At 40.7% G+C, this 60973-nt stretch overlaps 2 protein-coding genes across 3 annotated transcripts; one reads left to right on the forward strand and one right to left on the reverse strand.

Annotated features, from left to right (window-relative positions):
• Positions 1–1752: 1752 nt before the first annotated feature.
• TCEA1 (transcription elongation factor A1) lies at positions 1753–22433 on the forward strand. 2 transcript variants are annotated; one of them, XM_042840116.1, is made up of 9 exons: positions 1753–2032; positions 7277–7382; positions 14565–14652; positions 15693–15841; positions 17639–17695; positions 18225–18379; positions 19944–20090; positions 20976–21047; positions 22108–22433. In XM_042840116.1, exons 1-9 carry the CDS (start codon positions 1910–1912, stop codon positions 22114–22116), a joined length of 906 nt encoding a protein of 301 aa, XP_042696050.1. In that variant the 5' UTR covers positions 1753–1909; the 3' UTR covers positions 22117–22433. The 2 variants fall into 2 exon arrangements, with proteins under 2 accessions (XP_042696050.1, XP_042696051.1); XM_042840117.1 differs by having other exon boundaries at positions 1761–2032; positions 15696–15841.
• Positions 22434–26178: 3745 nt separating this feature from the next.
• RGS20 (regulator of G protein signaling 20) lies at positions 26179–45373 on the reverse strand. The gene is made up of 5 exons (XM_042808993.1): positions 45260–45373; positions 33667–33815; positions 29622–29708; positions 28343–28577; positions 26179–27057 (listed from the first exon to the last, which is right to left on the reverse strand). The coding sequence occupies exons 1-5, from the start codon at positions 45371–45373 to the stop codon at positions 26869–26871; spliced, it is 774 nt and encodes a 257-aa protein (XP_042664927.1). The 3' UTR covers positions 26179–26868.
• Positions 45374–60973: the final 15600 nt, after the last annotated feature.

The raw sequence follows: 60973 nt of genomic DNA on the forward strand, positions 1-60973 counted from the left end.
CCTTTTTCCTTTTTCCTTTTTCCTTTTTCCTTTTTCCTTTTTCCTTTACAGTGCTTATTTTTGGCTAAGAAAACTTCCTTGAATTTGATTTTATTTTGTGTTCTTAAAGCTAATGAACTTGTTTTAATCAGTGTTTGTGTAGGGGAAAAAAAAAAAAGCATGCATGTGAGTGGAAAGAGAAGGATATGGATTAGCACAGTGGTTCTGTTTGGAGAAGCCTTGTATTTTGTGGACAGAAGTTAAGACTTTTTTCTGTAATGGTGAAATAGAAGAGCTTTGTTTTCATGAGTGAATTGGGCTTGTGTAAGGTATGAATTAATTACATTTTTGGTTTTAGCTGCTTGTCGCTCCCAAGAGGTTGTAGCAGAACTTAAAAGCATCCCAATCTGTGTCTGTTTGAATGTGATGCTGAAAAAAACAAACCTGAAACTTTTGTTTTTCTCAGCCTCTTAGTGGTTGTTTTGTGTGTTATCTTTAGAGGTTAAATTGTAAGATGGTGCGGGTGCAGCAGCAGATTACTTGAGTTCCCTTGCAACAAGTGTGAGAAGCTGATTGGGGAGAACTTAAAAAGAAGGACAAATGCAAATAAAGATATGCAAAATGTACATTTTAAATATGGAAAAGCAAATATGGTAAGTGAAATAGGATATGTTGAGTGACAGGTAAAGAAAAATAAGGGAATTGAATTTTAATGAACTGAAAGAAGGGGATTTGGGGGTTTGTTCCCAAACAAATTTAAAGAAAAAAAAAAGAGATGTGATGAAGTTAGCTCAGGTACAGTGGCCTCTTGAGAGAGAAGTCCTTTGCTGCCTTGCTCTCCTTAAGTCACAGGTTGAGAACCAGATGCATTTGAATAATAGCAGGCGTGACTTAGTTTTTGTGAGGCTGCTGTCCTCTGCTGGGCAGCCCTGTGTGTGGTGAGGAGTGGGTGCTGCAGAGCTTTGCTGAAATAAATGAGTAAATTCTGAAGCATGTTGCTCACATATTTGAAAACTTTTAGGTAAGGCCAGCATGGCAAATGAATGACTTGTTAAGTAGCTGTGTGTATAGATAGCTAATCTGCTACTAATTAATTACTATTAATTGCAGTTTCTGAATTGGACTCATCTATCTTGAAAATTGCTGCCCATACAGTATTTGTTTGTACCTTTCCTTATCATAGCAGTGCAAAAGGAATAAAGAGCCACGTGGGAGTCATATAATAAACAAATGTGTTGGTTCAGATGTTGTAGTGCATTGGGATGGTCTCTGGCTTCCATTTTGGAAAAAGCTGATGCTTGGCCAGTGTGATGTAGAATGAATACTGTTATCTGTCTGCACCAACCTATGTGATTTAATATACGTAATTTCACTGAATTAAAGTGAATAGTTGAAAATAAGACTTCTAAGCAAGTCTTGTGAAGCTTTGTTACTGGAGCACTTGTTAGTAAACCTGCTTACATGGATGTCTCTTTCTGTGGTGGACATTAAACCTGTGTCTAGTAAAACAGTGTATAAACCAATATAACTTTATGGCTTAACCACTCTAAACACAGATAGGGAAGTTAGTCATAACAAGCTGTGTTACTGATAGACTCTAGAGAGTTTCTCAATTCCAAGTTCTTGTTCTCAGACATGTGAGGTTCTTCACTGTAGTGTGCTGTTGTTTAGTTTATAAGTGACATGCACCTGAGGACATCAGTGAGAGGATGTGTGGTGGTTAAGGAGCAACTTACAGAATACAGTGACTGGCATTTGAATTATACAGGATTAAACTTCTCTGGTCTTTCAGTGGAAACTGTGAATTCTGAATTCATGTTGGTTAATTTTTAGAGTTGGTGAATAAGAGTGTTACTTTTCCTGGGATTTTTCTGTGGGTAAGTTGAAGGCTGATGGTTTGGATCCAATCTGGGATTTTAAGACTAAGAATATGCTGTTGGCACTATATTTGAAATTCTTGATTCCTACTGACTTTTTTTTTGTTTTGCAGGCTGGAGCTCTTGATTTATTAAAGGAGCTTAAGAATATTCCCATGACCCTTGAGTTATTACAGGTACCACTTCTTTTGTTTTTATGTTGCAAAAACTAACTCCATAATAATGAAAGTGAAGCCAGCAAATTTGGAAGGTTGCATTATTTAAATGGATTCATGTGGAGAAAGGTCTTGAAGAATTGTTGCTATTTTGGCTAAATAGTATTATTTCACTATGATTTAGGGCTCTGAAGTGCTTTCTTCAAGCAGCAAGTTACTGAAGTTGACCTTTGATTTGAAAATAGTGAATGTTGTCATGGTGGAGCACTGTTCATAGATTTCCCTTACGTGCACTCTTAATTTCTTATTAATACAAGTGTGATATGTTTCCCTATTTGATGAAGGATTATGCACCTGGTAAGAGGTCCTCCTTTTATGTAGTTAGTTCTGTTTCTGGACTGTAATTGAGGAGAACCATCGTTTGTACCTTCTGGTAGGTTTGTGTTTCTTCATTGCCCGTTTAAACGTACCTTCCAGTAGTGTAATTCTATAGTTAATTACAGTACCAATTCTGCATCCTTTGTATGGGGTGTAGTGGTGTGGGACAATCTCTCTGTCTTACATGCATTACAATCTCATTCTGCTTATCTCTTACATCTCTAACATTACTTTTATAAATCCTTTCGAAAAAGCGTATCAGTGAACTTTATTTACATGTAAAGTTTTAGAGTTGGTTATATAGTTCTGCAGTGATCAATCTTTGTCCCAAACTAACTGGAGATTACCCATTTCTGAAAATTTGCAAATAGCAGAGGTTAGCAAAAGTTCAGGGTTTTTTTTCGCTGTGCTAGGCACTTAAACTGGAAAAGACTTAAAAGTAATGTTATCTTAAGTGACGTTTAATTTGCAGATGCAGGATTATCTGGAAAGATCTGAGTAGTGTCAGTGTTGCCTATGTTTTTGTATAATGTATTTCAGTACATTATTAGTACTAGTGATTGCCATTTAATATTTGCAATTTTAATTAAAATTTCACCTTTTTGCATGAATTAGTGTATCTCATGACACTGTACTCTTTTCCCCTTCAGACCTTGAGGGTCTGAATAAAGTAGGTAATTGATTCTTATTCAGTTGCTGTGTAAACTTTTCTTAGTAATGTTATAAACAGAGATGACTTAATCTTGGTAAATTTCAACTTAGCTGTCTGTGTTTTAGGTTACTTGTGTCACACTAGCTCAGTTTATATGGAGTTGCATACTAATTCTGTCCTGTTTTCTGTTCTATTTGAAATAAGTTTATTTATTCCCATCTACATCACATGGATCAATTTTAAAAGTAAAATAATGTTTCTAATAAAGGATTGGTTTTAATCTGTATTGGCAGATTAAAGAAAATTTCTGTTATAGTAGATCTAAAGGGATCAACTGTTTTTTGTCTACTCTGACTTGGTAGTCTAACTGTAGCTTAGTCAAGTTTTTCTGAAGCATCCATTCCTGTATCCAAAACACTTCTTTGGCTGTGTAAGATTTCATTTAGACTGAAATTTGTGTTATTTTTCCTGAGTTCGATAAATATGTGAAGTCTGCTGTATGTTTTCTAGTAGTCTCCTAACGTTGCTTAAGCAATGGAGGATTTGGAAGAATGATTCAAATGTGGAGTGATCACACTCTCGGCTCTGCTAGTTGGTGGTCAGTGGTGTGCTAATGTCAAGGGGGATGACAGAGAGAATGGCAGCACTAACTTCCTCTGTGTAGATGGAGGTATTGACTGATATATTCAAACGGACATGAGGGAAAACCATTTCAAAATTGCCTACACAGAGAAGAGCACTTCTGACTAATAGCTTCATTATTCCTTTGCAGTAAGAGAAGTGACATCTCATCTCATAGCATGGCTGTCACTTGAGTCTGAACTGGGGACAATTTACAGGTGCATGGGGTGGGAAAGCGCACTTCAGCAGTTTGGGCTAGTGCCTGTGGCATGAGTCTGTCTTATTGGACTTCTGTCACAGTAAGATGAAGCAGTTACACACAACACAATCTGTTTCACGTACCACAAGTTATGTGTAAGCTTGCTCACCTGTGTGAACAGCCAGTAGCTCATGTATTTATTATCATGGGATTTATTAGCAGCTGCATAATAATAAGTACATTGGTCTTCAGATCCTCATTGTAGGTAGTATGCAGCTGGACAGTGAGTGAGGTAGATGTCTTCATTTGAACCAGCAGGTTTTACTGGAAATTGCACATGTGCAGGTGCACACCCCTACATGAAACTGAGCTGTGAAATGCAGTCCTTGTTAGTTACTTGCCAGTTCACTGGCAAGCTATGGAGACCTGGGAAGCTTGATGTGGTTATTCTCAGGAGCTTTATTTGTCAATCCTTTGGGCCAGATTTTCCAAATTCTGTCTTATTACTTCACTGCAATTTGAAGTTGGTAACATCTCTGCTTGCTTTAGTGATTGCTGTTCTTCCTCAGCTGCTTTGCCTAGCTGTTAAGCCTCCAGCCTGAATGATTTGGTGGAGAGAGAAAGCAGGTGTTTATGCAAGTCTGAGTTTCTTTACTATTCAAAAATAGAACACAGTAAATGCCAACAAGTGCTGAGAAATATGAAGTAGGGAAGAGTGATTCACTTGAACAGAGGAGAGTTTTTAAATACCTGCACATTATAAACTTATAAAAAAGAGTTTCAGGGGTTAAATTGAACTAGATAGAAATACAAGAGTCTTTGACTTGAAATGATTCTTATAGTAGCAATTCTCTAGGCTGGAAGACTGAGGAAACTTCAAATGCTGATAGCTGATGTGTAGTTATATTCACCAAATGACTGCTCTAACAATGACCTTTTGTGATTGCTTACATGAGTTTTCAGGTAAATAAATTAGAGGATCATTCCCAGTTACCAGTGAAGGGTAAGTTTTTTTTTTTTTTGTTAGGTACATTTTTCTCATTCAAACAACAGTTTTATGGAGTTCAAAGCGTTACTTTCCTAATCTAAAATTAATCATAGGATCATAGAATGGTTTGGACTGGAAGGGACCTCAAGGATCATGAATCTCCAACCCCCCTGCCACATGTAGGGCCACCAACCTCCACATTCAATGCTAGACCAGGCTGCCCAGGGCCCCATCCAATCTGGCCTTGAACACCTCCAGGGATGGGGCATCCACAACCCCTCTGGGCAGCCTGTTCCAGCATCTCGCCATTCTCATAGTAAAGAACTTTCCCTGATATCCAACCTAAATTTTCCCTCCTTCAACTTAAAACCATTTTCCCTTGTCCTGCAGTTAACAACCCTTTCAAAGAGTTGACTCCCCTCCTCTTTGTAAGCTCCCGTTTTGTACAGGAAGGCTGCAATGAGGTCACCCCACATCCTTCTCTTCTCCAGAAGGAACAAGCCCAGCTCCTCAGCCTGTCTTCATATGGGAGGTGCTCCAGCCCTCTAATTACTTTTGTGGATAATATCCAGCAGTTGATCAATTCTGCTCTGTTTAGGTCTTTGTGTGATACTTAACTAGTTGCTAAAGCATATGTATAATCAATGAATATACAGGTGTTGTAATTAAGAAATACACAAGAGTTTGGCTAAGCAGGTTATTATACTAAAAAGAATAGATAAAGGGCTTACCCTTGTCCTGGGCTAGCTGTAAAATTCCAAAGGAGGGATCTCCAGAAAGAGATCCTTCCCCCCCTGGCAGTCAGCTCTTAAATAGGTCTAGGAGAGGTGGAGCCAGGCTCCACCCCTTCTAGCAGCACAGGAGAATTGCCTTCACCTGTGCTCCCAGGGCTCACTCATTGCTTGTCTCAGGTGATCAATCAGAGGTTCAGGCCATGATTCAGCAGTTCCCATACAGCATATCATGGAAAGAGCATGTAGGCAGCTGTAAGAAATGCTAAATAGCTGCCCATGAGTGAAGTCCTTGGCCTGTGCTCACTGCTCAGCCATGAGGGGGAAAGGTGAAATGGGGAAGAACTTCTGCATCTGTTTGATGCTTTCTGTTAGTGTGTATGTGCACAAAGACTATCTTGAGAAACCTTAGTTACAAGTAAGTAGCCATCTGTTTTCTTCAGTCTAAAATACGTTCAGACCTGGGATTTTGATGTACCTCCTTTGCTGAAATATCTACTGAAGATTTCAGTATGTTTCCAATCACTTAGCACATCCAGAGTGCCTAGAGAAATGTGCTGTGTGGGCTGTAAGGGGTAATTTTCAGAAACAAATTATTTCCTTTTTTAGTGTAATGCTTAGATTTAATTTCTCCTTTAAAGGAGAAGATATTTATGATAAGCCACTGCAAAAATAAATAGAATAAATCATACTTAGTGAGTCTGGCCATTAATAAATGCAGCAAAGCTGGGCATCTTAAGAACAATGTAAAAATGTAGTAATCAGTCAAAATATGATATTGTAGTACAATACTTGTGTAAAATACCTTCTTTCCCAAAACTGAAAGTGTGGAGGTGTTCTATTTTTTATATTAAGATGCCTGCTGAAAATATTGTAAAATGATGCTTTTACTGCTGTTTATCTAAATTTATGTCCATGAGGACGTAAGTTATAGATCTTAAAAGGAGGGAAAAAAAAAATCTTGAGTAGCTCATAAATATCATCTTCACTCTATAGGTGGCAGTAGAGCCAAAGCTTTAAAGCCCATTGTCAGCTTGGCCTTTTCAGAAGGATAAGCTTTTCTTATTGTTTCTACCTAAACACAGAAACCTCTGTGCTTAAAATTTTAATAAGTCTCACTATTGCTAAAATGACTGGGACCTAAAACACAATCACTCCCAACATGACAGGTACAGCTTCTTCCATGGTCAGTAAATGGGAATTTGAAAAATATGAAGTTACTGAAACATTTAGCAAGTTTCTGCTCATACCAAATACAACTGCAGTCATTGTGTCACAGGAAAATAAGATTTTGTGGTTATAACCTTTACTAAAGTTTTTTTTTTTTTTGTGACTTTAAAATGTGTAAAAGACTTTGATGTTCTTAGATAGTCTGGATGCCACACTTAGTTTAGGTCAGTAGTTTGTAGAGTTTCTTTGAAGTGGTTTAAGGACAGAAATACTTGGTCCAATTTCCCTTAATTCTGAACTTCTGTGATGGAGACAAATGGTAGTGTTGTATTTCTTCGTAAAATGCACTGTGTGTTTTTAAAAAAGTTCTGTAAAGGCTTGCAGCATTTCATCCTGATACTCATGAAGATAAATAAAAATACATCTTTTTAAAATAAAATTGTCTAAAAAGCAGCTTTAGAAATGTTTATTTAATCAATTATCTTCATGCCACTTTTTATAGTGTGTATTTTCATTTCTGTTGCAGACTACCAGAATTGGAATGTCAGTGAATGCAATACGCAAGCAAAGCACAGATGAAGAAGTTACTTCTTTAGCAAAATCTTTGATCAAATCCTGGAAGAAACTGTTAGGTATGACACAACCTTTTCTTTTTTCTTTAGGGGAAAAAAAAAAAATGGATTTTGTGTATTACAACTATATGTGGACTTGATAAAAATCCTTACGCTTCCATTCTTCAGAAACAGTTGTGCTGTTGCTTAAGTATTGAATCTATCTGTGCTGAGGTAGGTTTTTGGGTTTTTTTTAACCTCTTTGACTACCACAGATGATTACTGTGAAAATATAGTCAGAAGCAAAGTTAATATGCGTTGACTAGTGCTGACAAACAGTAGGAAACCAGCTTCTGCAACATGACTCATTTCTCAAACCTCGCTGTGTGCTGTTGAGTGAGCAGTATTGTGCTGCAGTATTAAAAGCTAAAAAGCCTTTTCTTGACTATTTCCTCTGTCAAATGTAAAAGGTACTCTGAAGAATTCATGCAGAACCTCATGTGAAAGTGTGTACCCTTTGAAGCTTGGTTATAAACTCATTTGTAAAGAGAAGAAACTAAAAAAAAAAAAAGTTTGAAATACTGTTAGAGATAGTGAAAGTTTCTCTAATTAAAACTATACTTTGTAAAACCTTAATAGTTTTAGAAAATTCTTTCATTTCCGTTACTGCAATGAATGCAGTTACCAAAAGCTTTCTGTTAACAGGGTTTTGTATGAGCACTTTTTGTAGCACTTATTGTATTTGAAATGATTTAAATCTTAAGCTCTCTTCTAGATAGTGTATCTAATACAACATAGTATTGTACTCAATTGTGTTTCTTTGTATCCCAATTTAGATAAATTAAGCTTCAGGAGGCTTAAGGTTCTAAAATAGGGAACAGTTTGTATGATTTTCTACTGATTTAAATGTTTGATATTCTCTAGATAAATGTGCTAACTAAATGCCTGCCATTTCATTGCCAGCCTCAGTCAACCTCAATTTATCCATTTTGTTAGCCTCGTTTTATCCCAGTTAGCTGTGTTATCAGTCATGAAGCATTAGCAAATATTTTATGACTCCTTTTGTAAATGGCATAGAAATGTCTTTGTTTCAATTAGACAGTTCCTTGATATGTTAAAAGAAGGAGAAATTGTGAGAGTTCTTATAATCTGCTTTTCAATAATTTGTACATCCTCGTAAGCAACAGCTTCTGTACCAGAGATATTTTTTAACACTTCTAAACATTAGATAATTCTAATTAGGCAAGTAATAGTAACTCTTCTTGGTGTCACTACCCATTGAACAAAGGGATTGCTATTTGTTTAAGATAATAGAAATAGTCTTCTGCTTGATTTTCTGTAATGTCTGAAGTCAGGCAAATTTGTGTTAATATATTGTTACCTGTGGCTGACTGATATTTAACTGTTCAAACACTGTGAAACAATTCCTCAACCTCTGAGTGTGTCCTTGATGTGGAAAACTGGAATAAGTCTGTGGTGTCTGATGGTAATGGTAGGTTCATCAAAGTATAGATTGCAGCTGAAAGAAGTTTTCCTTCCCTTCTGCAGAGGGGCCTTCTTGCTCATTCCTGTACTGAAGAGGTCAGAAAAGGGAACTCAGGAGTTGTAAACTAAACATTTTGTTTATTTCTTCTGAGTTCTTTTCAACTGTCAGTTTCTTGATCCAGCTCTTTTGCAGTTCTTGCAAACGGATTGTAGCAGTAGCACACAGCTGGGGAAAGGTGGAACTTTAAAAGGTGCCCCTTTTAATGGTTTGCTACATTCAGATTGTTTTAAGACAATTGTGAGAATCTACCTTTAGGCTGCTTACATCAGGTGATCTCAAACGTGTGAAGAACTGGAAAGTAAATAGCAAATATTTGACTACAGTCAGAACTGTATATGTTCTTCCTGGGACAGAGAGTTTGTTACCTTTATCTTACTCTAATTTTTGTTACGGGGCAGACACTGCTGCACGTACATGATTGTGCCAGGTCTGTTACACTTATGGTTATGCATGTACAGAATAAAATCAAATTATTTTTGATAATACAGCACTCTTTGTATTAAAATCTGACATAATTAGATTCTTGTTGATGACAATGTAGAGCGCATAATAAAGCACGGTAGGTCAAATGCTTCACCTCTTGTTTCATTGGTTGGTAATTAGAACTTCCAGAATTACAAGACTTATTTGGGCTGCATGACTTACTGGGTGGGAATTTTACGAAGTAATTTTATTCTGTTTTATCATTAGTTTTGACTTTCTCAGAAGAATACGAAATACCCTATGTTGAGCTGCTTGAGAAATCAGTTTCGATTATGCTGTTTATAGTGCATGTAAAATGGTATGGATCAAAGATGGCAACAGAAGCGGACAGCTGTTAATCATACCAAGCATTGTACTCAGAGATCTGAAATCTTTGTGAGTTATTTTTACAAATGATATTTTGAATTTAGGAAAGAATCTTTGTTCAGGCTGCATGTACTAAGTTGAATGCTTTTGGAACTTATGTTTCAAGGGTGCATGGGAAACTAGAAATCAAAATAAGGTTGTGAATCACCAGAGTTTTAACAGATTTTTTTGGCTTGCTGAAAACTATACCAGATTACAAATGGTTTTTCAAGTGAGGTCAGAAGCTGCCCAGCAGAGGGCTCCTAGGCAATATCTGGAGTGAGTCACTGCGTGAGCTATAGTGAAAGATTACTTTCAGATGTTGCTATAAAAACGTTAAACCGCACATCCTAGTTGGTCGCAATTTACATGAAGAAGCAAATTCTGTTCTCAGAATAAAATAACACTGTGTCATAACATGGAGTTTGCAAGGAGTTGCTATTTTGCCAAGTACTTGAGTATGGAGATTGTTATACAGATGAATCAATGGATATCAATTTTTTGGATATCAATGGGTATCAATTCAAATGTGTGTGTGTGTGTATATATATATATATATATATATATATTTGAAGAACTCTTCATAACCAAAATTTTATATATATGTGTAGAAAAATCACTAGTTTCTTACTAAAATCTAAGGGTATACAGTGAAAAAGAATGTCTAGACCTTTAAGTAGATTTAACCTCAGTCAGCTTATGTGCTGGGCTGGAAATGATTTATTGGACAATAATCTTAAGTGTAAGTCTGATCCTGTATTGCCAGGGGGGAAAAAAAAAAACAAAAAAAAAAAACCAACCACAATAAAAATGTGTCAAGCGCACTTTGAAATGTCAATTTAAAATCAAAGAAGTCTGTCTTAAGCATGCCTGAGCAATTTTGTCTCAATGTTACCAAGTTAACACTAGCCAGACTATGCAGAAGTCTGTTATTCAGTTGAGTTTGCTTATATGATCCTCTGTTATTTCAAGTGTAGTTTTGATTCTGCTGGAGCAAGTCTGGTACAGTCTAAGACTATCTTACAGATATGGTAATGCTGTCATTAGGTTTAGTTATTCATGGACATCTAAAAACTTACTGGCTGAATTCAAATTTTTATTGAGGAAAATAAGCTCCTAAATTACAGTCTGCAGACATAGTGTTTACTGTTAAGTATAATATGTCTATTTATAAGATAGCAAGTGCAAAAGTACTTTTAGAATACATCTTCTTTTACATGTCATGTGTGAGCTGTAGAATCATCTGATTTGGAAAAGATCACAGAATGGCCAGGGTTGGAAGGGACCTCAAAGATCATGAATCTCCATTCCCCTGCCACGTGCAGGGCCAACAACCTCCACGTTTAATGCTAAACCAGGCTGCCCAGAGCCCCATCCAACCTGGCCTTGAACACTTGCAAGGATGGGGCATCCACAACCTCTCTGGGCAGCATGTTCCAAAAAATAAATAAATAAAAATGATCAAGATCATCATGTCCAGCCATCAGGTTGACAAGCTGAGTCCCATTGCTAAACCACATCCCTTAGTGCCCTGCCCACACATCTCTTAAATGCCTCTGCTTTGGTCAGCCTGTTTCAACGATTAGCTCCTCTGTTTGAAGAAATTCTTCCTGATATACAATCTAAACCTCCCATAGCAGAACTTGAGACTGTTTTCTCATGTGCAATTACTAGGCATGTGAAAAAGAGGGCAACATCCTCCTCCTTACAACTCCCTTACAGGGATTTTTAGAGAGTAAAGAGGTCTCCCCTCAGCCATCTCATCTCTAAACTAAACTGAAGCTCAGTACCCTCAGTCACTCCTCGTTAAACCTTGTTTTCTAGTCCTTTACTGCCATTGCTGCTCTTCTCTGCCCCTGCTTGAGCAACATAGTATCCTTCACAGAGTGAGGAGCTCTCAATTGACTGCAGTACTCAAGGTTCAGTCTCAATGATGTGGTGTACAAGACAATCACTACCCTGGTTTAGATCACGCTTTATCTCATGCAAGCAAGGAGCTGTTGGCCTTCTAGGCTATCTCAGCACATGACTAGTTCACATTCAGTTGGCTGCTGCCCAGCAACCTCAGATCTTTTCCTGCTGAGCAGCTTTCCAGCCCCTCTTCTCCTATTCACACTGCTGTGTGAAGTTGCTATGACCCAAGTACAGGACTCGACACTGGGTCTTGTTGAATGTTAGATAATTGGATGCAACTGGTCCCTCTGCACAGCCTTTCTACCCTCAAGTAAATTGACAGTCCTGCCTAACAAGTTTTTGTCTGGCACACTGGATGACAGTGTGCACTCCATTCCCTCATCCAGATTGGTAATAAACACGTTAAGCAAAACTGATCCAGTGCTTGCTCATAGGGGACACCACTGGTGACTGGTCACCAACTGGACTGAGCTCCATTTGCTGTGACTCTTTGAACCTGGCCATCTAGCCAGTTCTTCACCCAACATATTGTACAACTGTCCAAGCCATGAGAGGCCAGTTTCTCCAGTAGATATGGGACACTGTCAAATAGTTCACTAAATTCAAGATATACAATACTGGCACATGTTCTCTTGTCTTTTAAGCAGGTCATCTTGTCATGGGAGATCAGGTTAGTCAGGCAGAACTTGTTTTTTATATATCTGTGCTGACTGCGTCTGATCATTCGGTTGTCCTGTATGTGCTGTACAGCGATATTCAAGATGGTCTGCTCCATGGCATTCCCTGGTACTGAGGTCAGACATACAAGCCTTTAATTCTCTGGATCCAACTTCCTGTCCTTCTGGTAGACTGGAGTTGTGTTTGCAAACCTTCAGTCAACTGGATATTATTTTAAATTAACTTAGGAAGCAAAAGCCTCAAGTGTCTGTGTTAGTTTGTTGTTAATGGGCTTTTGAAGCAGTACTGGCTAAAACTGAATTTTTCATTTCTAAAATTGATGATAATTTCAGTTTGTTCCTGGAAAAAAAAAAAAAAAAAAAAAAAAGGGTTTTGTAAGTTATAATAGCTGTACAATTAAAAAAAAAAATCATGACTCTTCGGAGGAACTTAGATAGTTTAAATTTTAATTCTAAATATTTATCTGCTTCTGTGTGTTTCCTGATGTGAATCACTTGTTTATTTGAATTTTTAAGTATCTGTCAAAAGCCACTTTTCCATCTTTCTTTGTTGTATTTTTATGGTGGTTTGTAGTTCCCATTAGCTGTCATTCTTCCTTTGCTCCAGAGTCTGGCCTCTGGATGTAAAAAAGCTAATTGGAGGAGACAAGAGACTTTCATTTCTCAAGGATAACTATTTTTTTCCCCTGTTAAACACTGTGTTGACAAAAGAACAGTATGTAATTAATAAAATAAGTAATCCTTGTTCGTGTGTGAGTTCAAGAGCAATTACTGCTTGGAACTGAACCTTCTCGATACTTTCAATGTATGATGCATAAAAGTGAGTGACTTAGTAAGAGTATTTCTACTAAGCAGAGAATGTTTTTATTTTCAGATTTATGAAGCTGGATTTAAGAGAAATATATATAAACTCTTCTCTGAGAGATTAAAGATAGCATAGTTTTGAACGCGTATTTGCTGAAGATGGTTCAATTGTCTCAGCTGCTGAAGTTTGACCTTTTGTTTGAGACATGCTTGCATAGACTGCTCAGGTTAGAAAGAGCCATGATTTTACCTCCTACTTTACCCTCTGGTCTCATCTATACTCTGCCCTACATAAGTGAAAGATGCAGTCAGGGTATCAGTAAATGTTCACAAATGTTTACCCTAAGATACATACTGATATATCTGTCTAAAAACCTCTGGCAAAAATTGTCATGTGCTTAAGATGTGAGTAGATGAGGTAACGTGCATAAATAGAATATTTAAAAATGTATTTATCATGTAAGTGTTTGTAGCCATAGAGACTAGTTGTGAATGTGTGTGTTAAAAATGGATTGTGGGTTTCTTTCCTTTCTCTGTCTTTGGGTGTCATAGCAAAAATCTTCTACAGTCCATTCTGCTTACACTTTGCTTTTTTAGTGATTTTTTTTTTTTGTAATAAATACTTTGATTGAGCCAGTATCTTTATTAGGATTTTTTAAATAACACTTTTAATTTATTAAAGACAATCACTCAAAATATATAAGGGAATATATATAATAGTAATATATAAGGGGAGTATAGATATGCACTCCCCTGTAGAGAATATTCTGGAGAATTTTGTGGACTTGCCTGGATCTCAGATTGTTTTGTAAGCATTAATTTTGGTTACATCTGGAGATGGAATTCTTGATGTGTGCTTTAAGTGCTTGAGTAAGAAGAGACCTGAATCTGTGTTTTATACCACAAGTTCCCATGAGAAACATGGGGATAGGATCCTTCAGGAAATGAGGTTCTTTTTTGATGCTTAAGCAAGGGTTTAGATACCCAGTTCATGACTGAGGCTTTTCTCTATTTTTCTTTGAATTTAGTTCTCTTTTAAAATTTGTAATAAGCTCATCCAAGTAATAACAGCATACAGAGTTAGATGTGTAATGGCAGATCTATGAGGGTTTGGAAGGAGAAATTCACAAAAATTAGGTGAGTGATGGCAGGATGGCAGTGTCACTGGGTGCTCTCTGTAGGTAGTGGAGAAAGCAAGCCAAAGCAGGCGGCTGATTTAGTGTCAAGCTTCTTTAGAGTCTTTTTTATTGTATCTTCATTGCCAGTTAAAGCAGATGCTGGACTTGACCTGAAGGATTTGAAGTGTTGACATAGATTTTCTTTGCTGGGTTGGCAAGGGTGTGAGAGGTGAAAACTGTACTGCAAGAGAGAGATAAATCAGAGAGTAGGAGCTGACAGCACGTCTAACTGGCTCGGAAGAAATTATCAGAGATATTGTACCACTGCTTTAAATCGATTACTGAGTGAAAGTTTCTCGTGTTTTGTATTTCCCAGATGGACCTTCAACTGATAAAGATTCTGAAGAAAAGAAAAAGGAGCCTGCATCTTCCTCACAAAACAGCCCTGAAGCAAAAGAGGAAAGGTACTTAAACCTTGAGGACAGGTAGCCTCGTTCACTATAAATTAGGATTAACCTGAAAAATCAACCAATTTATGCATACACTTGGGCCAAAATTTTAAATATTAGACATCTTCCATGTTATTTTGTGAAATATGTACATTGTACAAAAAATGATATGTTGCTAAGAAAGAAGATCCGACTGCTGCTGATACATTAAGGAAAGATGAAAGCCACAGGACAAGATATGGACAGTCTAGCTTTTGTTTATTCTGTCTTATCTGTCAGAGACTCCTTCCTCTCTCAATACTAGTACTGAGCTTTGAGAAGTGTAGCTTTCAGTTACAACTTTGTGGTAATTATATACGTTAGAGGTTTAGAATACTTCTTTTGTCTGTTAGCTTTTATGTTTGATAAACAGTCTTGTTCGACACCTTTTTTTGGTAAAGACAAAATATATGTTGTCAGAAAGATGAGCCCATCTACATGGCACTTGAGGTGCTGAAAATATTTGCATGGTATCAGCAAGTCTGGTTTCTCTACGAATTTCTGCTTGTAGCAAATCTGTTTACAACAGCCATTTTCAAATTAGAATATAACCTCTAATTATTTGTCCCTTGTGTGAGAGAACACTTTCAGACTATGCAAAAGCTTTCTTAAACCATCGTACCACTTCAGTACAGTTAGCAGACTGCACATTAGTGTGATATTTCTTTACTATTTTTTAAAGTAAAGTTCCTTGAAGGGAAAAATGGTTTCACGTTAATGTAGAGAACTGAGAGTAAAAACTTACTATATAAGTAACCACATAATGGGATTAAATACTTGCTGTTGTCTCTGTTGTGTGGAATACCCTGGTAAATATTCTGAAGACACTCTTAAAATTGTTTTGACTCTGGAGTGGTGTCTTATATTGACTTTAGACAGCGTCTTGTGTTCTTCTATTAATATCATTAAACGGTTATAGCAAAAGATCTGTGGGTTCCCCTCAAACAAAGTGATTTGAAGAATGCAAAAAACATTTATTATTAGGTTTTTTGTTTTTTTTACTTTTTTTTTTTTAGCAGTTCAAGTAGCAATTCCAGCAGCAGGAAGGAGGAGGGTAGCGCTCCCTCAAATTCTTTCATCCCTTCTTTTCCTCGGGCTCCAAGCACTTCGGATTCTGTACGAGTGAAATGTAGAGAAATGCTCTCTGCAGCTCTCAGAACAGGAGGTGAGCTCTGTAGACAATATTTTAAAGTTTAACTGTTTTTTCCTTTTGTTCTTTTCCTGTCTCTGTTTACTGTACCCTTTCTTATGCCCAATTGTGTGTGCATACCCATAGGTCAGTTCACTCAAGATGCAATAAACTGAGTAATCTCGGCAAGATGAGAGTGTACTGAATTACTTTTTTGTTGCTGGTGATATGGGACATTTTGTGGCTTCTATTTATCTGATATCTTGTCTACAGAGAACCTTCATTACAGGAAGTTATTACCTCTGTAATTCCTCATTTGACTCTATTAATGGAAACTGCTATTTTTGTCTTATCTCTGAGTGAGAACGTCACCATAAGCATGACTGCCTTTCTTACTCTAGAGGTCCTGTGAGCCTTCAGATTCTAGATCTTGAAGGATGCCTTTCTGTTTTGATTTAACCTTGAAGTTTCATGGATATAGTCACAGTTAGTCTTACACTGCTTCATCTTCCTGCCTTTGAGGCATCTGTGAATTGCTTGACTTTTTTTGTTGTTCTTTTGCTTTTCCCCATCCTGTACACTTGTGTGTCTTTAAACTGATGAATGATATGCTAGATAGTGAGCAAATCAACTGTTGTACTCAGTGACCTGAATTCTTTCTTATGCGTTGTTCTTATCTGCAAGAACTGTTCTCTGTTCTTAGCTTAGTGTAACCTGACTCAATGTAAGCAGACTTCCGAAATTATCTGTTTTATTCATTTCACACTGTACTTCACTTTTAATTCACATGAATTCTGACACAGGCAGAAATCAGAGCTGACTAAAGGCCGTAGACTTTCGATCCTGCAGATACGTAATTCAGAGGACAAACAGGTTTTTAGAAAGATGCATATGGCTTCTTAGGTTTTGTAATTGTGTGTAGTTGAAGCTTTCACTAGGTTTCCAAGAAATCTTTTTGTAGTGTTACCTCCTATTGTAATGTCACCTCCTGTTTGATGTGTAAGCTGTTCATCCATAGGTCTAATGCCAGTCACAAAATATGTGGTTGTTTTCTGGTTCTATGGCCTTCTGCATGAGATGAAGAAGAAACTACGTTTTTATTACTCATCAAAGTGCACCCATGTTAGAATGAGGAGGAGGAAAACACATATTGTGTCTAATTTGTCCCTGGCTGTGTTGGAAAGGCAGCTGTCTTTATGAAGAAGGGTTTGGGTTAGAAACACTAAACAATTATCTGGAGATGTTTTAGGTTGTGTTGTGTTGTCTTCAATATTGCTATGGTTCATTTCTTCTAATTTGCACATTTTATGACCATTCCCTACTTGGCATGTTTTTAACAATAATATTTAATTACTGTATTTCTAGAGAAATCTTTCTCTTGCATGCATACAAAACATAGCTGGTGTTGTGTGGGCTGAAAGAATTGATAAAACTTGATAAAGAATGTTTTCTCGTTATAACAGCCTATTCTAAACACAGATGCACTGTGTTTAGAGATGGGTAATTGCCAAGCATAATAGAAGACAATGTTTTTTTTCTGTACAGCAGAGTTGTTTTTTATGTATTTCAGCTAGAGATAATTTTGTCTGAAAGATTTAAGGTAATTCTACTTTTTTTTTTTTTTTTTTTTTTTTTTACAACTCTTATTGCTCTTCATTACACTGATTTTTCTTCAAAGTCTTGTTAGCAAATTTTGTAAGTCAACCAATCCTTAGCAAATGAAATTCATTTTAGTTATTTGTGATTTGTTTCATGTTCCAGCTTGGATCTGGGTGATATAAAATACTGCCGAGATCATCAGAGTGCTAATATTCTAATTTTTGTTTTCCTCAGATGATTACATTGCTATTGGTGCTGATGAGGAAGAATTGGGTTCTCAGATCGAAGAAGATATCCTTTGCTGGGCATCTCTGTGCTCTAGGATGAGAGTATTTAAGAACATTGATACTGTTTAAAAAAAACAGTCCACTTAATCTGTAGATTGAGTATTTCATTTCATTTAAAACAGAAACAAGCAAACTGTGTTCAACGTGTCAGTACTGAAATTCAGTATTTAGAAAAGTACCATAAACTAAACAGAGGGATCTGTGTATGTGTGATTTCTATTTTTACTCTTAATACAGAAATTCTGTTAGAAATTAAATGAGAACAAGGAACTGGGCTTATGTCCTTGGGTGATTTTTGTGAATTTTTGTTAAAATCCTATTATCCCCAAATTCATGTTTTGCCAGCTATGTGCTAAACAGTGATTAGGCTTTGGCAAGATGTGAAGTACTGTCTGCTGTGTTGAGCAGAGAGTAACTGCTGTTTGGAGATGGGAGAGTGGGGAAAGACTTTTCTTTAAAACAGTTGCTCCCCTCCAAAAAAAACAATGCACAGTGCTCTGTTTTACTCGTTTTGTTCCTTAAATCCAAAGCACCTATTTTTCAAGAATTAAAAAACACTGATATGAAATACAAAAATAGGGTACGAAGTAGGATAGCGAATCTCAAGGATGCAAAGAATCCAAACCTAAGAAAAAACGTGTTATGTGGGAACATACCTCCTGACAAATTTGCCAAAATGACTGCGGAGGTAAGTAAAGCATAGCTCTTGAATTGGTTCCCTACTGGACTTATGTCCTGGCCGCTAACTAACTAATAAGAAATGCCTGTACTATTGAAGGACTAAGACTTTTTCATGGTTTGCACAGTCTGAATTATAGAGAGCAGAGGAAATGAAAGTGGTGTATTTTAGTGGTTCCTGAAAATGTAATTTCTCTGTGAGTCAGGTAAGCTTTCTGCCAGATTCTCTGAAATACAGAACAATGGGCCTCAAGCTCAAAGAGGGTAGATTTAGGTTAGATATAAGGAAAAAAATTCTTTCACTGAGGGTGGTGAGGCACTGGAACAGGTTGCCTAATGTTGTGATTGACACCCTGTCCCTGGAGACTTTGAAGGGTGAGACTGGATAAGCTCTTTGCAACCTAATCTAACTGTAGTGCCCCTGTTCATTGCAGGGGAGTTGGACTAGATGGCCTTTAGAGCTCCCTTCCAATCCTAGGGGTTCTATGATTCTGTGGTCTGTTAGTGATGGTTTATGCTCAGGGTAGTGACTGACTTCAAGCTGCTAAGCCATTCACCCTTCTGGATATGAAACACTACCATCCACATTAGCCTGTCTTGCCATTTGCTTTTCAAATACTAGCCTCTGCTGTTATTCTCCTATGAAAGATGTAGCACTGTGCTTTTGAAGTGCATGTCCTGTTGGCATTTTTAGTGTTGATTTAAAGCTTATCTGAAATTTGACAGATTATGTCAAATGATTTTGAAGGAAACACTTTACAGTAAATAGAAGACATAAATGATATGGGAAGGAAGCTAGGAGAATTGGCCTTTGAATCAAATTAGATTTGTTATTGAAAGAACATTTTGAGCACTTTAACAGAAGCTTCCATTCAAACAGATGCTCACTGTCCAGATTTGTTTTGATTTATAAAGAAAGTAGAAGTGAAAAATAAAATGTTACAGGAAAGAAAAATAGAAGCATGGGTAGCATTTGATTTCAGTTTGTAGTTCTGCTTATGTGTTGGGTTCTGCTACTTCTCACCATCCTCTATACCCAGCCCCAGATAGGTATAAAGTTGTATCTAGGAGTAACAAAAATCATGACTAGCTTTGATATCAAGGAATGGATTTTTTTTGTAGTTTATATAGAGGCCAGGAAAAAACTGATGATGGCAAAGGAATGGGGAAGAAAAAGTAGGTTGTATCTGAAATGTATTTTTTCAGTGTTTTTATTCTACGTGTGTTTAAGTACAAATGCAGAAATGTGTTTCATGTTGTCCAGTGCTCCTTATTTGTTTTAATTACTATATTGGATCAAGATCTCAAATTTAATGGCTATTAAACCTTATTATATAATTATATCATGCAGATGATGTCTTAAGGGAAATGGCATTAATAGAAAATTTTGCATTCCACGTCAAGGCAGAATGCAGAGTAAAATGCTATTGAAAAAAAAGAAACTTTTTTTTTTTACTGTGCACATAATGCTTACTATGTATTTTTGAGATCCTGCACATTGGAGCAGTGGTTCACACTTCATTTTCTTTAAAACAAGAACTTCCTACTAAATTCTGCCATTTTGTCTGTGACAGGAAATGGCAAGTGATGAGTTGAAAGAAATGCGCAAAAATCTGACCAAAGAGGCTATCAGAGAGCACCAGATGGCCAAAACAGGAGGCACCCAAACCGATCTGTTTACGTGTGGCAAGTGCAAAAAGAAGAACTGTACATATACCCAGGTATGTGGTTATTCGGGAGGTTCATTTTCCTTTCTCATAGCAGAAGCCCTGTATAAACATGGTCAGAGAAAAAAAGAGTTCATTACAAAATGGCGTGTTACAAAATGCTAACAAAATACAAAACATGGAGACAGTTGGGTCTACATAGGTGTGCTTATGTAAAGAATGTTTGTTGTATTAATTGTATTAATTTACCAAATATTTTATCTAAATTCAAGCATAGTAGTTATGTTGCCTGAAATTCTAGTTTGTGATGCTGAGTTTTTGCTAATTCTTCTGGTTTAATTTTAATAATACAGTTTTACATGGAAGAGAACTAGTTCACTGTTTGTAATGTGTAAGCCTTTTTTTAATGGAGGTAGTGAGTATGTATATATTATCATCTACCATTGGACTGATGCAGGATTCTGACTTAGAATTTTTTCTTATTATAATATACGTCCAAGAACTGTAGTGGTGCTGCAGGACATGTAGTATTTATCACAAGATTAGCTATGTTCATGGTTTATTGTTGTCTGTTAGGTACTTCAAACAGAAAGCTGTGTTTGAGTCATGAGACTTTAAGCCTTTGTGTCTGTATCCTATGTTGTAGCTTTAAAGTGTAGTTTCACCACAGATTTTTTTTCCTAGAAATATACAAACAGTTCCTATACTGAAATTGGTATTTTACTGTTCTAAAGTTGTCAAAACATAAGCTTATAATCACTGTATAGTTCAAACAAAATAAAGTGGTTTCAACTGGGATGCAAAGTTAACGTATATTCTTATCCAAATGTAGTTACTTGACATTAAACTTTGATTTTAAACCTTTACATTGAACACATGCTAACAAAAGTTGAATGTACTAATTTTCCTTTCCTGCTCTGGCTTTTGCCTTTGTCAAAGGTTCAAACCCGCAGTGCTGATGAACCTATGACAACGTTTGTTGTTTGTAATGAGTGTGGAAACAGATGGAAGGTAAGGCTATTCGACTGTTCTGTATACCTGACAGCAGACAACCAGGCTCTGTGCTTAATTTCATGTTTCACCATAAATGACAGTTGAGTTTCTGTTGACTGTTATTTCTTAACCCCAAAACTGTACATTGATATGCTGAAATGGCTTCATATTAGAAAGCTATCTGTGGCCAAAGGTGTTGAGAATGCACAAGTTCTGGCTGAGGGTAAAAGTCAGGACGTTGACTTAGACCTTGTGACATCTAGGTACAATATTATGCTTTGCCTTAAAAAGTGGTTGCAAGATAGCTACTGGATTTTCCCAGTCTTCTCCCAAGGATTTTCTAACCATTTTTAATCTCTGCTTTGATGGGTAGAATAGGTTACTTTAGGCATTTTGGTGGGTTTCTTTTCCCTTTTATTTTCTACTCTAAAAAAAAAGCGGAATATAAAAAAGAGGAGACTGCTGCCATATTCCTGTGTTGGGCTAAGTGTAATACAGTGATAATTTGCTTTCATTTCTTAAAAACAACAACAACAACAACAACAAAAAATTCAAGAAATGGGAGTTAAAAAATGTTGCAAAAACAACAGAAGTTGTCTCAGGAACGATTGTAATGAAGTAGAGAAACACTGAAATGAAGGCCTGCATAATTTACTGTTTAAGATACAATATTAAGTTTAATATTGTGTGCTATCTTCGTTTTGTTAGTTTTTTTCTCTGAATAATGCTGCAAAGGATATATTAGGATTACTGCCTTAGGAGTTCTTTTATGTGTCTTGCTTTATGTTTTCTGTTACTCAATACAGGTACAAGATATCTAAATAATTTATAAAGCTTAGAAGTTGTTTGATATGGCACAAAGAAAAAGTTGATTTGTCCTTAAATCCCCTACTGAGGTAGTAGTTATAAAAGTCTCTATATAAAAATGCTTGAGTGACAGCATACTTGTATGATATAAGCAAATGCTTTGAATACTGATTTCCATATTCAAAGTATAGTGTCATATTGCTGTTTCTTCTTGCAAAGATTTAGAATTAAGTTTTATGGAGACCTCATAAAATTTCTTTTCTTTTCACAGTTCTGTTAGAGGAAGAAATTATCAAGACATCTGGACCAGTATGAAAGAGGATTTTGTAATTAGCTTTAAAAACTAGGCTAAGCAGCTAGCTTCCTGTGAACAAGAGGTTATTTGGTTTTCTTTTTTTCCTTTCTTCTTTTTTTTTTTTTTTTTAATGCAGCATACATGCCTGAAGTTAGCCTTCATTTTGACACAGCCATCATTTCCTTAAATGCCTTCCTATAGCTGATAGTCAGTAGGGCCAGGTTGCTCGATTGTATGGTGAATGTTAAAATATTTTTTCATTTTTGTAAGTAAGTTGAAATTAAACTTTTACCAATGAAGTATTTTGATAATTTGTTTGGTTTTTTTTTTCCCTAAGTATGCGAATCGTCTATTGTATTTTTAAGTCTGAAATATGCATCCTATTCCCATAGTGTATTTTATCATTTTTTATTATTATACATAGAAAAAAAAAGTGGCTTTTATGGTGGAAAGAAAAATGCTTAAATCAAAGAAGCTGAGTTATGTATCTAAACACTTCTTAGGCACAAATAGCTCAGCATTTCAAGGTTTCTTGCATAACTTTGCATAAAAACATTTTAAATTCAACTTACTTGATAGTATGGCTGTAATTCAGAAAGCCTTCCTTTTTCTATTAGAAGAATAGATATATTTGATATATTTTTTGGCTATGTGTGAGTCCTTTGGCAGAATTGCTTCTTAGAAATTATTTACAGGTTCATAATAGATTTTTCATTTAATTTGCTTTAGCAGCAGCAAACTAATTATATAGATGTTTGCTATCGAGGAGAGTGCTGTGTTTTAGTGTATTTCTAGAGGAATGAGGAAAAAAAAAAGTTAAAAATGATCGCCAATTGGATGGCAAGTAGACCTAAATTTCCATTGCTGTTCAAAACACATACAGGACAGGCAGTGTTTGTTTATGCAACCTTCCTAATGCTATTTGTTCTTCAATCTTTCTGCCTGACTGCCACATGTAAGAAAATAATTAAAAGAGCTAGACCTGTGGTAATGTTTTCTCTGTTGTAGAATTGCTCAGGTTGGAAAAGACCTTAAAGATAATCAAGTCCAACCATGACCTAACCATACTACCCTAACTCCAAGAACCTTCCGCTAAATCATGTCCCTGAGCACCACATCCAAACAATTTTAAACACACACAGGGATGGTGACTCAACCACCTCCCTGGGGAGCCTATTCCAGTGCTTAACAACCTTTTTTCTAAAGAAGTTTATCCTGATATCCAACCTAAACTTACCCTGCCACAACTTGAGGCTGTTTCTCCTCATCCTGTCACACATCACCAGTGAGAAGAGCCCAAACCCACTCTCACTGCAATCACCTTTCAGGTGTTTGAAGAGAGCAGTAAGATTTCCCCTCAGCCTCCTTTTCCCCAGACTAAACAGCCCCAGTTATTTTAGCCACTTCTCATAGGGCATATTCTCCAAGCCCTTCACAAGCCTTGTTGCCCTTCTTTGGTCCTGCTCCAGCTTTGTGGCTGTGGTAGCTGCCTCAACTTTTTACTCCTCTGACTTCAGAATAAAGAGCTGTCATAGCGGAAGAGCAAAGTCCAAGAAATTGACTTAAAAAAAACCATAGGTGCCTAAATTCTAGTTGTGCTTCATTTTGGTTATCCAAATCCAAAAATAGAAGTGCTCAGCAGTGAGCTTTTCACGCACACTTTTTTAACAAAGAGGAGTCTGGAACATAGTTGTCCCATAGCATAAGCTGAAGTTTCTACAGCTTTTTGACTTGTACTAAACAGAAGGTAAACAGCTGCTCAGTGACCTAAGCTTTTATGAATCCCAGTTTGAAGTCACATGGCATTTCCCAGATATTGTCAAGAACTGCCTATTTTTTTTTAAATTTGGAGTTCTGGATTCCCCTTGTGATCACATACTTTAAATTACATTGAGTTGGACTCTGATCACATTTTCTGTTTCAGCTGTTATTAATCGGGACGCGTGCTTAATGTTTCTCTGATCAATTTTAATTGATAGAGTAGAACCTTTCAGCCTGTGTATGTTTAAATGTTTGGTTTTTTTTTTATCCCCTCCATTTGTACTGCGCTAATTGCTTTTAAAGGTCAGTATAAAGCACAGTGTGTTGACTGAAGGAGGCCATACAATTTTAATACTACTTAGCAGGCTCTTGGAAAAAAGCAGTCTTTAACAATATGCATGTTCTGTGACAGTTATTGGTTTGTAAAGTACAGACATTGAAGAAAATACCAGTGGGCTGGATACTTGTTATAGCTTAATGATATCCTGTGGTTAAATAAAGGCCAAGGCAAACCACCCATGCTTATTTTCAAGTTAGGATAAGTTGACTTTCTGGTAATTTTTTACTTTATGAATTATAAATAATATCTTGTGTCAATATCATTGTTTTCTCATTTCTATAACATCTTGCTTATGGTAACTTATAATTCACATTTGCCATGGAAAGGATTTGTGCACAATTAGCAAGTACATCGTAATGAAGTGTAGTTAAAAACTTGCCTTCTGTGTGAGTTTTGTTCTGCCTTTTTTTTTTTCTTTTTCCTTCAATTAAATCCAGCATTGAACAGCCTCAAAATAACATTGTTTAGGGGAGAAGTGATTTATTTTGTATGAGATACTCTCAGGGTGCCTAGGGACCAGTATTGAATGTGAGCTTAAATCTAAAACTCAGCATTAAAATTTAAGGTTTTCCAAGGAAGATGAGCACTGCAAATATCAGCACTCTGTAATGCAGAAATAAAGTGAAGATTACCTTGAGTATTTTAATTATTTGGATATGGAAAATGGGAAATAAGTTTAGAAATAGCTACTTTTTCTTGTAGTACTCTGATTGTTAGCCACAGAACTGCCCAATCCAGTATCATCTTGTCTCCCCTTTAATTTCAGTGTATCTTTTTTTTTTTCCACAGGATAATAGAATGCATTGTCTACTGTAAAGTATGAGCGTTCCAGCTGTCTTCCAGCTTTTAATGAGGTATCTTTGCAGGGAAGGGAGAACACTTAAAAGAAATGAAACAGGCCATTTCAGTAAAATGACACACTTTGAAATTTTTTTGATGTGTGTGTCTGATGTTTCCAGCAAGCAGAATCTGACCTAGTTAAACTTACTTTGTCAGCTTGGAGTTTTAGAGCAGCATTACCCAGTCTGATTAAAACAGCACCAATGGCATTCTCAGTTTGACTGCAAGCTCCCCTGAATGCTGCCTTACCAGCAGATCCAGTTTGTTCCTTTGTTGCCTAGCATGCTATACTTTATATAACCAAGTAGTAGTTAGTAGTAGTGCTTTGGGATATGCCAAAGTCAGTTGAGAGAACGCGCGTTTGAAAATGAAGCAGCTGCATGTATGCAGTAGAAATAGATAGAACAGATTCCTCTTGACTTGGTGCTCTGGGTCATCCAGTTTTGTACTGAAGGAAAAAAGAACATTGCTTTCCAGTCTTTCAAGGTGCTTAGTTTTATGAGTTGTTGTTGTTTTTAAGTTGGTGTGTTGAATCATGTTTCAGCTTTGGAAGGAGACTTTAGAAACTAGTCCACAGCTATTGTAAACTTACCTTGTATTAGGTCTTTTTCTGCAATGAAAAAGCTCCTTATTTGTTTGATGATGTGAATACGGTTAGGGGAGATCATGTCTCCTACCTAGTGCACTGAGGCAGACAAATCAATATCCTAAATTCTGCTTTGCTATTCCCATTTCTTTTTTTCTGAATGTGCTCTTTTCATGCTGCTAGAATTAGGGGTAGTGTAATGCCTTGGGTGAAGTGTAATGAACGTAAGTTTATTAGCTGATAAAGCTTTTGCTTTTCTTTTGGACAGTCTGAAAAAGTGCAATGGAATGAGATAGTTCTGTTCTGGCTTCCATCTTTTGTCAGTGTAAGGTATGAGTATTCATTATCTAAGCCTTACAAGCTCTGTCAGTGAACAAGTCAAATTAGTGTGTACAAAACCAAGATGGCTGATAGAGCTACTCTTTCAGGAACAAACAATGAAATGCTTTTTACACCTACCTGCAGAGGGAAGTTAAAAATATGTGAGAATTGTGCTTTATTTAAGAATTCCAATCCCCAGACTCTTCTTCCTACTAAGTAAATAATTTAACATTATCAACATGAACAATCTGAACTTAAAAATGCTCTCAGTGGACTCCAGTAGTAAAATAACAATTTTTCAGCAAAAGGTTTTTATAGGCAGCATTAATTATTTCAACAACTAGGTCTTGGAAACTTGAGATCATAGTGATTTCCATTATCACACTGTATACACATCAGATAAGACAAGTGGGATTTACCTGCACTGAGCACAATTCATACAGGAGCTGAAACTTGGTCTCATGTAACCCAGAGAGTGACAGTACAACTGTTTTTACTTTGGTCGTAGTGTGGATGGAGCAACTGGTTTGACTTTCAAGAAAATTATGACAGTCCACTTAAAATTAGTTTTCATGCTCAGTACTTCAGATATACATTATAAGAGACTTGTGTCCAAGTTGTATGCTGCAATGTAAAAATACTGCTTTTTTTTTTTTTTTTTTTAACATAAATGTTTGTTCTTCATTCTCTTCTGCAAAGTAATACTTCATTTGATCAGAAACTGTAGTTAGCTGATCGTATCAGAGCCTTGTGCGGGTTCCAAGCATTCAGTCTGTAGTAAAACTTGCCTGAGTTGTTTTCAGGTAAATGAATACTAAATTCCCTGTTGATCAGGGTAGCCCAGAGTCCCATTTGTTTTAAAATAAATACACGTAAGAAAAAAGGAATCCTATGCTTCGATGGATTTTTCAGATAAGGACCGAAGCAAGTCCTTATAAATAGCAGAGTTCATGAACCGTGGGTAGGAGTCTCTGTGCATTAAGGTATAGATTTGAAGCTGTGCGTCATCGAAGGTGTGTTGTGAGGGTTCCAGCATATTTCGGTTAATCACTTCCCTTACTCTGGAGTCCAAGCTGACCTGCATGTTAAAATAAAGAATCGTGTAAGTAATAGTGGTGTACAGTAGCCAGTTTCTTTGCTTTTTGTTCTGTTGGCTTAAAAATGTATATATTTTTTATTGTTTCAGTTGGTGTCCTTTATGAGTATAAGGACTGTTAATTATGCATATATTTACACCAAGAATGAATGTGTTGAAATTTGGCAATAAAAATGTATTGAATATCAGAGAAAGTTCCTCGTAGAAGCAGTATTACTTGAACAAGGCTGCCTGCAACCCTGTTGCTACTAAAACCTGAAGGACTAGAAGATTATTTCCAGACCGACTTCCTGCTCTGTAGCAGAGAGGATTGGTAATGTTCTGTGACAGCTGATTTCCTTGGGAAGTAGTGCTGTGGTAAAGAGACTGACTTTGGAGTAAGCAGGATGATGCAGATGCAAACTGCAACCTGGAAAGATGATGCTCAATCAAATCCCTATCTTAAAAAGCAGGATGAATTGATGTGGACCACAGGCATAGTTATAGAACAATTCCACATGCATCCAAGTGATGTTTTTTATTTTCTTTTTTTTTCTTGCAAGCACCAGTCTGTGGAAAGGTGTTAGCATTGCTAGAGTGGACTGACTAGATTTAAGCAGTGTTTTAATCTGCATGCACTTGGCACCACAAATAATGAAGTGTACAAATTTTGCAAGAATATAAGAAAGTTTAGAATTCCTGCCTTCTTCTAGAATTATACTCAAATTATGAACCAAGACCTGCTTGAAACTTGGGGCATTTTTTTACCAGCAAAGTGACAGGTAGGTTTGAAAAATTCTCAACTTAGCATTCTTGTTGTGTGCCATATTTTGAGAGCTGCTTTTTGCACAAAGGCAATTTGTGCTGTGCAAATAACACTTCATTTGTGGTTACTGTGCTTTTGGAGACCTGATCTACGTGCACTGCAAAAGAAAACCCCACTGATTCACCCAACAAATAAATTTTAAATTGAGCAAGAATAAAATCTTCATCTCTATGTTGAACTCCATGATCTTTATGGTCCTTCCCAACTCAGCATTCTGTGTTAGTTGTGCCTCAAACTGAAGCCTTCACATCAGCGTGCCAAAGCAGCATAGGAAGAATTTTCTTACAGGTAGTGAAAGTAGTTCTGACCATCTCACCTCAGTGCTGGGTTTGTATTTTACCCCTAAATCTCTACTTCTTAGCAGTGGAATGTGAGGGAAAGAGAGTTATCCCCAGGTATTCTTCTAGCTTTAAACACATCAACCATGCAAAACAGCATCAAAGAATGGGGAAAGCAATATACCTCCTTTGGAGAAAGGATAGAAATATAATCTTCATAAATCAGTCTTGCTTTTTCTTCGATGACGCTTTTGTTGGATTCCTGTTTCAGTTCCTCACAGGCCATCCAGAAAAGCATGTTTTCTTCACTGAATTCTGTTCGTAGAAATTCACGAAAAGCATTTCGACCAGCTGGCGTAAGCATCAACTTGTCAAATGACTGAGCCCAAGCATTCACTTCTTCAAGAGTAGGAGCGGGGCTGTGGAGGTAGGACAAGAGGACAAGAGAGAAATGAACAATTGTTACTCAAACTGTTTTCATCTGGTAGAAGGCGTCTGCCATAATGGAACAAAAATACAAAGTTCATGAACCTCATTTCTCCTCACTGGAACTACCCACGTGCAAACTGCAGTAAACAGGTGCATTTTTGATAAGGTGATTACCTGTATATTGATGCAGAAATTGCACTTTACTGCTCAGAGTAATTGCAGTAGTAAAAGAAACCCTCGGCAATAACTAAGCTTTTTATTATTTGTAATAGTCCTTATTGAATCACTGAGTTACAAAGTGAATGAAAATATGTAAGAAGCGACAATCCAAATACCACAGCAGACACCTTCCAGTCTATGGCAGCTTCACAGGTCCTCCTACCTGCTTGGGCAACTCTTAAGAGACAAATGCCTGATTCTTAAGAGTATCTGAGTTTCCTTTTGTGTTTATTCCTTTTCTAAGGCTGAGCTCTGCCAATTAGCTCCAGTTTATGTATTAACCAAGTGGGGAATATACTAATTTTTTTTTCAGATAAAGGATAGATGATGTTTACAGTCAGGCTACCCAGAGAGGCTGTGGATGCCCCATTCCTGGAGGTGTTCAAGGCCAGGTTGGATGGGGCCCTGGGCATCCTGGTCTAGTATTAAATGGGGAGGTTGGTGGCCCTACCCCCTTGGGGGGGGGGAGAGGGGAGTGGATTGGAGCTTCGTGATCTTTGAGGTTCCTTCCAACCCAAACCATTCTATGATTTTTATGATTCTATGATTTACTATGTGTGTTTCTTTGTTTTTATTTATCAGAAAGCATTGAAAATTGAAATGTGATTACACACTGCATATGAATGGGATGAAAGAATGGGCTGTACATCAGACTCTTGGTTCTTTGAGGAGCAAGAGATGGATGACTTGCAAATTCAGCTTTATGATTATTTGTCATTTGTTTGCATATGTCAGATAATTGATTTTCATTATTTAGTAAGATTTGAATTTTTGTTTCATTTCTTGTTTGATAGAGCGCATGATAAAAGCCATACCTTTCCTCACAGTTCGGAATTCCCTCTGCTTGGAGTTCATGGGACGTTCTCCTTGCTCTCTCTTCTTCCTGGTTTCTAACAGTAAGACTGCAAGGTAGCAAGCAAAAGTTTTGCCAATTTTATGAAAGGAAAGGTTGAATGAAAAAGTGCTAACAGGAGCCATAGTTACACTCTGATGCTAGCTCTTCAGTTGTGTAAGCTTAGCAAACGTTCATGCAGCAGAACTATACAATATCAGGTATGTCCTTGGATAGAAAGCAACCTATATCTGCAACAAAGTCTATATGTACTCCATTGAGGTTTGTTTTACTGCATTGTTTTTTTTTTACCTAAGTTACCCTTGATGCAAGTATTTTATGTCACTTAGACTTGAGTGTTCTCTTTTCTTTGCTGATGATTCTTTTGACGCTGACTTTCAGCATGTCTCCTTTTAGCAAACAGGAATTGAATTCTGAGGTTATTGCATTTCAGTGAGAAATACGTGTGTGCACACAAACTCTTGTGATCTGTAAAGCTGCTAACAGTTTGTCAAAAAAACAAAACAAACAAACAAAAAAAAAAAAAAAACAAAAAACATCCCAGTGACTTACAACCAGTAATTTATATTAAATCTGTACTTCAGCTGAGATAAAGTGGTACAGTTGCTACAACTTCTAGGAAAATACCAAACTCTATTTCTTCACTTGTGTCTTTCTTTCCCTCAATGTAACAGTTTGCTTTAATCTCTAAGAATCTCATTTGTCTCTAGCAAGGCTTTTTGTTAAACCAACCAATTCTTTTTTTTTTTTTTTTTTTTTTTTCCTTCTTCTTCCTTTTAAGCTCTTTGTCTTATTTGCAGCCTTACTATTTACCACTTATTCCTTCTCTTGCTGTCTCCACGGGTGGTCCATCATCTGCAGGGACCTGGTGGGAGGATGGAGAATGGTAATATTTTAAGGCTTGGGAAGAGTGGCTGGAGGTTTGGCAATAGAGGAGAGAAAAACTGAAGAGATAAGGAAGCTTTCCTGTTGTGAGATTTGTGAGCAAGCTCATCACCTATTGCAAGCACATCTTTTCTCTGCAAAAATCCGAACCATACGTTCAAACCAATGAACTACTGGAGTTTGTGTTTTTAGAAAATAAGTGGTTAAAGCCTATTCGTGCTTTTCTATATTATTTTTGTGTCTACATTAAGTATTCTTTTTACCAGTGCTTCTGGCCTTTTTTTAATAAGAGAAGTGGTATGTATTCCTCACACAAGAACTGATGTGCTCGTCAGAGTTGTTTTTAGATTAAGGGGAACAAACATATCCAACAGAAAGGGGAAGAAGACAAATAAGCCCAAAAGAAATTAAGTTTCCTTCAGAGGTCATGCCGTGCCTCACAAGATGCCCTTGCAGGTTAGCTCATTTCCTAGAAACGTATGGGTAAACAGAGCTAAGATTCAAAAAGCATATTTTCAGGTTTCCAAAGAGCAGCGTGCTGGAGGCTTCAGTTTTAGCTGCAGAGTGAACATGGGCTGTGGGAATCTGGCTGAGAGACTCGTTTCACCATTTCATTCTAAATCTACTATTAAGTGTATGCTGGGTATTGGCTGTTCTGCAAATCAGCTGCATGACTCATGCAGACTGTTATTTTTATTCCTATTCATAATTTTTCTGTTCAAAGTACTTGAGCTATTTAGAGGAAAGGCTTTATGAACAGGGAATAAAAATAGCTTAATTATGGTTTGTTTTGCATTTCTTGCTACTAGAAAACAATTGTTCTCAAAGAAATCAAGGATTATTTTAAAGCTAAAATGAGCAACTCTGTTTTGGAACCTGTATTGAATTCTTATTTTATTCTAAAGTGCAAGTAAGAATTTTCAACATCGTGAAATTTGGGTAATATAATTCCATCTATTGAGTAAATTGTTTTCTTTGAATTGTTTGAATAGTGAATTGCAACAGATAATCAGCATCCTCAGGAATATCAGGTAAAAAGTTAAAACAAAACAAAAAAAACAGCTTATCAATAGTTTCCAAGACAATGCAAGTTTTACGTACTCTGACTTGATAGGTAAATGTCTGGGGTTTCATTCTTTATGTACAAATGCATTTGTAAGTGTAATAATGCAGGTCCCAAACGACCCACTTGAGATTTTACTGGACAACTGCTCAAATGGTACTGATGTTTGTACAGTGATGGTTGAGTATAGGCACCATTCTGCAAGGAAGCAAACTCTGATCCTGACCAGCATGGTATTTCTGTCTCAGCGTTACCATAGTTTATCTCTAAGCACCTGCTGCAAGGCTCTGTAGGATAGAGCTAGAGTCCTTGCCATCCTGCAAAAAAAGAAGCCTTTTGTCCTTACCAAATGTTTTCTGTTTCCATCAGGGTGGACAGGGTTGGGTGTGAATAGGCTCTGACAAGCTGCGTACTAATAGCAAAGGAATGATGAGCCTGCTGTTCCCTAACTTATGTTCTCCAAAGCATTTGCTACCAGCTGCTGTTGGGAAAAAGTAATGGTGGAACGGATTTCTTGTCTGGTCAATCAGGTTGTTTTATCACTTCTTTCTTCCACCTCAGTCCTAGGTTTGCTTGCTCAAAGTGTTCATATGGTAGATAGTGTAGTTACAAGAAGCACTCAGCGTGCTGTCAGTGTTTTGGTTTAATTCTTATGACTTAGATTTTTTTTTTTTTTCTTTATTTCAGTGCAAATTCTGGTCTAACCCATTAAATTAGTAACGCACCCCAGACAGGAACAGGACTTTAGAATGTGGCAAGCTTTGCTTGAATTTTAAATGAAATAAACTGCATCTGATATGAGAGTAAAGGTGGACAATTTTTTTTTTTTTTTTTTTTTTTGAGGAATCCAGTGGCTCCTCTTCCTGTCTTGATACCTTCCCTGATAAATTTTCCTCTTCAACAGCTTGTAATAGGAGCTCTTTGAAAATATGTTCTGCTCCACTATTTACTGAAGGTGAGCATTGAACTCTTCAGTGTTTAAAGTCTCTGATCCCAAGAGTTAGCTTGATATGAATTGCAGGTGCCATGAGTTGACACCACTAATTAATGACAACAAATCTGCTCGCCTTTGCAACAAAGAAGCAGTGCCACACACTTGGCTGTTATCTTTCTGACCTACACATCCTTACATGTACTCTTAACTCCCTGTAGCAATCTGTGTTCCTTCTAAGGTGCAATCCTCCATCTAGAACTGTTACACATTATGGTATTGCTTTTGCTTTTTACTGGGAGTCCCAGTGAAGCTCAAATTTGAAGAGAATCAGTATTAGTACATGATATACATTAAGTGTTCGTTTAGTAGGTGATACACCAGTTCAAGGAAAAGGCCAAGAACAACCAGTTCTTAGCTTGCAGGTAACAAAGCCTACTAGGGAAGAAAAATAAAGAAAAAGGAAGTAAAAGGGGTGGGGAGGAGGAGCTAGACAAAACATTTCACTTGAATCACACCTGCAGTTCTGTAGGGATGGGCAAGGCTTGGGCCTATTGCTTCAGCTGTTGAGATGTTCTAAGCTCTGACAATGAGTACTAATTGAGACAACAGAAAGCAGGGGTTTCCCTGAGCTGAGGGCTGCCTGGTACCACGGCTTTCTGTCTAAGGGTAAATGGCTACAGAAATTGAAATAGACTTAGATGCTCACTAACAAGAGTAAGCAGAGGGAGAATGATAAGGATTTCTAAAAGGAGGTATGTAAGAGTTAATGTTCTTGCTGCCTTTTTTTTTTTTTTTTGTTCTGTTTCTAACTTCAGTGGAATGTGTTGCTGGGGCTTCACTAAGAAGGTGATCACGTGTGTGCGCACCTTCAAAGCTTAGAGAAAGGCTAAGGCAACGACTAAAACATCTCTTAAAATGCTTTCCTACTTATCCTTTTCTGAAGGTACTGCATAGAGATTAAATATGCATATAATGTTATTTCAGTGGCAAAAAAATGCACTGCAGCAGAAAGCAGTGTCTCCTAGTTGCAGGCTTGCTGAATGCCCCAGGTGTTTTTTTTGCTTCCTGCTGTCCCACGCGCTGGCTGTTATCTCCCTCCCCTTCTGTGCTGGGTAAGGGTCATACCAGGAGCAGCTGCAGCAGCAGCACCAGCAGAAGCAGCAGGCGTTGGGCCCGCGGTTCCCTACGCTGTGCTGAGTCTGCACCGTGCCTGGGGTCTCCTGGGTTGCTGCCATCTGCCGCTTGCGCATCTCCGTCCGCTCCGATCCCATGGGCTGCAAGAGAGCAGGACAAGGGGAAAGTAAGGCACATCTGGGTTTTATCATTTTAGTTCTGTCACACAAAGCTACCAAAAGCTATTGAAAGCTACAGCTTCAAGCCTGCAAACAAACAATGCGACAATTATTGGTGGAGCCCAAGTTCTGCTGATTGTTTAAAAACAAAACAAAACAAACAAAAAGATGTCAGTGAAATGACAAGCTGTGCTGCAGGCACTGTCCCTTTCTGACCTGTGTGAGCTTCGGCCTTGCTCTGCAGAGCTCAGTATGTGCTCTCTTACTCAGAGGGTTGTGCTGTGTCTTAGTGCCTGATGTGTTTGTAGATGAATTACCAGCTTGTAGAAAAGTGAGTGCAGCTTCACAGAGTCGCAGAGGTTGGAAGGGACGTCTTGTGACCATCTAGCCCGAACCCCTGCTAAAGCAAGTTGCCTATAGCAGGTTACACAGGAAAGCATCCAAATGTGTCTTTGAACACTTCCAGCGAAGGAGGCTGCCAGCCTTTCTGTGCACCTTGTGCCAGTGCTCCAATGCTTCAGTTGGATTGTGTTTGATCCTTGGATACGTAGCAGTCATCCTCCTGTACCAAATGATACCTCTGTGTGTAAGGTTTATTTTCAGGTAGCTAAGCCTTCCAGAGGGACGTGGACAGTCTGGAGAAGTGGACCCATGTAAACCTAATGAGGTTCAACAAGGCCAAGTGCAAAGGTGTTGCACTTGGGCCAGGGCAATCCTGTTTATACAGACTAGGGGAAGAACACCTTGAGAGCAGCCCTGCAGAGAAGGACTTGGGGGTCCTTGTGGACAAGAAGCTGGACATGAGCCAGCAGTGTGCGCTTGCAGCCCAGAAGGCCAACTGTGTTCTGGGCTGCATTAAAAGAATAGTGGCCAGTGGGGAGAGGGAGGTGATTGTCCCCCTCTACTTGGCTCTTGTGAGGCCCCATCTGCAGTACTGCATTCAGGCCTGGGGTCTCCAGTGCAAGAAAGATGTGGAACTCTTGGAATGGGTCTACATGATGGCCACTAAGATGATCTGGAGGCTGGAGCACCTCTCCTGTGAGGAAACATTGAGGGAACTGGGCTTATTTTGCTTGGAGAAGAAAAAGCTCCAGGAGGGGGGCTCACTGTGGCCTTCCAGTACTTGAAGGGAGTGTATAAACGGGAGGGGGAATGGCTGTTTACAAGGGTGGATGGTGATAGGACAAGGGGGAACAGGTTTAAACTGAGACAGGGGAGGTTTAGGTTAGATATTAGGAGGAAGTTTTTCACTCAGAGGGTGGTGACACACTGGAACAGGCTGCCTGGAGAGGTTGTGGATGCTCCAGCCCTGGAGGCATTCAAGGCCAGGCTGGATGTGGCTCTGGGCAGCCTGGTCTGGTGGTTGGTGACCCTGCACACAGCAGGGGGGTAGAAACTCAGTGATCACCATGGTTCTTTTCAACCGAGGCCATTCTATGAAATCTCTCGAGGCCATGATGATTGTAGGGAAACTAAAATTAGTAGTTACAGATTTGGGGTTAGTTTTGTGTTGATAATTTAATACCATATTTGAAATATAATCTGAGAGTCAAAGAGCAGATGGTTAAAAGTTGCCTGTTTAAAATGTTAGGTCAAGTTTAAGAAATGCTGTTCTGAGGTGGAGGAGGAATGCAGAGACGTTGCAGACTGAAGGAGAGTCACAAATAAGTGCATTATTTTAGCAGAGCACAGCACTCAGTTCTGCTGGATTATTATTATTTTTTTTCTGCTCAATTTCTTTTTGTTTTATAGATCTTAAGAGTTTCTATTTTGCTTTTTTTTGTGAGAACCACCCACTCTGACAAAGGAAATACATATGACATGCTGAGCAGAAGATGCACCTGTTTTGCAGGAGGAATGAAGCACAAGAACAGTGCAGACAGAAATGATAGCCCATTTGTAAATCTGTAGGCCTAATCTCAGCAGCAATAACTAAATGCCTGGAAATAGAAAATGAGAAAAAAAAAAACACAGCTTCCAAAAAACCCACAGTATCGCTCATTTCAAAGTGCGGAAGTGTAAATGTGAAATGTAGATCACATCTGGAAATTCAGATTTCATAGTAATAGAATAAAAGACTAAATATTAACTCCTCTGCAGGTACCTCTCCTGTTTTTAAAACAGTCTTTGTGTTTCAATTAGAATGTAAAAACTGTCACACACAGAGGGATTGATAATACATCTAACAGTTTTTCAGGCTTCCTTGGACAGTAAACAGTTATTATTGACAAGAGAAGAGTAACTTGGGGCCAGAGATGTGCTGTTTATGTTACCTAACCTATCCAGGCTTCCTTTTTGAGATGTTTTACATGGGTAGTTCACACATTCATCTCCCTAATAATCCATTCTGTTAACTGACAGTGGTGTGTGGAAAAGCTGGTGCCTGTTGGCTTTTATTCAAGGGAAGAGATAGAGGGTGATGGGTGTAGGAGGAATATGCTCTTTCACTCCACTTCTTCCTGCTATATCTTAACTCAAAAAAAAGTTTTTGGATTCCACTGTTGCCATTTCAGTTTCTTCTTCACAGTTATCCTTTGACATTTTTGATGAAGACGTAGCTGTTCAGTAAAAACTACCTGGTAGCAGTGAGTTCTTTGGTTCATTTGTGAATATTCACCTAGAAGATTTCATAGAATCACAGAATGGTTTGGGTTCGAAGGGACCTCAAAGAACACCCAGTTCCAACCCTTTGCTGTGGGCAGGGCTGCCTCCCATCAGCTCAGCTGCCCAGGGCCCCATCCAACATAGCCTTGAGTGCCTCCAGAGATGGGGCACCCACAGCTTCTCTGGACAGCTGTGCCACTGCCTCACCACTCTAGTTTTCTGGTATTACACACGTTTATGAATGTCCATCTCTTCCCACATATATTATGGAAAAGAAAGGACTGAGCAGAATAAATTCATTTTTTTTCCGTATGAGACGTGATAGAGGTTTGGAGTGGATCACAAACTGAACAGGATGTGACTTTCCCTGCTGTGTTAGCAGGAATACCGTGTTAAGATACAGGAAGTATCCTGTACCCCTCTGTGTGAGTACCTGCGGGTATCATGTGCTGTGTGGGTGCAGCACATTATTACAAGTAGGTGAAACTCCTTTGGCAGATCGTATTAAGAAAAAATCCATCTGCTTGTCCAGGTTCACAGAACAAGCAATGAGCCAATGATCCAGGCAGCACCACTCTCCTAACCTCTGGCTCTAAGCCAACCCACAGGTACATCGTTACCTATTCTGTTTCAGTGGGACTAACTCCCTTTGGTCATGTAAGAATTATTAATGCGCAGAAGAACCAGATGTCTTGTATAAAACATCTACATCTTGTGGTTCCATCTAAGCACAACTGTGAAATACAGCTAAAAATTCATGCTTGCAACATGAAACTGTGATCACACTGAGACCATGTAAGTGCCAAACGTGAGGCCTGAACCCACTGTAAGTTACTAGGCTCTGCTTACTGCCCCGTGGATTCTACTGCTATAGTACATAGTATTAGCAATGTTATCTCTGCAGACTTATCATTCCACGTGATGAGGCTGAAGGGCTTAAGCCACCTGTAATCAAAACAAAAGTGTGACTGCTAAATGCCACGAGAGGGCTTTCCTTATTTTCTAGACCAACACTGCAGGCAATCAGGTTGTTTTAATGCTGAAAAATGGCAATTATCAATGGCATAACAAGCCAATAGCATACTTATAAAGTTGGTAAAGGGAAGTACAGATGTTGATACACATATATTTAGCTAACTATGTTTCCTTCTGAGTCCAGCTGAGAATACGCTTTGCAGACTCGCAGGCAGTGGCACAAGGAAGCAGAGGAAGAGGCACAGGTGCATTGCTCCCCTCCAGCTGCTGCTTTTCACGCATAGCAGAAGAGGTGGCTTACAGCCTGATTAATGATTTGCTTTGCTGTTTTGTTTTAAACTGAAAGAATGATCCATGTTTTCCTAAACCGCAAACGTGATGTTGTGGAGAAATGCTGGGCAGGGAAAGCATTAGCTGTAGAAATCAGCTGGAAGATTTTGGAGCTTGAGGAGCTCTGAGAGATGAAGTGTGTATCAGTGTGTCCAAGGGTAAGGGGTGCCTTGGAGCTATTACTTGGCTGTAGAAGAAGAGGGTACATTGCTGCTGAAAATAAGGTACAGAGCTTCCTCCTACACCTGGTGCATCCAGATCGCCTACATCAGACAGGAGCCTGCTTTTCAGTCAGTATGGCATTGAGGTGGGAAAGAACCAGTGACCAGACTGATAGGTTTATCCTCACAGAGAAATTTTGTAATCTTTATGATGACCAACCTCTCGCAGGTACAAGTCCAGATTACTGGCCTGCTGATTTTGAAAGTCCCTTGGGCAGTCACACTGAGCTGAGCTTTGTTTTTGAAGATCTGGGCAAGGCTGTATCGCTTCTTCAAGGTAAGGGAAGAAAGGTCCGTGAAGAGAGCTCAGGGGGACATTCATCAAACTAGATGGTGAGAGATGTGTTATCCTCAGTATGCCAGCATCCCATCAAACTCAGATGCTCCTTACTCTCGCATGCTTTTTTAATTCCCTGTCACCTAAAATTCCCTTGCTAGGTTGCTGTGCTGCAAGAGAGATCTGTGTTCAAAAGTTTGGTCTGATGGGAAAAAATAACACAATCAGAAATTGCTTCTCTTCCTCTAGATAGTCTTTTTATACCAAAATGGAATTGCCATTGCTGTAAACTCCCTGTGCCGTAAGCCTCCTTTATCTTCTCAGATTTCCAGGCCCCTTAGGAGGTGCTATAAAGCAAGAACAAACTATAGAGGAAGCCTCTGTATTGGATGCTGCTTGATCTTGAGAATCGGGGTCTGTTTCCTCTGTCCCCCACCATATGCAGCAGAAATCTGCCTGGCTTGACATGGATTTCAGAAGAAAACAGTGGGGAAAAAGATTTAACAACTGGTGATGGATTGTTCATATGTGTTCTGAAACAGATCTAAAAATTCATTCAGATTTGTGATGGAATGAGGTAAGATACCTTGAACAAAGTAGTTTAACTTTACTATCTCCAGCATTATTATTATTAGTCTGGGTACAGGTTTAGCCAACTACTGGATATAGCATGAAATAAATCTCTGTGTCCAGTTCTGTTAGTTTGCCCACTATCAAAGACACCTCTACTTATTTGGTGAGAGCGTGGCTAGCCACAGGTTAATAGAAGTCTTTCTAGTTCATCTGAATAGGGAAGGACTAAAAGGCACTATTCTGTGGGCTGCTGGGTAGTCAGTGGGATCCGAGTTAGTTAAAATCAAGTCATTGTGGTGGGAGATGGCATGCTCAAATTTTTGTCACCATTCAGTCCCAGCTGAAAGAACTTAGGAGCACTGCATCAGCAACACCAGTTGTGACCCATCTGCACTGAGTCTGAGAGACTTCAAACACCACATAAAATAATAATAAAAAATAAGCTATCATTGCCTGAGTTGCTCTTTGTATGGGGAATAAAATCTCTTGAACAAGACAGTTGCTTGATGCCCAGGTGACACGAGGAGTTTCTGGTGTAAAAGTCCTTGCTGTGCTGTTGGCTGGACCAGATGAGTCTCCCTGGATCATGCTTTCCTGTGGAGTTCTGCATCCAACTGCCTTGTGCTCTATGGGACTTGTGCAGACATTCCTGATCCATCCCTAGGGATGATCATTAGCTACACATAGGGCATTTTTCAGCTACCTATATCCTATAGGACAGTCTTTTGCACATAGGCACTTCATAGAATCAAAGAATTACCAAGGTTGGAAGAGACATCCAAAATCACCCAGTCCAACTATTGACATATCACCCAATATTTTCCCCACTAAATCATGTCCCTCAGTACAACATCTAAACGTTTGTTGAGCACCTCCAGGGACAGTAACTTCACCACCTCCCTGGCCATCCCATTCCAGCATCTGACCACTCTTTTGGAGAAGAAATTTTTCCTGTTATCCAACCTGAATCTTCCCTGCACAAGTTGAGGCCATTCCCTCTTGTCCTATTGCTAGTAACATGGGAGAAGAGACCAACCCCTGTCTCGCCACAACCTACCTTCTTGGAGTTGTAGAGGGCAGTGAGGTCTCCCCTGAGCCTCCTCCAGACTGAACAATCCCAGCTCCCTCAGCCACTCCCCATGAGACTTGTGCTCCAGACCCCTCACAGCCTTGTTGCCCTTCTCTGCACATGCTCCAAGGCCTCGATATCTTGTAGTGAGGGACTCAAACCTGAACACAGTATTTGAGATGTGGCCTGACCAGCACTGAGTACAGAGGGATGATCACTTCCTTACACTTCCTGGGCACACTGCTGGCTCATTTCAGCTGACATCCCCAGGTCCATTTCTTCTACACAGTATTTGCAGCCTTCCTGCCCCAAGCCTGTAGTTTTGCCTGGGGTTGTTATGGCCAAAGAGCAGGACCCAGCACTTGGTCTTGTTGAACTTCATCCCATTGGCTTCAGCCCAGCCATCCAGAGTGTTCAGATCCCCCTGTAGGTCCTTCTGTATTGACACTTCCTTGCAAATTGGTGTCATCTGCAGACTTATTGAGAATGCACTCAATGCCCTCATCCAGATCATCAATAAAGATATTGAAAAGGTCATGCCTGAACACTGACACCTGTGGAACACCAGAAATGACTGGCTGCCAGCTGGATTTAACTCCATTCTTACCCTGGGCCCAGCCATCCAGCCAGTTCACGACCCAGCAAAGAGTGTACTTGGTGTACCTGTCCAAGCCACAGGCTGCCAGCTTCTCCAGGAGAATACTGTGTGAGGCAGTGTCAAACGCTTTGCTGAAGTCTAGGTAGACCACATCAACAGCCTTTCTGCATTTGCAGGAGGTGTCTTCTTACCACTTTCAAGTAGAGACTAGCAACAGGTTTCCTCTGTCTACTAGCAAGACTTTGGCCACTTTTGCAGTCTTGGAGTCTGGAAAGATCAGATCCAGGATGTTAAACAGTGCAGAGAAATATACAGACTGGGCTGGGCACAGAAGGATCTGTTTGGAGACATCCACAAAACTGTCCCATTCCCACATCAGTCAAGTATTTAACTGGGGAAAGGATGTATTTGTCAAGATAATTGGCTTGCCTCTGGTTGGCTCAGCGTTACATGTTCCTCTAATGTAACATCCTACAGGCCTCTAGATGTGAAATTTCCAGATCTCCCAGGGAGAGAGATGTTCTCCTCCATTTAATGACAACAACAAACTTTATCTGTTATAAAAATATGCCTAAAAAGCAATGAACCAAAAATAAAGAAAAATATGTCATATTATCTTACTTCTTATCCAGCTAGATAGCATCTGAGATTCTTAACAAAAAGGTTACTGAGTGCTAATGAGTAATTTAAACAAACAAACAAAAACAGAATAACAAATCCAAACCTCAGCGGATTTAAAGAAGCATTTTTAAAAACGACTTTTTACATTAGTGGAAAAACTGTAACGTCTGCTGTAAGAGAAATGCTGAGGTACTGGAATAGATCATAGAATCGTTAAAGCTGGACAAGATCTCTAAGATTATCTATTCCAACTATTATCCCACCCCACCATGTCCACTAACCACATCCCTCAGTGCCACATCTCCATGGCTCTTGAACACCTCCAGGGACAGTGACTCCACCACTCCCTGTGTGGCCTGTGCCACTGCTTCACCACATCCTGAAAAGAATTCTTTCCTAATACCCAACCTGAAATCCTATGATGAAACTTCAGGCTGTTACCTCTCACCCTAAAAATATGGCTGTTGTACTCCTCTCACTCCCTGGCACAGCTCTCAGATGGGGAAGCATTTCCGTGTGTGACTTTATGAACGTAAAAGAGTGTGAAGGTCAGGAATTAAAATTCTTTCCCTGGTTGAAAGCACCTCAAGAACTATTTGACTGACACGTAACATTTATATTATTTGCTTATCTCTCGGCAGAAAGGTGATCTACCTACCAAGAAAACAGCCTTCCCAAAGGAGAAATATTTAAAATATAAACTAAGAAGGTCAGATATTAAAAAAAAATGTCACAGGAATACCCAGAAAACAAAATAAAAGACAGCAGACAAAACTTTTACACCTTCTTCTTCAGTTTATGCTAGAGCACAACGAGATTTTCTCAGCCTACTGAAGCACACAGATGCTGTTAAGCACAAAAATAATAGTCTCACCCCCATATACAGCACAGCCCTGACGTGTTAAGGCCCACCTGCATGGCTACAGCCTGATGACTTGCAGGGGGAACACGGAGCATGGAGCCACGTGCTGCCAACACAGTGGTGCTGTCCTTTGTCAGTAAACACCTTGGGCAGTGCTAAATTCCATGAAACCAATGAGAAGCACTCAACTTCAGTAGCTCCAAGTGAAGTTATATCCATATTGCAATTTCTGCTTATTCTTCAGACTTCCCACAATAGTGATAGTCAGAAATGGAAGAAGAATTCTGTTGTTGCCCACTTATGCCTCACAGGGCTTGCTGTTGGGGCTGGGATCACAGTAAATTTCAAGCTGTGAGTGGTCTGGAGCACAGGTCTTATGGGGAACCGCTGAGAGAGCTGGGATTGTTCAGTCTGGAGGAGAGGAGGCTCAGGGGAGACCCCACTGCTCTCTACAGTGACCTGAAATGAGGTAGTGATGAAGTGGGGGTTGGCCTCTTCTCCCATGTTACTAGCAATAGGACAAGAGGGAATGGCCTCAAGTTGTGCCAGGGAAGATTCAGATTGGATAATAGGAAAAATTTCTTCTCCCAAAAGAGTGGTTAGATGCTGGAGTGGGATGGCCAGGAAGGTGGTTGGGTCACCGTCCCTGGAGGTGTCCAAGAGACATTTGTTGTACTGAGGGACATGGTTTAGCGGGGAAATATTGGTGGTATGTGGATGGTTGGACTGGGTGATTTTGGATGTCTTTTCCAACCTTGGTGATTCTATGATTCCACAAATCTTTATTTTATTAATTCAGAAATATTTGAATATTTGAAGTTCTTCATGAGAACTGTAGGCTATGGCAGTGTGTTGTCAACTGGAATATGAACAGCAAGTTTGATAGTCGTGTTTCTTCCTCTTCATTGAGGAAAGTGACACAGGTTTCCTGCACTAAGCAGTGTGCTGTTTTAAATATAGAAGAATTAAATGCATGTTAATGAACACATCCCCCCACACGCACATGCTTTAGGCATAGTTATTGTGTTACCTGCTGAGTGAGTACCTAGTAAGAGCTCTTTGGAGATTTTGTGTTAGCAGAGATTTGGCATCTTGCAACAGAAGTGGGATGATGGCAATTTTTGAGAATGTAGGAGTGAGGGATGGCTGTCAGTAAGGGGATGCTGGCAGCCACACCACATAATGCAGCTTTGTGTGCCATGGCTGCACTTGGGCCTGCTAAAGGCCTCAGCAGATGACAGTGGACAGCAGGACATTTCCCTGAGTGTAAGTAACAGTTATGAGGTGCTTTTGGGTCCAGAAACCCAGTGTCTTTACCTGGTGTATTTCCTTTATTTTTTCAGATGAGCAGCTCAGAAGAGCTGGGTTCATCTCTCCAGATCAAAGCATTGCTTTACATTTCAAAAGAAACAGCTGAAAATGCATCACACCCACGTAATAACAGGTGCCACTGCCTCCATCGTGTCACTTCAGTACAGGTTTTCTGCCAGGGGCTTAAATGTGCTCTGCTCCTCCTTCACTGGCACAGCTGCTCAGAGAAGCTATGGGTGCCCCATCCCTGGAGGTGTTAAAGTCCAGGTTGGATGGGGCCCTGGGCAGCTGAGCTGGTGGGGGGCATCCCAGTCCACAGGCAGGGGGTTGGGATTGGATGATCTCTGAGGTCCCTTCCAACCCAAACCATTCTGTGATTCTATGATACCTCTGATTTGGACTCCATCCTGAAAGGCTCGACTGAAAAAGTTGCCCTAAAATGCACTTAGCAGAGTCACTGTCACTATTTCTCCTGTAAATTTGGAAAGATGAGACAATTTTACACCTTCTACACAGCAAAAGCAACAAAAGCACCCAGCTACATGTATGGGTGCCATGGCAGACGAGCGGTATAAAAGTGAGTATGGGTGAAGTTTGCCCAACACTGAGCCCTTTCACAAACCGGATCACCGTGAGCTCCAGCTCAGCCAACACCGGGCCCCAACCGCCACACCTCCAGCTTTATCGCCGGAGCGAGTACTGCTTCAAGTACTGCTTGTGCTGATATTACGGCACGCACACGCACACCGAGTTCATTCAGCTCCGTGCTTTACAAACCTCCTCCCCCACGCAAACAGCGCACACTCCTCTCCCCGCCGCCACCTCCCGCCGCGGGCCGCTCGGCGATACGGGGAAGCGCTCCTCCCGGGCGGCGCTGCCGTCCCGCGGTGACTCACGGCGCTGCGCCGGGGCCGCGCAGCCGGAGCGGCCGCTGACTCATCCCGCGCGGTGCCGGGCGCGGGTGTGACTCACGCGGCTCCCGCCGGAACGGGTTGCGGTGCGGTGCGCCGAGGGCTGCGCGGGGTGAATCACCGGGGGGCAGAGACTGACGCTGCGCTCCTATCGCTGCCCGCCGTCGCGATTCGCTTCGGGTCGCGCTACGACGCTCCGCTCTGAGTACCGGACTCGGTATCCCGCACCGCCGCTACAGCCCGGACGCTGTGGGGACTCCTTTGCATCACGCGGCGGCTCCGTGGGCAGAACGCTCTCTGAAAGATGAGGGCACCGCGCTGCTCCCCCGCGCGAAGGATCCTCGCGGTGCTTCCCGCCGCCCGCTCGGGACAACAGGTGGCGGTCGTTCAGAGGGAAGGACTTTTGGAAGCGGAGACACGGGGAGGGACCTCAGGCCCCGGGGAAGACCCGAACAGCCGGGAACGGGCGCGGTGCTCCGCCCGGGGCACGGGGAGCACCTAAGCGGTGGTGCTCCCGAGATGCGAGACCCAGAGCGAGGGCAAGGATGGGTGGGAGGGTAGGTGGGATGCTCTCGTCCTGCAGCACCCCGCACGTCCCGCTACAGCACGCGATTGGCTCGGAAACACCCTTCGTTGTTCCGAGCTGAGGGCGGCGCTGTGGCCCCGCTGCCCCGCACGGAGCGGCCGCAGGTTCGGAACCTGCACGGGGCACCGCGGCACCGCGCGGAACGTTCGGATTGCGAATTTTTCAACAGCCAAAATGAAATGACTGAGCGGTCGCGCCAAGCACATTGCGTCGCTAGTAAATGACTGCAATTCCCATCGGCGTGTGCCGAAATAATCTCATTCAGTATTTGCGGCCGTGCCTCACTCTCACCACCTGCAGCATCCTCCCACGGCAGTGCCAATGACGGCGGAGGTCGGGACCCGCAGAGGAGCGGCGGGGAGTGATGTTACCACGCGTTAGGAGGGGAGCCCCGCGATGCCGGCGTGAGGACTGCAGGCTCCGGGGCAAGGCAGCCCCCGCCCTGTCCCGTCCCGTCCCGTCCCGCCGTGGGACCGAGCGCTACTTACGGTGTCGGCGGCGGCGGGGACCCGTGGGGCTGCCGTGCCCGCTCCCACTCCCGCTGCCGGCCCGGCAGATGCGCTCTCCCCGCCCGGGGACGGCGGCTCCGCGGCCCTGCGCATGCGCCCCTCGCCGGCCGGAGCCGCTCTGCGAGGACGGGGGAGCGGAGCGAGGCGGGCAGTGGGCGCCCGGCGGGGAGAAGTGCCGGAGGGAGCGGTTGCGCGTGTGCGTGCGCTCGGGGGAGGTAGGTGGGAAGGGCCGGAGGGGGAGGTGATGCAGCCACCGGGCTCGCACGGCTGCTTAGGTTTTCAGAGGTTCCCTAAATGAGAGCCGCGTTTGTACAAAGCGGGAACGGAGCACGCCCGCACGTTAAGTACCTGCAGGGATGCGTCCTCCCGCCCGCCCCCTCCGCCCGTCGCTTACGGCGCGGCACCTCCGGGACACGGCGCTACCGGGGGCAGCCGGGCAGGAGCCGCCCCCTCACCCCGCACGCTGTGCGGGCGGGCTACCCCGGGGCCGCTCTGTAGGGGCCGCTCCTTCCCCGCCCGCGGTGCTGCGGAGTCCGGAGCCGGATGGGGGACGTGGGAGGACGGCGGCTTTCCAGCGGCGGAGGGGGAGGAGGAGGAGGAGGTTGGGGCGGAGGCGGCCCCGAGCGGTACTCACGGCGCCGAGAGGCTGGAGGGCAGCGCGGGGCTGCGGCGGCGCGGCTCCGTGGCACGCCGGGCATCTCCGGCGCTCCGGGGAGGGGCGGCGGCGAGGCTGTGGCGGCGGTGGAGCGAGGAGGGGGGCTGCCGGGGGAGGCAGAGCCCAGCGTCTACGCAGGAGGGCGGCGAGCGGGCAGCGGGGAGCCGTGCCTCCGGGGGCCGGCAGAGCCGCCCGAACCAGGGGGCCGAGGCGGAGCACCGGGGCGTCTCGACGGGGCGCGCAGACGAAGCGCGGGCGGGGCCGGTGGGAGGGGAGCTGCGGGCGGAGGAAGGGACGGGAGAGCAGCGCTGAGAGCGGGGAAAGGAGCCCGGCTGTCCGCGGGGGCTGCAGGGTGGCGGTGTGGGAGCGGGAAGGTGAGAGAGAGAGAGAAAGAGAGAGAAAAGACGTGATAAAATAAACAGCCGTGGGGTTCCTTCCAGCTCAGGATATTCTATGACTCTGTGACCCGCGTGACAGAAGGAAACCGAGCGACACAGTGAGCGCGGCCGGAGCGCTAAGGCAGGAGCCACCGCGGCAGGACGCTGTCCAGGGTGCTGAACCCGCCCGGCTCCACCTCTGGGCTGACCCGGCTGCTCAGCGAAAACGCTCCTGTTTCCCAGCAGTAAATCAATACGATCTTCCCCTTTCTCAGCAGAATTGCAAGGTCCCAAAGGGGAGGAAGTCATTCTACTACAGTATAAGCCCAGAATCGGAAGATGCAGAAATTACTCACGCCATTCAGATTCTGCCTCCCTTTTCTCTAGCTGCAATTTCTGTCTTTTCCAGTTCTGGGCTCATTTTATTTACAGCCTTTCTACCTTCCCCTTTTCTGGCCCACAGCCATTTGTCTTGGCATCAAAGAGAAAGAGAGGAAGTGAGGCCTGCCTAGTGTGAAGACAGCCTTCCCTGCGGTGGTGTGTTCTCCCCCAAGGCCTACACCATTGTCGCAACACTGTTGGTGTGAGGAGAAGAGGCTTGCCTGAGTTGAGGCTGCAGGGAAGCTTCCACTCTGGCACACATGAAGTCTGCTGTTGCTTGGCAGCACAGGGAGCTCCCTTAGGTCTGCTGAGAGGGGGGAGCTAGGAAGCTGGACAATGTTCCCAGGAGAGAGGAGACAATAGAAAGAGCATTTCCACTGCATAGTGGTGAGAAGGTCTTCTGGAAATCTCTGCCTTTTCTGTTGTGGCACAAAGCATGTGACTGGGATGTTTAATACATTTAACTACTGAATTATAGTTGTCATGGCCTGGTCAGGATCTATGGAGATATCACAGGCTTGGCAATTAGTATTACATGGCCCTGCCTCACTCCTTGGCAAAGAAAAAGAAAGACTCAGTGAGGGTTCCAGCTCTTCCTCTGTCTTGATATCTACAGCAAGACATCTGCTTAACACCAGTGGCCTCTGCCTCCAGCTCTCAGCCATTCTGCAGGGATGGGCTCAGGGCAGTAAGCTGGAGTGAGTCCCTTAACCCCTCTGGCTAAGCCCAGAGCCATTTCAACAAGGGCACAATGTAACCCTTTGGGAGGTATGGTCTCACTCTGTTTCTCTTGGGGGAGGAGGGTCATGATCAACTAGCACCTAATTAATGATGGCCAGTTTCTTCAACATGAATAGCAATAGTGAATAGTGTTGGTACAAACAGGCATCTTCCTCTCCTTTCTCCTTGACTAATGATTGCAGGCTAATGTTTGGCTGCATAAGGCAGGACTACATAAACGAGAGCCAGAACTTCTTTGAAAAGAGGCTTAAAGATGAGGAACTTCAAAAGTTGGGATACAAAGATTCATTTCCTTTCTTTTCCTAAAATGAGTTTGAGCATGCATTTTTCATGTTCTTATGGGAAGGCAATTCCCTCGGACATCAGAGAAACTCGAGCTACATTTCCACCTCTGTGACTGCACACCCAGTCCCCACTGCTGCATCACTTCTACAGGTTAGTTCTACTTCACTAGGACAGAGAGAAGGCAAAATGTGTACACCTCGTCAACCTATTTGTGAGTCCTGGGTCTGGGTCTTGGTTATGTGCTGGAAAATGCGTCACAGAAAATTGACCGTTTACACATGAACTCTGTATTTCATAAAATCACCACCTAATCCCACATAGCTGCACCTCTTTGTAACACACAAGGTAAATATTAAATCACAACTCCATTTCAATATTGATATTATCTATTACGATATAAGGCATTATAAATAAACACATCCTTATTAGACTCTCATGAACAATTGTGGAAAGGAAGGAGCCTGCAATTATTATCTCAAATCTGAACTGTAACTTTTAAAAAATTTGTTACCATTGAAAATGTTGAGATCATGTTATAATAAAGGCAATATAGAATGTGCATCCATGTTTTAGTAACATTATTATATTTCAGCATTCTGTCAACCAGACTTAAATGCCATATAATGACATAATGTCAAAAGCTTTTATTTGTTGGTTTGCTTTACTTTCAGGTTCTAGGACAGACTGTGGGCCCCACTCCTCGACTCCCTCTCCTTGCCCTCGGAGAGCTTTTGCATATTTTCATGTGAACAAACAGGTAGCCTGGTTGCTTTATGTATACCAATCTATTTTGCTGTTTCCTGCTCACTTAGATTGTTAAGTAGAGATTTTCTAGACTGTTGAGTGGAACTGATTCATAGTGCATTAGGGAGCAATTCAAACAGAGGTAAGGAGCCATGTTTGCCTGTTTTCACTGACATGAAAGTGCCTTTGCCACAAATTACTTTGAGGCTTTTTTGGGAGCAGAAATATTTTCAAAAGTAAATTACTTTACTTGAACTTCTTAGTTTTTTTGTTTGTTTATTTGTTAATATCAGCAACACTCTATAAAAATATAAAATTTATTTTATTCATTAATGAAAACTTAAAATGTAAATATATATTTACAATCTTTAAAGATGCATTTGAATTAACCATATTTTGCAGTGAGCATGTTGCAAATGATATTCTGGGAAATGACTTCCTTGAACTTGTAGCTATTATTGTTCTTTCAACATTAGTTACAGGTGAAAGCAGCTTTCCTTAATGGACCCGTTAGTAGTTGATTTCAAACAGAAGACTTAGGTTCAAGGCTGATGGGAGGCAGAATAAACCAGAGTCTTTCAGGATGTAAAACAAGCTATACAGCTGCATGGAGCAATCCACAGAGAAAACTTACCCTACATGCAGGGCCTTCATGTTAGTGCTTGATTTTTTCACAAACATTAATGGAAATGCATTCATTTTTCAGCCAAATTTATTTTGTATTGTGAAATTCACACTGGGAAGAAATTCCTCCTATGGTTATTTCATTTACACTGTTGAAGTGTAAGTGTTCTGTAGGAGATATGTAAAGCACGGAGTTTCTCTTACACTTTTACTGGTGCTAAAACTTGTGGTTGCATTGTCAGGTGACTGCATTAACTTGAAAAGTTATTGTGATTGTTACACTTGCTTAGATCTCAGTGCAGCCAGAATTGTTTGCTATCGATGGCTCTGCTGAGAACTTTGCTGATTATTATGGCTCCATAAGGTAGTTTTACAGGGTGATGTGCTGTCACAAGGTTGGCTAAGACTCAGTGTATGTTCTGCCAAAACGATCAGGCTCCATTTCTTTCTGCTACATAATGATTATTTTTACATACTCTTCTGCCAAAATTGCACCTCATTACTTGAAGATGTGGCTCTGCATGCAGTTTACATCTGAACCATAGTGACTGTTTTGTTTTAGATAGTGGTGAAAAACATTTCTCCAGATATGCCAGAGATACTCTTTGGAAACTAAAGAGTCAATCCACAGCTGGTGTGAATCACAGATCTATTGAGTTCTGTGGATCTCTGAGTATTTCTATCAGTCAGCGCCTACTCTGAAGTCTCAGGAAGTCTGGAAATCAGCCTCTGCTGTCTCCACTCACAACCCTGCTCCTTTTCCACTCCTACATATCACATTTTTGTTATTTCTAAGGATGAGGCAGCTTAAGGAGAAAACATTTTTGAGCCGGAATTGACTATTAGAAATAAGGAGTGGCGTTCCAGTAATAGCAGTGAGTGCTGCGTTTTACAGCATTATTTAACCAGGGATGGCTCTGCTCCTGTTGTGGCTCCCATCCAGCTGATGCTTACAGGCACCATAGGGTGTGCAAGCCCTCGTACTGAGGTCTGGGGCACATCCCATGTGCTGAAAAACCTCGTTGACTCAAGAGTTGCTGGCAGATTGACAGGCAGACTACTCAGGGAGCTGGTGGCTTGGGCAAAGAGCATCTAATTACAGATTGCAATATGACATGTACAAAAATGAAATTTCTGCTGAAGTCAGACTGCATTAAGAAACTATGCCATTCTTTAGTTTTGCCAACAGCCTACTATGCCAACATTTAGTTTGCTGCGTTAGGCCAATTGATGTCCCAGTGTATTTTGTCTGACCCTCTTCCCTTGTCTGTGTGAATAAGTAGTCAACAATGAAATGTTAATAGCATTTTTTTTTTAAATATGAGCTTAACATACATCTCTAATTCTATCCTACCTTTTTTTTTTTCTTTGCATAAACATTTGAATTATTTGTAATCATTAAAACCCCTACACTATGGAGTTGACTTTTGAGGAAAACTCTTCCATCAGGACAACGTTGTGCTGCTACATGTCCCACTGACATTAGGGAATAAGTGCCAAAGATCTGACAAAACATTAGCTTCTACATGTAAAACCTACGAATTTTCAGATGATGGAAGTTGCTCAAGTAACTCTCATATCAAACTTCCAGAAGGTGTCACTGTGCACCTATGCTTTGAATGGAGAACCTCATCAGTTGAGGATTAATAATGTTACGTGCCCAGCACTATTCCTATTGGGGGTCTTTTTTTTTCTCTGCTCACAGTGGAAAGCAACCAAACTAGATCTGGGAACAAAAAATGTTTTCCTCTCTTCATGATTAGTAAAGGAAAAAAAAGGTATCAACGTCACTCAAGAGATTCATATCCAGCCATGACCTTCAGAAATATTCCCAATATTCTGGGTCATAAGTAAGCTAATTGTTATGCAGACTCCTTTCTATTGAAAAATACTAAATATAGTTAAATTATAGAAGAATCCAAAAGTGACATGACTGCAATTTTAAGGTCTGGTGTGGGAATGCAAGAAAAACTGTTCAGAGCAGAAGCTGTGGAACAAGATAAACAGCATGAGAACCAAGGACACCTCTAGAAGAAGAAAACATCTTAGGGCTCTGATTGGATAAGCGCCTGTGTGAACGTTTGAAGACTGTTTTGTAGAATGCTCTGTTGGCGTGTAAAGGTGGATGGGAAAGTTGTAGGGGTGGATGGGAAAGCTAGAAAAAGAAAACTTGTGAAGGTATATAAGTGATGTGAGAACTTGTAATAAACGATTTGGATCATTCACATCTGAGTCCGATCATTAGATGCTGCAGTCTGGAAAACTACAAAAGTACTTTGTAATTATATTCCAGAGCTGATTCAGAAAGGAAGATTGATAGATTAATTTAGAACCAGTGCTCCTGAACAGCTTGGTTTTTCAGAGCAGTATCAAAGTGTGTTTAGAGACCTGGTTGCACAGTGTGACTGCACTGTAATACTGCGCCTTGGCAACATTCCTAAGGAAGACACCGGGACTTGTGCTACTGATTTGTAATCAAATTTTGGGCCAAAGAAAATCTGGAGGAATTTGGAGAATGATGTAGAATGATTAAAAGACCAATGGGAGAAAACATCATTCACTTGCCAGAGGGAAGAATGTGAAAAGACACGATGGCTAAAATAAACCGTAATTCCTTTAATGAAGAAGAAAGAAAGAAAAAAAAAAAGAGGGCAATAAGAAACTGCAAAAGAGTGAGTATGATGTTAAAAGAAGTCATATCACAAACTAGAATACTCTCGGCTGGTAGATGCTGGCACAAAGAACAAATCCTGTGTTTGCTTCACTGCATGGTAGTTTGAGGTGGTGGCTACTAGTGTTACTCCATCATGATCTAGGTGTGCATGTCCTTGTTTGTTGCAGGATAGTTGAACTAGATGAACTTCAAAAGTCCCTTCCAACTCTAAGGATTCTATGACCCCATGATTCTGCAGTATTGAAAAAGATCTTCAAACGATCATTTGAGGAAGGGGAGCAGATCTGATAGGAATGATGGTGAGCAGCAGTTATGATTCTATTTGAGAAATGGAACACTTTAGATGGTATTTGCCCCAGCATACTAAATTATCAATGGCAGATAACAAGGACAGATTTGGGGAGGCTGGGTTATCCCTATTAAGTAGATATTCCTATGAAATTAAGAAGAAAGCCCTGTGGCTTCCTTAAAAAATCTCTTACTAATCTTTCTCAGAGAAGCCCTATGTAAACTTGCCCACATAAGCACACACGTGTAGATTACGCAAACTGTGACTTCAGGTAGCACAAATTACTGCTTCAATGTCATGCTTGATTTAGGCTCAGGGGCAGCCTCACAAACAGTGTTGGTTCCCAGGCCTTCTTTAATGCCATAGGTACTGTTATGGACACAGATGAATGAGCTTTTGGGGAAGGCATGTGATTTTTCCCATGAAGTCACATTTCTCTCATCTGATGCTGAGAGACACAGGCACTCCTTCCTGCAGGCTGGTCTTGTTCCCTGGTCACCTATAGGCTGTATGCCCCATTCCCTGTAATCACAGTCAAAAACACAATACACTTTGCTATGAATTCTAGAAATATTTTAAAAGAGGGACAACAGAAGCTCCAGATGGGTAGAAACAGTTTTATATCTCCCCTTTATACATTGCTGTTCAAAGCAAGTCATTAAGAGATCAGATTGGTGGCAGTTTCTCTGTGATACTGCTGTTTCTAAAGACCACCTCCTTCTCCTAGACAGACCAAATGTCCCTGCCAGCTTCCTTTCTGCATTTCATTTCAAACCTGTCCAAACACTTGAAAAGACAAAAGGGTCCAGCCTGCAACAGCCTGCACTTTCTTCTATGATCCGTAACAACTTTATGTTATTTCTCCTAATGATTTGAAAAGGCTGGTGGAAATCCAGTGGAGCTTGGCTTTTCTTTCTGCTTAAAGGGTGCCTCCTTACCACACAGTCTGATACTCAAGAGATCGCAGATTTCTATGAGTCTGAAACAATTTTGCAGTCTGTGCATGCCGCTCTTGATCAGGTAAATCATTCAAGCAGATGCTGTTCCGTTACTTAAATGAAGCATATGCACTCCTCTGCACAGGGCCTGTACCAACACAATGGGCAGTGCAGCAAGGAAGGCTGGTCTGCCATAAGAACAGCAATCACCCTTCAGAATCAGATATTTCAGTGAACAGCAAGTAATTCTAGTTTGAAGAAGTGTCCTTGTCATTTAAGGCTCTGACTCAATTTATCAGTCTTTGACAGAGAGCCAGCCTGCTATTCCATGCCAAACCATCCAGATGATCTGGATGAAAATGCAGAAACACTCCTTACTACTCTTATTTAGCACCACTTGTGTGAATTTGAATACAAGTTCCAAGTACCAGAAGCTACAAGGAGTGTGGGTGTCAGAGCTTATTTGTGATTCTCAACTCCAGGATTGGTAAGGAGTCCCTGAAAGGATATTCCTTTCCCCAAAGATGTTCCCAAAATTGTGTTTAAACCAACATTTTTGGTCATCAAATGAGACTATGCTTTTTATTTCAAAATTAAGCACTGCAGTTCAAGAAATTGGATACATTAAAATATTACAACCCTCTTCTTTTCATAATAAATGCTTCAGTTACAGAACAAACACTTCATCTTATCTCCAAGGCTGATCCATGGGTTTTGCTCTAACTATCCTCATAGCCCCCAAAGGAAACAGGTAAGTTGAAAGAATCAGCCAAAGATGTCTTTGCCCTTATTGAGCCCCAAGACCTGAAAATCGAAGTGCCCAAACATTTCTTTGGAATCAGTGCTGGCTGCAGGGGTGGGCCATGGGACATCACAATCAGTCAGTATAGAGGCACAGACCCACCAGGAGCCAGACTCCACCATTGCACATGTTCACAGATCCTTTCCATTTCACAGGTGGCAGCTTTCAGCACATCTTTTGGATGTAACTATTAGAGAAAAGCAACATTCTGCCTGCCTCAGAGTTAAGTTGTTATGCTTGTGATGAAGCATACAGTTCCCTATATGGTACAACACTGTGCTCCAGTTCTCTGTGTGGACTCTGAGAAAAGTGTGATGGGCTCTTCCCTGCATATTCTGGCTTGGCAGAGGAACCCTAGCAACCTGGCGATGGGCTTTGAAATAAAGGTGTTTATGGTAGGGTTTAATCATTTCCTTTTACATCTTGCTTTTGGCTAGACAAAGGTGATTTATAAAGAGATGTAACTAAATATGAGCATAGAGCTGCCCTGCTTTTGCAGGACAGGGGTCAGAAAACATAGGACTGGGTAAGTTTTGAACAGATTGGAAGAAACATTTATCTGTTCCTGGAGTCTTTTTTTTTTTTTTTTTCTCTTTTTTTTCTTTTGTGGAAAGAAACTACTGTGAAAAAGCATGTTTGTGATTCATGAATTTTGTGTCTTTGCCTTGCCTGTGGCAGACATATCAGGCAGCGTGTGCTGTGTCCAGATGGGGAAAGAATAAAGTCCTCTTCATTCTCACTAAACATACAGCAACAAATAATGGATTTAACCTGCAGACAGGGATCTTTAGGTTAAAAATGGGTGTTTAATGGTGAGAGCATGAAGCAATGGAGCAGGCTGCCTAGACTGTAGGGTCTGTGTTAGCGAGGTTTTAAAGAGCAGGTGAGAGAAACCCATGTGAGGAAGGGTTTGAGGAGAGCTGATCCTAGCATCAAGGGTCAGGTGATACTGTCAAGCTCACACCTAGAACTGCCCTTGGCAGTACTGCACCTGTGCACTAGAAGGGGGTGTTAATTAAGGAGGATTGGCTGACGCCTGTGACCCAGGCTCAATTTATTCTAGCCCGTAGGGATTCCTCTGACACACAGAAATTACAGAGAACTCTGAACTCACAAAACCCCAACCCACCACTGTTCCTCTTAATTATTCTGTGTCATTGAACTTTTTATTTTTAATTGGCAATCATTTATTTTCATCCATCTGGGTGTGGGGAGACATGCCATGGAATAAATATTAGTTCCTCCTGTCTCACAGATGCTGAACTTCCTGCCGTTTGAAGAAGCTGCTTCCAAGATTTTCCAGAGAGAAAGAGCTGGTGTTTTTCCTCTGTATCCTTTAGCTAAACTGTTGATCCCTGCTGGTAGAAGGAGATCCTGAGTATATTTTTAAGTTACCTGTAAATTGAATTGACTGATTAACGTTCAGCTAAGCAGGCAAGATATTAGTCAGTGTAGTATTTTATCCCACTTAAAGAAGGTTGTCATGTGTTAATGAAAACAAACTCTGTAATTCAGGCCAGTCTAGGATTGCTTTGCTGACAACATTCTGGAAGTACTGCAATAGTTTAGCTTTCGTGCTCACTGAATTCTTCCTCTGACAGTAATATCCAACCTGCTCAGGCTTTGGCATTTTGCATGTTGAAGGTGCATAGCTAAAAAAGGAATTTTAGTGTTATTTCACAGGTAAAATATATAAATCACTAAACTAGAAAAACACATGATTGCTAATTAATACAAATTATCTCTGAGGGCTAGAAAATTTGCACATCATTAATATGCAAGCAGTACATCCATTAATGTGTAATACATCATTATTTTGACAACTTTTACAAAAGAATGCCCTCTGATTTTTGTCAGCACAGCTATTGGTGGCTCACAGAGAGCACTGAACAATAAACATCTATTCTCTGAGCAGTGTTTATCAATGCCAAAGAAAAATCTTTGATAAAGTAAAAAACAGTGATTACGCCAACTAGATTCAGTAATTACAGAACAGTTTAAAAGGACCTTGTGAGGAGCTCTTTGTTTCACAAGCTGAGTGTTATATGCTGAGTGTTTCAGAGTACACTGTTTACAGCAGAGCTCCTACAAGGACCTATAGGTCTGAGCCAGGCTTCCTCCCTGTACGCAGGCTCCAAACATGCCATCCAGAAAACTCCAAAGCACTGAGCAAGGAGCTGCTCCCTGGGGACAGAGGGAACTCCCAAACAGAGGAACAAGTGTTTGCGGTGCATCTTTTTTTTCACTGTGAATTTCACTTTGAGTTCTGATCTCCCAGGCTGGTGGCGTGGCTGCAGGAGATGGCCTACATCAGCCTCTGCTTCCAGAAGGGCCCCATCAGATTTGGATGTGGCTAAACGTGGAGGAGAGGGGGATGACCTTTCACTCTGGCTGCCCTGGAATTTCCTATGGATTTTGGTTCAGGCTCAACAAGTACCTATTAAGAAGGAAAAGTGAATCTCACATCTCTACTTGGTAGTCGCGTGAGAGAAAGGTTTTCAGGTGGGGCTGCCCGTAATTTGGGCAACAGCAGTAAGTAGTGGGCTATCAAATGAGAAAGCACTCCTCTGTCCTGTGTCAGGCCTAATTTCAGGACAGCATCTGAGTATGTGATTCACAAATGAAAGGAGATGCCCATCTCTAACATTATTTGGTATTTTTGCTGATGGCCACCTCTCCAGAAGCATGCTTTTTGAATCCTGTTCTTATGTATCCAGTTCTGCTCATCCATTAGTGAGATAGCAAGTTCTCACCTTGGAACCATGGGCTTTAGTGGACACCAGTGCACTTACATAGAGCAGCATATCAGTCCTGTACCTTTCAATTTCCGGTTATTAGTTTTAGTTCCCTCACTCAATACAGAAAGCTGTAGGAGCTTTACCTGACCTTCAAAGAAAAATGTCTTTGCCACAGTGCGTGTTAAGCTAGAATAACTCCCACTTCACATAAATGTGCTGAAAAACAGAACTCTCACCCTCCAAATGACCACTACAGTCTTTTTCACAGCATGAGTGACCCTAATAACTGCTCTAGACTTGGGAATGAGTAATGCTGAAATACTCCCAGGGTGCTTTTTGAAAGTGGAAATTCATGCAACAAGCTTTTACTTGGAGGAATTCTCTTGCAAATGATAGAAAATATGGCCAGTTTCTGTCTGACTTCTCTATAGGGTCAGGAGGCTGGGGGGGTCTTAATCTTCGTAACAGATCTTCTTAAGAGATGGATCCCAATATTTTGATAGACAGTGCAGGTCTCAGAAGGATCTATAGTCTAAAATTATGCAGAAGTAGCATTTCCTTAGTAAAAACACATCAGGGACATGATAAACCCTTCTTATAAAAGATACATGTCAAGAAAACAAAATTAAACAGCACAGACAATGGCATATTATTTTACCTCATTATCTTATCTATTGCTAGCCAGCAAAACAGCCCTTTTTCCCCCTAAAAAAATAGAGTATCCTCCAATAAGTTGTCAGTAAGACTACATAATCATAATTTGGTGGTGACAACACCCTGTAATACTCCTATTTCCCTCCCAGAAGTCTGGCTCCAGTTGAAGCAATGCTGCTCATGAATAAAACAGAGCACTAAACATGTCTCAAATTTTACAGCTGCTATGTAAAAGTAACTATTTTGGCAAAGATGAAGAGTATTAGCTGCCAAGTGATTCAATCCACACACATATAGTTAGCACCCCCTGCACATCTCAAACATAAGAATTAAATAAAATGTGACGATTAAACTGTATTTCAGTCTATTTAACTAGGCAAAATGCTTGTTCAAAAGGACAGCAATAATTTCTTCTTGGTATAAATTACTCTTCAGCTTGCTTCTAACATCTTGTGATGCAATCACAAGATGTATGACATACAAGTACTGCCGCAACTAAGTGTGAAAAATGGACATCACCAAATAAACAATATTGCAATGAAAATCTGCTCAGCAGAGATTACAGTGACTGCAGAAGGTAAGTCTATTTACTGATATTAGGGCTCATGCTACTCTTATGAAAGACGTGACAATATCTGACTTCAGCAGGACTGTTAACAGTAATTAATGCAGCACTTATCACCTGAAGACACTGGAGTGTTTTACAGAAGAGTGCAATCATGAAAATGGTGTGCTGCCTTTCACAAATAGTAGTTTTTTATGATTTCTGACCTTTCTGGGGTTGTGAATGGATCCCTATTCCATCAAACAAATTATGATTCATACCAGCTGCTGACTAATCTACATGAGCTATGCATGGTCATGAGCAATTTCCACATTATGTGCAGTTCATGGAATAATGTCCGACATCTCCAAACCCAACGGATGCTGCTCCAGTGTGCTTATGTCAGCCTTGTTTCGCACACAGCTCAGTTCTTAAGTTCTTTACTACGCACAGCTTAAATTCTTTATTATAAAAGTGGTGAGGTGCTGGAACAGGCTGCCCAGAGAGGTTGCGGATGCCCTGTCCCCTGAGGTGTTCAAGGCCAGATTGGATGGGGCCCTGGGCAGCCTGGTCTGGTATTAAATGGGGAGGTTGGTGGCCCTGCATGTGGCAGGGGGTTGGAGATTCATGATCCTTGAGGTCCCTTCCAACCCTGGCCATTCTGTGATTCAGACTGGTAAGAATTGGGAAGTAGAAGGCAAAAGTACTGTAACCAAGGTGCCACCTGGGTGCTCATAAGGCTTCAGCCTACAGGTAGATGTTTGGGGAAGCTTGAGTGCTGCTCTCTGCCTTTCCTTGGCACATGCCTTATTTACCAAAATGTTTTTCTTCACCTTCCTTCATTTCTCTGTTCCAGACTTGGGGAACAGCAGATAGAAAGTATTACAGGTAAGATAACCTCAGAGAAGCTGGAAAAATTTTTGCTTGTCAGGGAGCTGCAAGAGCAAGAGGGTTGATCCCATGGAAAGTTTAGCTTGAAGCCAAGGAGCTCCTGAAGCCAGCAGGACAAGTACCTCCCCTGCCACATCCCATGCCACAGTACCTGGGCAAGGCAAAAAGGACAGACCAGGTCCAACCAAGAATCCAGACCATAAAGCAACATGATAATATCAGGGCAGTATGGAATTAAATCCCCTGTTTGGGACTAATACTGGTCCCTCAATCACCTGGCAAACCCAAACTGTCACAGGAAAACAAAGGTCAAGACAGGAAGTTAGCCCAGGGGTTATGGTCTCAATCAGGTGATTCCATTACCACATTAAACATGACTGAAGCTTTGCCAGAGACAAGTGCTCCTCCAACACAGCTCAAGCAAGAAATAAGCACCCAGGGTTGATCTTAAATGGAACAGCTGGGCCCAGGGGTGTGGGTGGAAGCCCGAGGTGAGGTTGGTCAGGGACACTTAGGCTTATTGGTGCCCTCAGACAACTGACACTGACATCTCATTTGCACTTCTTCAGTCATGTGTTGTCCATAGGCATACAATTTTTGTAAAATCAATTGAATCTGTGGCCTAAGTGCTTAAAAAAAATAATTACATTATGTAAGTGAAAAGATCCTGTTCAGCTGTAACCTGGACACAAATGAAAATGTGGCATCTCTGCGGAGAACAGCCTCCTTCTCTTCTGAGGAAGTGATAGCACTGAGATGTGTTTAATAGGACTTTAGACAAATGTTACCATTAGAAAAATATTGTGACCTATTTGTACCCACTCATTATATTCTTGCTTAGTGTAGCATTTCTGGGCTGTTGTTAAAGTACGCTGGGGGCACATTAAAATGTACCCATGATAGCTTTGAGTAAAATGACTCTTTGCATCTTTGTGCTGAGTCTGGCAGAATAGTTTATTTGCTTTTGCTTTTTAACACTTTTACAAAACAAGATAAAACATGTCAGAGGGAAAGGTACTTTCAACAATGCAAATGAAGTTTAGAAATAACTAACTGAATTAATTTAAATATCACAAAGAGAATTTAAAAGGACTCAACTCTGCTTGCCATTTTCCAAAAATATTCATCCTGTAATTCAGTTTCTCTTTGAAAGCACATTCGGGAATAAATAAATCTAATCCAAGTGTTTTGTTAAAAGATTCTTTTTTTAGCCCAATTTATTTAATGTTTCAACATTTTGCCATGTTGAATTAGAAGGCAAGTTGATCTCATAAGCAGCTACTGCTCACATTCAGAAGCATCACATTCAAAACCTCATCTAAGGCTGAAGGGAACATCAGAATTAATGAGTTCTGCGGAATCATTCTGATCAGAGTCCCTGTCAGTCAAGCAAATATATGAGTCTAATGACATAGTTTGCCCACAGTGATCAGTGTCACATATAGAAATACTTAACTAGATAGAGTCTGAACTTTCTGCTGACTTCAATGTCACCGTGAAAAAAAGTTTTAATATTATCTTGTCTATTCTGGAAGTGTAAGTGACAAACTGGTTTTCAGTTTTACAAATTTCATTTCCTAAGACCTGGGAAATCACGCCAACCGTTTCTGCCTTGGTTCCCCATCAGTAAAAAAGGAAAGTATTGCTTTCCTACATGAAGTAAGTCTTGCAACTTATTTTATTTTCTCAGTATTAGGGCTGTACACATTCCCAGATGGGTATGTTTTGTAATTTCTACCACCAGCACAGTCCCTTTGGGCACTTGGTAACTACTAGTAGCAATGCTCAGGTTGCATATGGAGACCGAATCATTTGCTGCCATGATTTATGAAGTGGTGTAGGCACTTTCTCCCAACACATGCAGTCTCATACAAGATAGGTCAGAAATTTTACCACAGCTAAGCTCATGGAGCAGTTAGAGAGCAGTTCCCAGGCTGTCCCTACTTCCAGAGATCAGATCCATGCTGGTGGAGCTGCAGCATTTAGCAACATAAACACAAAGTAAAGTAAATGGGACGGGTAGCCAGTGGGAGAAGGGAAGCTGGCAGCACTGGTTTAAAGAACCATGGACAGTAAACAACCCTAAGCCTTGCAGTGTCATTTAAGTCCATCTGTAAACTCCTTTGCAGAGCAGTGAAATATGTTCTACTCTGTTAGGTCCCTGACTCCATCCTATCCACTTAGTCTCAAAGGTGCATCAATAAACTACAGTTTCATGTAAGAGACAAGCTGAAAGGAACTGTTCACCTACAATGAATAATAGGGCAGTAAAACAAAGCCTGAATGGGGACACGAGCTGTGGAGAATGCAGGGTTCAGAAGCAGTGACTACCAAGAAGTAGGTGTGCCTGTGACAG

The sequence above is a fragment of the Centrocercus urophasianus genome, unplaced genomic scaffold, assembly GCF_019232065.1.
Source record: "Centrocercus urophasianus isolate 14NV4802_14NV808 unplaced genomic scaffold, USGS_Curo_1.0 seq_11, whole genome shotgun sequence".
NCBI lineage: Eukaryota > Metazoa > Chordata > Aves > Galliformes > Phasianidae > Centrocercus > Centrocercus urophasianus.

Excerpts from the sequence above, each read along its gene's own strand:
- TCEA1 (XM_042840116.1), top strand. The coding sequence starts at position 1,910 with ATGCTGTTGGCACTATATTTGAAATTCTTGATTCCTACTGACTTTTTT. Across the intron at positions 2,033-7,276 it reads TGACCCTTGAGTTATTACAG|ACTACCAGAATTGGAATGTC; the intron begins GTACCACTTCTT and ends TTTCTGTTGCAG. Across the intron at positions 15,842-17,638 it reads TGCAGCTCTCAGAACAGGAG|ATGATTACATTGCTATTGGT; the intron begins GTGAGCTCTGTA and ends TGTTTTCCTCAG.
- RGS20 (XM_042808993.1), bottom strand. The coding sequence starts at position 45,373 with ATGCGCAGGGCCGCGGAGCCGCCGTCCCCGGGCGGGGAGAGCGCATCT. Across the intron at positions 29,709-33,666 it reads TGCTGCTGCAGCTGCTCCTG|TCTTACTGTTAGAAACCAGG; the intron begins GTATGACCCTTA and ends GCTACCTTGCAG. Across the intron at positions 28,578-29,621 it reads ATTCCGAACTGTGAGGAAAG|CCCCGCTCCTACTCTTGAAG; the intron begins GTATGGCTTTTA and ends CTACCTCCACAG.